Here is a 72089-nt window from a genome sequence, read left to right as displayed (position 1 = left end):
CAGGCAGCATCTGTGCTAAGCACTGAGTGGGACAACATTTTATATCAAGTAAGATGACACATTTTGCTCTTTTTTGTTTGCAAATTTTGACCAGATTTCTTGTCTCCACCCAGGCTGAATATTTTTCTCGGACTTGGGATCAGCTTTGATCTAGCTGTCACTGAGGCAGAAGCTAATGAGTGTCTCCCAAGATAAAAGAAATAAGGTGAGTAAAGGTGAGGATTCTTATCAAGTCCACCATGTCTTTGTGTCAGTGAAAAAACTTCAGCTGTAATAATTTGCCTTTCTTCTCTGAAGAAGCTGCTTGTAAAAGCACAGCCAATAACAGAGACCACAGAAAGGTTTTGTAATCTGCATTCTCATGAATACACATGGAAACAATTGCTAACTTTTTCTTTCTTTAGATCTGTCAGGGTTTTGTTGCACATCAGACAGTGGGCACTGTCAAAATAAAAAAAAAGTACAATGTAGAAGTGATATTCTTGTACGAAACCATCACGGTAAGAATAGAAAGCTCAGTTGGCTTTCACTAGTGATCAGCAATCTTGGCCAAAAACAACTTCTTTTCCAATAATTCTTAATTAAATTATTCAAATAAGTATTTCCAACAGCCCAGTTCTGCCATGGCAAAGAGCAGGCTCCATTTTAAAAGTCAGTTTTTTACATGGAAGATACTGCTGGAGCAGCTGGACAAGCTACATCTCCCACAAATATAAATTCTTAAAATGCCTTTGTTCATAAATATTTTTTCAAAGTATTTTCCAGTAGTAATATGAAAAATTAAAATGCGGACTTAGGTGTAATTCAGTGAAAAATTTAAAAACGAAGTCTGTTGCAAATGTTGGACACTGAAGGCATACAGAAAATATTAATTTTCCCCAAGTTTGCTGGCTATACCTTCCCAAGCTTAGTTTAGAATGGATCTGGATATTTGTGGTGCCTAGCTGGTATCTCCTTATTCCAGTATGCTTTTAATGAATGCTGAAGCCTTTCTCTTGTCTTGATCAAGAAAATATTGAAAACTTGTATTTCCAAATACTGTTCTAAGTGCCATGACAAGATTTTACCAAATCTAAGAAGGAAACAGGGCAAAATTACTTCACAATGGCCACTGTAACCAATTTTCCTATTAATTCAGTTTGGTAAGTCAAAAACAGAACACAATTTTTTTCTGTGTTGTCAGGTATCAACTGAGAATACCAAAGCAAACAAATGTTTGGGGGCACTGTAGAGAGAGTTCTCTGACAAATTTTCATCACACAGGCTGAATTGAGATAAATTAAGCTGTTACCATGACAAAACCCAGGAGGTTTGAAAAGTCTGTGGGAGACAACTAGAAATACAGAAGATGTATGAACAAATAAGTATTTTAAATACTGGCATAACACACTGGAGACTGACTATATGACCAGGAATTTAATCATATAGGCATTTCTTCCTTGGGTCCTTCCAGTAATACAGTAGCAGTATTTCTCTGTCTAATCATAACTCACATAAAAATCAATTTGACAAATCCAAAGTGCTTTTCTTTCTTCATGTTCATAAAGAGTAATTTATAATATTTACCACTAACTGGTAGTTTATAAGCACAGAAACTGTGAAAGATATTCAAATACATGTGGAGTGTAGTATAAAAGCTCCTACCAGTTGTCAGTACTTGTCTTCTTTCTCCCTTTTACTTTCTTAATGTATCTAAAATATTTACTAAGGCTGTTTACACAGTTTGATCTTCTAGTATGTAAATATGAATCAACACCTCACTTCATATCTTAAATTTGTAAACTACATTTAAAAATGGCACAACACCTTGTGTAAACTAGTCAACAAGCCACTACATGTGATTTTGAGAGTCATTTCAGGGTAACATAGAGCTTCAATGATAAATTGACACATCATACACAAGACTCAGAAAAGCAAATCCTGGCTTTGGATTCCATATGTTTCAGTGAACAGGACAGTGCTTTGTCTGCTTCGTGGTCAACACAAAGTATACAATTCATTAGTGTGTAGTACTGGCATGAAAAAGCATGCAAATTGGATAACTAATTTTCAAGTGAGAAACATCTTGAAGTTGTGAATTGCTTTGAATGCAAATCATAAAATCAAGGAATCATGGAATAAATTAGTCTGGAAAATACCTTTTAGATCACTAAGACCAACTGTTAACCACTGTCAAGCCCACTACTAAACCATGTCCCTGAGTACCACATCTACATGTATTTTAATTACGTCCAGGAAGGGAGACTCTGCCATTTCCCTGGACAGCCTGTTTCAATGTGTGATAACCATTTTGGAGAAGAAATATTTCCTAACATTCAATCTATTTTCCTAACACTCGATTCAATTTCATAGCATCAAAGGAAGCATGACCAGCAGCAGTTCAAGGAAGGTGATTCTGCCTCTCTATTCTGCTCTCATGAGACTCCACCTTGAGTACTGGATTCAGTTATGAGGTCCCCAACATGGGAAGGACACTTACATGTTTGAGCAAATCCAAAGAAGGGCCACCAAGTTGATGAGAGGTATGGAGCATCTCTCCTATGAGGAAAGGCTGAGAGAATTGGAATTGTTCAGCCTGGAAAACAGAAGGCTTCAGGGTGACTTAATTGTGGCCTTCATTGAGGTGCCCAAAACCGAATGGAGGATTGGAGGTGTTGCCTCAGCAGTGCTGAGTACAGGGGGAAGGTCACTGCCCTGCTCCTGCTGGCCACACCAGTGCTGATCCAGGCCAGGATGCCATCGGCCTTCTTGGCCACCTGGGCACACACTGGATCACCTTCAGCTGCTGTCAACCAGCACCCCCAGGGCCTTTTCCACCAGGCAGGTTTTCAGCCACTCTACCCCCAGCCTGTGGCACTGCCGGGGTTGTTGTGACCCCAGGGCAGGACCTGACACTTGGCCTTGTTGAACCTCTTACACCTGGCCTTGTCCCATTGATCCAGCCTGCCCAGACTCCCCTGCAGAGCCTTCCTGCCCTGCAGCAGGTTGACACTCCTAGTGTTGTCTGAACACTTGTTGAGGATGCATTTGATCCAAGTTATCAATAAAGGTATTAAACAGATCTGGACCCAAAACTGAGCCCTGAGGAATCCCACTTGTGACTCAGCTGGATGTAACTCCATTCAGCACCACCCTCTGGGCTCGGCAATCCAGCCAGTATTTTTACCCAGCAAATAGTGCACCTGTCCAAGCCATGAGCTCGAGCATTCTCCGGAGAGAATGATTCTCCAGGAGAATGCAGTGGGAAAACACACCAAAGGCTTCACTGAACCCCAGGCAGACAACTTCCACTGTCTTTTCCTTGTCTACTAATTGGGTCAACTTGTCATAAAAAGAGATAAAGTTGCTTAAACAGGACCTGCCCTTCACCAGCCTGTGCTGGCTGGGCCTGATCACCTGGTGGTCCTGCACATACTATGTGAGGTCCCTTAGGATGATCTTCTCCATGATATTCCTCAGCCCCTAGGTCAGGCTGACAGGCCTGTAGTTCCCTGGATCAGCTCTCCAACCCCACTAGTAGATGGACATAACATTTACTAACTTTCAGTTGCCTGGGGCCTCCCTGCTCAGCCAGGACTGCTGATAAATGAAGGGAAGTGTCAAGTGAACATTTCTGCCAGTTCTCTCAGTACCTTTGGGTGGATCCAATGTCATCAAACTACAGTATGCAGCAAAACAACAAAAAGCATTAGGTTTTTGCATTGAGGAGAAAGGAAAGTATAGGAGTTCATGAATGTTGCCAAGGCACTGGGAAATGGTGGGAGACATCAGGGCACTATGAAGACCTCCCATGAATGTGCACCAGGATAAGGCCTGGTGAGGGGAATCAACATTGAACAGCCCCAGGATGTTCATGGGCATGGGGATGGGACGTCAGCTTGGATCAGCTGGGCTATGGCCAGGACTGGGCAGGGCTGCCTTGCAGCAGAACCATCACCACAGGTGTAGGTTGGACCTGGTCATAGCTTCCCCAAATTAGAGTCAGGAGCTCCTCTTTGGGACACAGACAGGGCCTCCTGGGTGAGGGGGACCTTTCGGGAATGAGGAACCAGGGCTTGCCCTATGTCTGTGTAACTGGGAAAAGAGAATTTTCCTCAGAACAAGAGAGAAGTGTATATGGATACCTGTTAGCCCCTTCTGGGAGCTGCTACAGCAGGTTGCAGTAGTGGGTTGAAATCTGGTAATTAGCATTCGGGTTCCATGTCTCTCATCTGGGAAAGGGCTGACCGCTCAGCTGTGTGTTTGGGGGCTGTCAAATCCCACCTCCAGCTGCACAGCAGGCACAATTATCTTGTCCAGTGCCTAGATGTACATAAAGCTCAGGGACTCAAAAACAGCTTGTGTACAACTGAGCCTGCTGCTCTTCACTTTGGACTTCATTGCGCACACCGTCACACATCCCAGGTGGGTCCATTGATCTCCTGTTCACTTGGCTTGCCCCCGAAGCTTGTGATGTTACAAACCATTTCACAATTTCACGTGAAAATTCAACATCCAACAGCAAAGTGCTTTCAAATATTATTTTAAGGAGGTTTGTTTTTTTTTGTTTGTTTTATTAAGGATTCACAGAAAAATCTGTTAATGAACTTTTTTTTTTTTTTTTTTTAACAGGAAAATGCAGTTTCTGCAAATAATTTTTCCAAGAAAACTGTTTTTCCTGTTAGGAAGTAAAGATATGGTCAGATAACCAGAATGAGAAAAGTTTGCATCTTTTGAAATTAATGGAATTATTTTAGTCTGCATTATGGATGCAGAATAAAATGGATTTTTATTAGTCTGCATTAACATCAGTCTGGGCTTTGCTGCACCAGGACCTCACAGGGGTTATAACTCAAGCGCATCCCTTCCTTACTCTCTTAAACAGAAATAGTTCTGTGAATGGATTACATTTCCCATGACATATCACCACTTTTTCATGTTTGAAATTGCAACACATGATGAAAATCATATGATTATATCTTGAAAATAGATAATTTGCTACAAAACAGCTATAAAGAGGCATATGTCATCAGAATGATATTATAGGGCCTTGGACCTATAATTGGACATCTATTAATCTCAGCCCAAGCTGCTTTAATTTTCAAGTATCCAAGTATTTTACTATAATTGCAAACATCATGATTTAACACTTTTCCCAGATTTTCTGGTTTATGATAATGTAAAAAAATTAAAAAAAAAATCCCAACAAACTTCTGCAAAAAAGTGCCAAACTTGCTATCCCAATCAGAAAAAAACCTGTGTGAAAGGATTAGCAATTTTCACAAGAGAGATATTTCAATAATTAAACACTCTTCTCAGAGACAAAAAACTAGTTATAACACTACCCATAAAACTTAACCTGTCAGAATTTTTCAGGTTTTTTTGTAGTAACTATTTTGCTCAAGGGACCTGGGGACTACCATACTAAATGTGGAGCAGCTACAGATTAGAAGGAAGTAGATACTTTTCATTTTTACAGATAGAATTACTAAATTGGAAAACATTACGATTTTTATATTGTCTGTGTATATGTATATATGTGTGTGTATATAGATATATATAGATATCTCTTCATATGTACACAAATGTTTATGTAGCCAAATATTGTCCCAGGAAATTATACCAGAAGCAAGTCAATTGTGAGGTGAAATTCAGGATGAAATAGTGTTTCTCTTTTGGAATTCAGCAGCTCATTTGTGACTGTGTTAGACAATTTGCAAAAATCATAGAAGACATCAAGTCTGATTACATGTCCTAAACTGCACTAATACGGAATATTTCTATGTGTTGTTTCAGGAAATGCAAGCTGATTTCATAGCAGTGGCAAAAGATACATTTCTTAATATCTGGAAAGTACTTGGCAGTGTGATAAGATCTGTGTTTTCAAGGACAGATCTTAAACTACACTTTCAAAAGGCAGAGACATAAATCAATGGCAAGATGTTCTTGTAAACTGGATACAACAGATTTTCTGTCCCTTCCTTCTCTTCTAATTTTATATGCTTTTCAAGTACCAAATGGAAATGTTGATTTGAGTAAAGTTTTCTAAAGCATAACTTTCAAGGCAATAGAAAGAATAATAGCACACCTGGCTGACTTTCTATTAACATATTGATGAAACTATAAACCATCAGAAACGTTTCTTCAACAAACTTTTATTTAATGCAAATATAGTTGTATTCCTATCAAAATATTCTTTCATAATCCAAATTCATTACTAATGAGCTAATAAGGAAACACTACACGTTTTCTATTTGTCATTGTTGTTTTACTAATATAGAAAAAGTTTATGTCATTCCAGGGAGTTCTGATCTTTATTTGTGAACACCAGACCTTCTGCCTGTATATGTGGGCATGTTGTTCATGAAATTGTCTGCAGGTTTGAAATGTTCTCACTGAAGAAGGCAAAGGAAAGTTCTTTTAGAGAACACACTTGAACAGAGTCAAAACTCTTTTTTTGAAATTATCCTCCCCTCCTTCTGCTCTTCCCTAATCTTGTCTCCATGGTATCATCCAGCATATGGGAAATTTTATGCAGAGTATGAGTGTAGTAAATTCTCCTATAGTATCACATTTTCATATAACTTCAGGAAAATCATCAGATTAAAAACCCCCATATTTTGTTTCTGAGCATCACCATGTTAGGGTGCTGTTTCTGGTATCACATGAGAAATTCAACTCAGCAGATAACACTCTATTAAAATAATAGAGTAAAATATCCACCATTTCGCCATAGCCATAGTTTTTGAAACTGATTTACAGTCTTGCAATTGCAAATTGTCATCTAGCCCTGGGTCTGGGTGTAAATGCAGAAGATAGAGATGGATATTTAAGTATGATCTACCTTCTGTGTTCCTCTACAGAATTTTACAGATCCAAACTTAACAGGTTTTTACATCCTCGAGAACTTTTTATGCCATTTATCCCATCTGGATATGTAACTGACTGATTACACTTAAAAGGTAAATATTGAGTATTTGCAATACCATGTTGCACTGACATAGTGATAGAATAATTCTCTGGTGAATCAGTGAATCCATTACTCTACATAAATTGTCTCCAGAATGACTTGGTCTTATATTACTGCAGATGTAAAATAGAATTCTAAATAAGGTCATCAAAGCTAGTGAGTTTCTAATCTATATACAAATCTCTTTGACTTTGATTTCACAAGTCTGTATCTTCCAATTTCTAATAACCAAAATATTATTATGTGTTCAAAACCTCTATTTTGTGAGTTGGTTTATTGGAGTTCAAGGGGTTTTTTGGGTATTTGGGTTTTTGCTTTGTTTTGCTGGGATTTTTTAAATAAAAAGATTCCTGGTATAGTTAAAATTTCTAAATGACACATGTAACTTTTACCTGAGAAAACATTTAGATATCAAAGACCTTGCAACTTATTTTAGCAAACAGGTCCACCAATCCAACAGTAATAGAATCAAACAAAATGTCTGACCACATGTAAATATCTCTTTATTGGAATAATTTTCAGCCGTGCCATTTTATTTGTGCATATAGATGAAGAATTAAACAATTTCAAATTTTGGTTTATAGTGATTGTAGGAGTATTACATATTTTACTATTGCAGCTTGCAGACTTTTATTATATCCACTGTGAGATATGAGCACTGCTTCTGTAATTTCAGAAAAAAATACTATAAAATAGTCATCAGCTATTAGTACTTTCTGCTTCTATCTTTAATAATTTTTGTTACATGATACAGTCGTTTCACTCCAGGTCAGTTGGCTCAGTATCAAATCTTGGAGCAAGCGCAAAAGTCAGAAAGCATTACATGAGCTTTTCTCAGGAATATGTGAAGAGATTCAGATCAGGGATGTCCTGTCTTATGTCCAGTGAAAATAGTGAAGAGGTACCAACTACTGTCTCACTGTAATTCCATTTGGATCTCTGCAGTTTTACACTAGAGTGAGTGTTAAAGTGAAGACAGAATTATCTAATGTGGGAAATAAATATGACCTGAGATTCATGGAGGCCAGGTCCTCATTTCTGACAGTGGTTGATACCAGGTGCATCACAGGAAGCTGTAAAAATCCTGTGGCAGTAAGGTAGATGATAATATGGATACCTGGGTTATCATGGATGCACACAACTGATTTGAAAAGACTTTCTGTGTCCATTGGTCTTTGTTTGCAGAGAAGTAATAGCTGCTCATACTGCAGATTGGTTTAATGGAAATGGCAATTAATTAGTATATATTATGTATGCTTATTTATTTTTTAAGCTTTATAAATTCCATAATATTAAATTTTAATTTATTACACTCTAATTATTATTGTGTGTATCCCATTAATCATCAGGAATGTGCAGACTGCAATACAAAGCACAATATGAGACACATTGCTCCATATTGCTAAAGATAGAGCTTCCTGAGAGTGCAGTAGAGGAACTAAAAAGTTCAGACAGGGATCTGGCTTTGCATAAAGAAATGCAAATCAGGTTTTTGCAGCTATAATCAGAGTTACTTTGTTTTATTCTAAGAGAGTGCATTAACTCTGTGTTCATTTAAAATACAAAAAATGTAGTCCGTGAGATCATTCCATACAAGTCATGACTGTAGGTAGCATTTCAGACTGATGAAGGTTTTTTTTGTTAATGACATTTTAATTCTTTAGAAAAGGCACTGAAAGCATCAAAGCAGTAAAACAAAACCAAGAACTGAAAATTTCTCTGGGGATTTGATCAGAAATGTTTTTCTTTCTCAAAGGCAAATACCAGGTTCATTTTTAAGCAAAGATAATAGCTGCACTATCTGTAAAAATATTTTATACATACAAATGAATACTTGCAACATCTTTGTGAAATGAGAAAATATTGCAGTCTTTACGGACTGGTAAGCTCACTAAAATATGAAATGGTAATGATTTGCACAGAATTATAGAGGTAAATCAGTCTGAGAGAATGTTGAAGCATCTGACTTTAATTCTCATGCTTCAATGAAATGCACTGCCTTTTCCTTCTCACTGTTTCATTTCTCAAATGGCAAGTACAGGAGTGTATATATTTGCAGTATGGAGCAGATAACAATGCAATAGGAACTGGAAAATTCCATGAATATCAGCCTGTTCATATCTGAATTGCATTCCCTGAATGTTAAGGCATTACTGCTCTTTCCAGCTCCTTGCTGATTCTTGTACACAAATGGAGCTCTGAAATGCTCACCAGTTTCCTCCATTACTCCAGCATGTGCCACCTTTCAATTTTCTCTACTATTTTATCCTAAATTTTGTTCATTATTTTCATCTCATAGTAAAACTGCACATCATGTTCAGAGACCATCTCAGTCATTAATGAAAAGATAACAGATTACCAGTTTCTTGTCATTTCTACAACCTTACCTATCCATTGTGCTCATTCCCACCACACTTGGCTTCTATTTTAGTCATTCATTATGAGAAAACTGTAGCACTTCATTATCAGAGAGGAATGATGCCACAAAATCAAAGAGATGGGAAAAATACTTGTCTTGAAAACAATGTCTGATAAGGCACAAGTTTCACTGATATAAACATAAAATCCCACAACCTCATTTTCTCTGATTCATAATTTCTGCATAAACACTTTACAGCATTATAAATGACATAAAACTGTGGGTGACTTCGCGTTAATATGTATTGAGAATGTGAGGCTATGAAGAAATGTGTTGTGAGCCTAGATCTATTTCTGTAAAACAAACTGTTCAAACAAAAAACAGCAGACATGTTAGCAACGAGAGGAAGCCTGTATGTTGCTAGCAGTGAGAGCTTCAAAGCATTAAAAAGAAATAATCACCGCTTTGTACTCACTTTTTTCTTTCAGTGCCTGCATGACAAACACCCACGTTTATAAGGAGCTTCTCTATCTGTGGTAAAGACAGAGATGGGTGATTTTTAAATCCTTTTCAAAATCATGTGTTGATCTTTTCCTCTAAATTCTAAAACTGTATCAGACAAAAAAATGAATTTAAACAGGTCTATAATGTATTCAAGCATCCGTGGAGCTATTCAATTAAAAAGGAGTGAAACAAACACTAACAATATTGAGACATTCCATATCAGAAGCAAGTGACACCTTCTCTCATTTTGATCACTGTAAATAAGATTTTGGAATCAGTGAATTTTTTATAGATGTAAAAACTACAAAGACTAAAAGCAAGAAGAAGCCCAGTTGAAGAGTTCTATTCCTGCTTTCTGCAGCAGCATAGCCTCTCTTCATTCTGCCGCAATACATATTAAATGACTTAGGCCTTTTTCACTCAAACTTAAAAAGTGCACATTGAACATTTAGTTGAGCAGCCTTACCTGAGGCACTAGAAACCTGGAGGCCTAGATTCAGAATATAAGAGCATTTCTTAACTATAGAAGACCTATGTGTAAACTCAGTAAATGACAATACATTATCTGCATGATCTATATGTCCAAACTATTCTGCTAAGGCATATGCATGGAAAGAGTGTCTTTAAAATGTCTTATTTTTTTAATTACTTAGCCACCTGGATTCTCCCGTACTAACTCGCGACATTGCTCTGTGCTAGAAAAGAGTTAGGACTGCTCAGCCATGGGGTCATTCAGCATCACTGACCCATGAATGTCTTGCAACAGGAAGAAATTATCATCAGCAGATATCCATCAGAACACTGCTTAGGCACTGAATGAAAATGGTCCATGCTAATGTTTTATAAATGCACTGTGGTTTCAGACAGTTTTTGGTCAATTTGTTGGCAGCCACACTGTACTATTGTTGCTATATGCCTTTTCAATACTTTTGAATGTTTTCTTTTCCTTAGAAACACATTTTCATCCTGATGAGACCAAATTCACAGAAAAAATAAAAAGTCAAAAATCACGGTCAAGGTTTAGATTAAAACATGTCCCTTTATGGAAATCTCTGGATTATTGCTTCCAGAGGGACTGTGAGAAAAGAATGACATCCCAAAAATATTACAGAATAAGAAAAATGCTAGGCTTTGACCCTTAGCAGCTGCTCATTTTCTTCCCTTGTTGTATATTGACAAAGGAGATACTCAAATCTCTTAACTTTGGTGACTGGTGACCTTATACATGGGACATCCACACAGAGATAGAAGAGCTTGCTCCAAGACCACAAAAGTCCCGTCAGCTTTTCATGGTGTGGTTGGTGAGTGGTTAAGCTACATAAGCATAGATGTCCAGCGACATTGCAGATGCCCCAGGGTATTGTGCAGCCCCAAGATGGGTGTGCTGGCCGGCAGTGACTGAATATGAGCCAGCAGTAGCCATCTGTCTGTGTAACCATCTGAGTTTATATCAGCACTGGTGTGGCCAGCAGGAGCAGGGCAGTGACCGTCCCCCTGTACTCAGCACTGCTGAGGCCACAGCTCCAATCCTGTGCTCAGCTCTGGGCCCCTCACTGCAGCAAAGACATTGAGGGGCTGGAGCGTGTCCAGGGAAGGGCAACAGAGCTGGGGAAGGGTCTGGAGCACAAGTGCTGTGAGGAGCAGCTGAGGGAGCTGGGGGTGTTCAGCCTGGAGAAAAGGAGGCTCAGAGGGGAACTCATCACTCTCTGCAGCTGCATCAAAGGAGGGTGCAGCCTGTGGGGATCGGCCTCTTCTCCCAGGTAACAAATGACCAAGCAAGAGATAATGGCCTCAAGTTACACATGGGCAGGTTTAGTTTGCATGTTAGGAAATGTTTCTTCATGGAAAGAATTGTCAAGCCTTGGAACAGGCTGTCCAGGAGGGTGGTTGTGTCACCATCCCTGGAGGTATTTAAAAGTATATGGTTTAGTGTTGACTTGGCCGTGCTGGGTTAGTGGTTGGACTTCATGGTCTTAGAGCTAAATAATTCTTTGACTATATGATGTTTAACAGGTTCCTTTTGTGAAGAACTGACTTGAAATCCCATGCTTTAATCTGAAAAAGGGACATTTCCTATTTCTAATTTTATGGCATTTATTATTGGCATACACAAATTGCCAATCTGTTTATACCTTCTTTTTGCTGGCTGCATTTGTCTAAAATCCATATATTTACATATATATATATATAGTCTGATCCTGCACTATTTTGAATGAACTCCGTCCTTTTGAAGTATTTAGAAACATACAGCTTTCCATAAAAGGCAAATATTCTGCAATAACACTAAGGAGATCTGTCATCTGCCTCAGAGAGCTTGCGAACTCATTTCACAAATGTTGGTTCTAAAGGAAATCACTGTTAGTAGCATAAATTGAATACAGATCTATAGAAATAAATGCAGTGGATATTTGAGCAGCATCTAGAGGACAACATCCCACTGAAAAAGAGAAGAACATGAAGAAAGACTCTGTTTTACACCTGCCTACCCGCTATCTAAGGATCTACAAGCCAGTGGATAAAGATCTGGTTCAGAGTCTGTTGGTTAACTGTAGAACAAGTGGTGTAAGAAGGATGGGATAGATTCATTAAAATAAAAGATCTTCTTCCCCCTGGAAAGACAAACCACATTGTGAAGTGCTGAGAATGAACAGAACTGAAGACCCTTCAATGCATTTAAATATTTAATGACACATTTTATCTGCAACACAAAAATATTGGGTTGGACTCTACTTGCTTTTGATAAATTAGCAGTTTACTTGCTCTTGCTTGATGATGGTAGAGTTTTGTCAATTAGTATCAACTACAAGGCTGATGGAAGACATCAAACTATTCTTTTTGTAGAAAATTAGGAACTCTACAGAACATGTGTATGCCTTCATTTGAGACCTGTTTTCAACTTCATTTTTTTGTAGGGTGATATATTTTTTTCCTGCAGATGATAATAACAGAAACCTGTGTTAAAAATTTGTATTCCAGTTGTTTAACTTTTCCTTTTGCATTTTCTGAATATCTATTTCCCTTCTTCTGCATAGGAGATGTGAATTTGGATTATCAGCTATTTTCTGAATATTGCAAATTTTAATTTGAATTTCATTATGAAAGCAGTTGAGTTCAGTGCCACAGAGGGCAATGAAACGAATCCAATGCACCACATTTCTGAAATTTTACTTTTACCTCAGGGTTTTTAGACTCTCTTACTACACGGTTCTTAGATCATCTTCTAGCTGCCTAAAAACTCTTCTAAAATATTAAGGATATGAAAATAAAATTACCTATTCAAAATGTATGCAAGGGGGTTTAGTCACTAATATGGAATATGTTAGTTTGTGTACTCAGCCATTGTTCTAAAAAGATATAAAGAACTGTTTGAAAGAAAGGCAACCATGCCTTCTGTTGAGAAGCCTCTGATTGATGTACTAGTAGTAATAATTATTTGAATGATTTAGTGTTTTCCATCATCCATATCACATTAAGTAACTGCTATGAAATCTCTTCTGAGGCAAATAAACATTTCAGTAAATGTTGTCACAAGATTAAACAAATTAACCATACATGTTAAATTCCTTTAAAAATTGCAGGGTTTGTATCTACCCTTTGTCTTCCTTTGAACACTGCCCTGGGTTTGTGTTTCTTCACTTGCTAGCATGGGAAGGTTCACTGACTAATGGCATCAGTCATAATGTACAAGGACAAGGATACACATAAAGAAAAGTGAGTAGTTGTTAAGAAACATTTAATATAATGAGTGCAAAAAAGCCATATGGATTTCACAATTATCAGCATCACAGCCAACAATTATCTGCAAATTATAGCAATAATTTAAGTTTACGTTACTTTGCATTGTTTATTCACTTTTAGTGAATACAACTGGCAGCAAAGTAGATGATAAACCTGGTTTATTCATGTTACAGCTGTATGTAGAAGTTCAAATGAGAATCAGGAGACCTCAGAGAAGAAGAAAAGTACTGGATACTGTTGCCTGTTCCATAGAAAATGTCTCAATCTTAGTCTGTAAGAGGGTTCATGAGTCAATGCGACATACATGAGAAAGGATAAAGGAGAGTACACAGGCAGATGTGGCTCTTTTGATTCTTGCCTTAGAAATCTCACTACTCACATTCTTAAGATTTAGTATTGTTTCCTAGAATCCTTACCTTAAGAATCCTTTTTTTTTTTTTTTTATTGCTTTCTAGACTCCCAGTAAAGTAGCACAAATCCTTTGCTCACTTTATAAGGTTTCAAATCACTGAAAGTGATACAAATTTGATGGTTTGGTTTCTAACCATACATACATACAAAGATATGGTAAACTCTTTATTTTCCAGATACTGAGCAAGGCTGAGACTGGAAGCATATTTACAGGGTGCAACTACTGTTTCTTTCCCTGAATACCTCTGTGTCTAATGCTTAGAAACTTGTTGCTCACATGCTAGCCTTCTTGCTGTATTCATTAATATCTGCTGGTAAAATGTGTTTAATGAAGTTGACTTAAAACATACTAAATGACGCTTTTAAAATCCCTTCATTGGGCTTTATTTCTGAGCTTATCTATGAGATTAGAAAGTCCACACTGAAAATTAAACACGAACATTTAAGAGAAAATCATCTTCTAATTTTAAGATGATCTTAGTAACATACTCTGTTCAAATACTGCTGAGGGAGAAAAAACTGAATAACTAATTATATAAAAATAGCTAATTATGTTTGTTTTCTTTGAGTACATTCACCAGAGCTGAAGAAATTATCTCAGCTTTAGGTCTGACACTGGAGAGAAAAAATACATAAAAATCTGTCCAGAATGACTTTGTCAAGTATGCAACAAGGGCAGATGGGCAGCTGAATTTCTGCAACTTTCTTTTCAGCAAGAGAAGTCTGTATTTCAAGTGTCACACATACTGAGGTTGCAAGGACTGTGCCTTGCAAAATTAGAAGTGAAAACTGCTCTGATGGTCAGTTTCCCAAACAAGTTCTGCTTTGGTCCACCAGCTTTCACTGAAGTAAGGACTACTGACAGACATGGTTTCCAGACTCTATACTACCAAGAGCCTTGCTGACCTTTTAGAATCATACCATGAGGTATTGTGGGCCTCTCAAGCCAGTCTCATAATACCAACAGAGAAGGGGAATCACCATGACAACACGGGCAGCAATAAGGTACAGATTTCTAGACTTGTGACTTGAACATTCTGTGAATCCCAAGGGACATTTGAGTTGGAGTTCAGGACTCATAGCATTTTATTTGCTTGAAGCAACTTTGTTTTCTTCTAGGGAACAACAACATGATATTATAAGAGGCTATTTTCACATTATGTCTTCATTGCATTGGCCTTCACCAAGACCAACCCTCAGGAATCTCTTACCAGGAGAGAGGTAAAGAACATTGGAAGGAAGACTTTTGCTTGGCCATAGCGCATTGGGTCAGAGACTTAACATCAGCCAGTCCATGGGCCCTGACAAGATACATCCATGAGTGCTGAGAGAGCTGATAGATACCAAAAATAGGGCACCCACAATCATCTTTGAAAGGCTGTGGTGATCAGGGGAGATACCTGAGGACTGGAAGAAAGCAAATATCATCCCAGCCTTCCAAAAGAGCAATAATATCCTCATAAGTAAATTCAGGAGGTGTGAACTGGATAGGCAGATGGTGAGGTGGATTGAGAACTGACTGAACAGCAGATCCCAGAGGCTCATAATCAGTGACACAGGGTCTAATTGGAAGCCTGTCATCAGTAGTGTCCCCCAAAGTTCATTACTTGGGTCAGTATCATTTAACTGACATTATTTTGCATCAGTCAGTGGCTTTCATTAGGGCAACCTCTAGTTCAATATAAAACAGGCAAAGCATTTGTCTGAACCACAGACAGAAACACAGATAGAATAAATGAAGATGGCATAAGTCTGTGTGACATATGGTCCTTTATATCACTCACAGTCTGCTGAGAAGATTTACATCTCACTGAACTTCACTCTTTTATGCTTATTGCTGAGATACACTCAAAACTCACTTCATATTAATTAGAAAAAAAAACCCACAAAACAACCACCTTGTAAGATATAAAACCATTTGATCCTATATCTATGTCTGAAACAGGTCAAATGCATGACCCCTAAAACCACCCATTTCTCTATAGTGGCTAAACAGGAAGCTGACTTCAGAAGGTGAGAAATTTGCATCATATGTAGCAAAAAGAGATTAGCTGATTCTTCCCTCTAACAACAGTTTGGCCCGTTTTGTTCTGGTTAACCAATACTTCTAACAAATGCATAATGCAATAAATTTAAGTTCAGTAGCACAACCCACCGAAATGAGCATTTGTTCTATGCTAGGTCATAAAAGATGAGGTCCACGGAAATGTTTTGTAAAAGAAAACCATCTTCAGAATTTATAATTTGATTGTCACTGGCCTGTGAAGAAGACCTACAGTTCTGTGTAGGCATTTAGTGCAAGTACAATAGTAAAACACTGGTCGGCAGTAAAGAAAAAAATCTTCAGATGTCATACAAGAACTGCAAAATAACAACTTGGTACCACTGAAATACAAGACATCAAATTGGCAGACCATACAGGATAATTAAAACTGAGTGATGAGGCATTTTTTATGTGATTAGGAGTCCTGATTTAATGGGATTTAAGAGATAATTGAGTCAAGTCAAATATGAGTTGTTTTGGTACCTTATGCATCACAGGGCAGTAAATCATCACACATGAGGGGTACCTTAACAATGAACTCCACGGGATTTGTGTTAGAATTCAGCTTTGGGGAAGGACTTTGTTTCAATGTGAACTCAAAACTCTTTTGCACTCTTTTTGTCCTTGGATGACACACTGGGGCAAGGCAACCTTCTATTTAGCATAGACCAGTCTAATCCACTGAGCCTTGCACTGCACCTGTTCTAGAGTTACTTCAACAACTCCAGGTGATGGATTGCAATATAACTAATATTTTTCATCTTTTTAGTTTTTATTGCACCCCTTCTAACTTGCACCAGTTAAGTATCTTTTCTCAACACCTTGTGTCATGAGGGTGTCATATTAAGTGTCAAATAAGACTATGATGCAGCTCATTCTATGCATTGACATTTCTCAGAGAGGTGTGGCTTGAAGAATCAGAACAGATAGCACCACAAGTGAACACCACAGATGTTAAATCCCAAATGAATTTAGGGCTCTGAGTCTCCTTTAGACATTAGCCTCCTCCTATACTTTAGATGCTTCATATTACTTGGTTAGCAATCTCATGAACTCAAATAATAATAAAAAGAATTATAGATAGGCACCAATCCACTAGATTCCATTAAAAAATAATTAAGATTCCTGCAACTGCTCTCATGTCATATCCTATTGTGGAGATCTATCTGAATCATTAATACTTGCTTATATACTTGGCTAAGCTGAGACTCTAACATGATTTGGAGAAGGAACTAAGATATAATTAAGATAGCAGTATTGTCATATTGTCATTGATTTATATTTATGGATTTCTGAGAATTGGAGGATTTTAAAATAAAATCTTTATAATGAAGTATTGGAAAAACTCTTTAGCAAAGTCTTTCCAGGGTTTGATGCAAAATATAGGAATATTTCAATAAAAAAATAATTAATAGGAAAAATTTTGTCTTTATGTGAATCCATACAGAATTCAACAGCTAATGGATATTTTGTAGGAGAAAACAGGGAAAAAAGTGATATGCTTTCCTTCGATGGTGAAAATTCTTAGATCAGGTGCAAAACATCCCAGCTGTGCTTTTCAAAATAAATGGCTCTGTCCTGAGGTCTGCATGGAGCCCATGTGCCACAGGCTCAACCCTGCCTCCTGCCTAATCTGACTGCTCCAAGGACATGACTGTTGGCTCATACCCCATGTTTTCATACTGCTCTGTAATGGCCTGGATTTTGTGATTTCAAAGTGTCACACCAGAAGATCTGAGATCAGCCTCTAAATGACTCTCCATTTCCTTCCCATAAGGAAGACAAGATATGCATACATATATCACATGTATTTATATATTTTAATATCTACAGATATCTCTATTTTAACCTGTAAATATACATAAAGATCTTCAATGTAAGGAGGACAATAAGGAAAAGGCCCAAGGTATTTCCCCCATAAGACAACACAAAACAAAAGAACCAGCTAATTGTTCACAAATCAGAAAATTTAATTTCCAGGTCAGCTGTAGACAGATAAGGCAGGTGATGGAGAACTTCCCTTGTCTACAACTGCAAGAAGCCTCCAGCTGAGCTGCTTGCAGGAAAATGGCACAGTACAGATGGGGCTGTGTGTGCTTCTTCATTCTTTTATGGGTGGCATTGATGAAGGTTGATGCAGTATCTCAGGTGCACAGAACGGTCTCACAGTGCTCCCAGGTCTCATGGAATGGAAATGCTAATTTATTTTAAAATACCATTGATTCAGCCCCTAATACTCACATTTTAGCACACACAAGAATGCATGTAATTAGTCTGGCAAGCATCCAGGGAGGCTGTCCAGGATGGCCTGCAATGACAAGCAGCACCAGTTTTCCAATCTATCCCCCCACTTGTAGGGTTTAGGAGGATATCAGTTGTGGGTGAGTGTCAGGAATGTAACAGGAGCCAACCATCCTGCCTCTGTGAGTCATCAGGATGTACCCACCATCTCTGATCCTGCTTGTCCTGAAGAACATAAGCAGGCATGTGGCAGGCTCTTGATGGCCTGCTCCAGTCGGTGTTAGCCATTTGTATAGTTCTCACCCTCTTGCTATTTACTACACCTGTGTTTATATTCCCTATCAACTGATACTGGTAGAAATATTTTTATTGCAATTTTCCACATCACTAGAAGATTCCTGGACATATGTTTTCTAATATATTGCAGGCACTTTTATATGGGCTACTTAAAAAAAAAAAAAAATAGAAAGCAAAATGTCCAAAAAAAAAAGCCAGATGCAACTTTTATTCAGAAGTTTTCTTCTCAACAGTCTTCAAAGTTTCTAGTGTTGTCCTTTAGTATTTTAATGATAATGAATGTTCATAAAATATTTCACTTTCCTGCCATAGAATTAGAAATTAATTTCTAATTAGAAATTAGAACTAGATTACCATTGAGTTTCTTCTGTGCAGTCATTTAATCTATGAATTCTAATCTGATCCAATCTTTATATTCTATTTATTTTACAAGATAAGGACAAGATGGTGTACTGTCAGCACAATGGGCCAGGACCAGGCAATAAATTACATACATTCCATGCATTTACAGAAGGCTGTTCATTGTTTTTATTAAGAAACCCATTGCTTTGTTATACCCTACTTTGCTACAAGTGGACTTGATTGGTCCTTTACTTAAAACACCATCACCATTGGTTAATTAAGAAACCACCCTTTGGTAAACAAATCTCCATAACACATTCCACATGTTCACAATACCAGGTGTAACAAGTTAACATCTCATTCTTTTCTCTGATCTTCTCGCAGTCTTTCCCATAAAAATGCCTGAGAAAGTTGCCTGTTTCTCTATGTGGCCAGAGAGCTGCTGCTACAGTGTGCTTTTTCAATTTCTTATTCTTTGTTACTCCCTTTACATAATGTCTTTTCAATCAAAAGGAGCTCTTCTACCAAACCGGAAAAAGGTGTGATAGAAAGAGATTTGCCACTGACAGGACAGAGAGAAAGAACTCTGCCAAGTAATGGACAAAGTATTCCTTTTACATAAGTTTTTAAATGCTGTTCTGGGTATTGTCATGCAGCATTTATGCTTCAGAGTGGCAGCTGCATCTCTCCTGAGAGTAGTGACACGGTGAGAATTAGTGAGAAGTTTAGTTCCACATATCCTCTTTATGAGAAAATCAGGTTGTTTAATACAAAACTGAGCTGTGCAAAAATAAGGCAGACATTTTTACAGAGTTCATAGGAAGTTAATAGGAAGACACATTTTCTGCACAATTACATCAGACAGCATTTTTCATACAATGTTAAACACTGAAATGTACAAAAATCCAGACAAGACTTCTTTTCAGTTTTACATTTTTACCAAGAACAGAAGAAAAAATACTGCATGACAGGAAGAAAAAAATCCTATTAAAATACATTATTATTAGATCATTAAGATAATCTACAAAGTTGTTTCAGAACCATTACAACAATCATGCAAATCTGTCATTACATATAAGAATGTTAGCATTCAGAGATGGAAGAAATCATGAGGAATCCCTGGAAGCCTTTTTGTTGGTTTGATTATTACCTTCTGCAGAAGCCCTAGCACGACATCCAGTGCCAAATCCTGTGGTTCACACAAAGCAAAATAATATTATTTTAACAAGCACTATTAATGATTCCACAATAAAGTGCCTGTCACAGGAATTTTCCACAATAAGGATTCCGTTGACCTAAACTGATGTATTTCAAATGCACCACCCCATCCTGCTACAACAGCATGTACATTAACCAGATAACATCTCTCTCTGAAATAAAGACTTGAAGGAATTTTAAAAAGTCATATAATAGATCAACTCGTATTTTTGTACGGAACAAACCTATTCAGCTGACAACACCAGCAGGTATAAATCTTCAGGCAATGAACTACATTACTCCCTGGAGACCTCGTTCTCTCTTACTTTCTGTTTGCAAATGACCTGTCACCCAAACTGCTGATTCTCTGCATTTGTAAGCATTATAGTATCATTTTGCTGTTTCCGTATCATAACTTCTTTACAGCAGGATCTCAGCATATTTTGTAGTTGTTAAGTAATTTAGCTTTGCAAAAACTATTTACTGCAAAATGGAGAAGTCTTAAGAGTCTTCATTTTTTAAAGGTGAAACCTGAGGTGCAAACAGGCTAACCGTAGCCTTTTCATGGAAAAGCTGAACATCTGCACCTTTGAAAACAAGAACAATCTAAGTTCAGCAAATTCTATGGTCAGGGCAATGATGAAGGAATTAAGAAGAGAGGCAGCCATCATTAGAAGATTTGGAGAATGTTGGGTGGGTGTTTTTTGGAGCATTCAATTCCCATGTTACTCTAGAACAATACTGCTTTAACAGTGATTAGTTATGCAGTATGTAACAAAAGATGTTCTGAGTGAAATATGTGAGTAAGACTGCTCTGATATGGACTTAGACTTGTTAAGAAAGAAAGTAAATACTACTCAGGTTATAATTTACATTTATGCTACTATGCTACTTATATCACCAAGATGCTCATTACCAGAGTAACTAGGTGCATGCCTATTCTTTTCCTGTTTGAGTTCAGCCCTGACAAGTGGGTGAAGTTTTGTGTACCATGGGTAGCATGTCTTTAGCATTCTAAAGAGAGAAATTCAGACTGGTTGAGTGATTTCTAGAAGGCTACATTTTTCTTATGGATGTCTTCCCAAACAGAAGTACATATTGTCCCATTAAAAACTTTTTCAAGTGAAATTTTTCTAGTGACTTCTATAGCAAAGTAGGATTTCACCCAAAGTGGTTTTGATGATGTTTTACTGAGAATGATAACCAACAAAGCAGCAGTGTGGATACACACCACGAGAGCAGAATGCAACTTCAGGACATACAGTAGGTCATGGAAAGAGTTATCCTTGCTTTTAAGAAAAGAAGCAAAACAATTTTATTGGTAGGAGAACAAATGGAGGTGAAGGGCATAACAAAAAGCTGGAAAAAAATAGTATTTCAAGCAGAGAAGACCTAACACATAAATTCTCATGTTAGAATGGGGAATAGTACATCAAGGACTGCAATTAAAAAAGAAAAAAAAAAGGATGATAAAACAATCTGCTCCCTTTTTTTTTTTGAAGTGCATAGTTGTGTTTTATCCAGAATAATTATGTTAATAATATCATGCTTATGTGTTAGTCCTGTAATGAACTGTGGGTTTTTGTGGAAATGGAGCTACTGTAATGATTGCATCTATTATTATCTGGAAATGAAGAATGAGATTCATTTCATTTAGCTTTATAAGAGTTGGGCATCAAGTCTAAGTTCATTATCTGGATTCCCTTTGGAGTCAGTTGTCAGAGAAGCATTTTCCAATGTAAAGTGTCTAATGCAGTCAAGACTAATAGCCCTAAGACTTGCCTGTCCATTGGCATTGATTACAGCAAAAAACAGATTATCTTACCAGATACAGAACATTGACATGACTGAAGTTAGGTGATACTAATTTTACTTTAATAATATTTTCTCACATTAAATCTTCTTGAGATTAACTCTTTGAAGTCTCTAACCACTATTACGTTTACTTATAAATGCTCACTTCAATGATTTTCAAGGTCTCAACTAAGCATTTACCCAGAAGAAAATTTGAGCAGAGAGTTACCATTTCCTTGCTTCCTTCAAGAATGATAATTTTAAATAGTTCATTTTGTTCAAGTAATAATTAGCAAAGCATTTTAACTACCTAAGATTGCCAGAGTAAACCTTTAATTAAACTGGATAAAGAGATTTTGTCAGACAAGTGGAGTTTTCCTAGAGGAGAGTAATGGGTACTGCCGGCATCTAGAACAAATGTTGCATTCCTGACTGATGTACCACATGGCAAAACTTTTATGAAAAAACTGAATGTCATCTGCATAGCATTTACAGAAAATAGAAATTTAATGAAAAAGCTTTCCTTTTCAACAATACAAGCTAGGTCTTGTCAGCTCTGGTGGTCCTTAAATCTATGCCAGTCCCAGAATGCAAGATCACATGGATTGATTGTTCCATTACAAGATTTTCCTTTAGCTGTGTAATACTGGCTGCTGCAGCATTCAGAGTGTGAACAGAAAAGTCTGTAGAAACAGAGATGATAAATTGTACTAAATACACCACAACTTTGCTGCAGTTGAGGTTTCCTTTGGCCAAGATGCTGAAGAGTAAACATCATGCACTAAATCTATTTGCAAAGCTTTGGAAATAAAAAATAAATGCTAAAAGTATCCAGCTGCTGGGCTTCCTACATCCATTGGTGAAAGATTCATAATTTTGTTATAATTTGTATTTCCCCCCTAATCCACTCTGGTTATGTTACCTTTTGTCAAGAAAATTATATATATGCCCATGTACTTCATCACTTCTGGCTTTTTTACCTCCACCATCACACTGGGAGAAGCAGTTTGGGTATTTATATCTTTTGTTGTTATGAAGAACTGAAATGGTCCCAACTTTCAGAAATTTCACATAAATGCTGTTAGAGCCTGAAAAGTAGGAGACAGATTCTTAGCTTCATCTCTGGCCAGCCCTCTCCCCTTTTTTGCCCGGTTTCTTTTTATGGTGAAGGAAAAATGCAAGTAAAAGTACACCGCCTTTAAGAAACAAGGTTTCAATTTATCATCTTCTTAGGAGGTGAGGAGCAGGACCTCTCTGTAATGTTTCTCTGATTCTTTGAAACATGGATGTGAAGCTAGCATCACTTACTTTTTTGGGTCCAAGTAAGGTGCAAGGGCCAGCTGTGAGAGCTAGGTTTAACATTTTGCCTTCACTGCTGTTAGACATGTCACTGTCCAAGAGACCCCCTACTCCAACAGAGGAGTCAGTAGCCAACACAGTACTGTAAGAAAGAGATGAGAACTTTAAATAAAGGACTTTTGGTTGTTGTTGTTGTGACCTGTTCCTAAGGAATGTGTGGAATGTGTGCCAGTGAGAATGTTTTGGCTGTTTGAACAGCAACAAACACAAAGAAAAGACTGCCTGCCTAGGCCAACACTTGCTCTGAGAAAGAAGTACAATAAAAATAATTGACAAATTTTTTTGGATAATATAATCCAACAATGGTGGGAAAAAAAATCCTCATTTTTTCTCCCCCCAGATTCACTTTTTCCCCAGAAAACCAGAATAGCTGACCATTTACCAATGTGTGCCGGAAGGGTTGCTTGACCCTTTGTCGCCTGTGCCCAGAAAACATTTTGGCAAGTTCTTGTGCCATTCTACAGCTCTGTTGGCCCTGCTCTTTCAGAGCACCCTGAGTGCTTTGACACACAGATGATGTGTGCAGCAAAAAGACATGGCTTACTGCCTTTTACTGCTTCTTTTTCCTCCTTTTAAGGCAAATTGTTATCATGGCAGCAGCCACTTCTCCTCAGCTCAGCATCCAAGAAACCATCACCCTGAGCAGGAATAAAGTACAGAAGCAATGACAAGATTATGTTTGTGGTAAGCTCTGCTGGGTGGATCTGGTCTGCATGATGATTTCTTTTTACCCAGTTGCTTAGGTTGGTCTCTGTGCTAAGAGATGAGCTCTGGTGCTTTTCTTGACTGGTCTCAGCATGTTCAGCTTTGCAATAAACTCCCTCATTCTTTCTCAATTTTCCTCATTTCTGAAATTGTGCGTTTGCAAATTTGCTTGTTCTGCTGCTTTGCAGATTTGTAAACCTTTTTCCAAATTTAACTCACAGTTTTTAGCAGATGCTCATGTACCTTCCCACTACTTCAGGTCACCTCCAAGTACGTGATCCCCTGAATCACAAAAAATGAAATTTTATGTTTCTTCAAGGAAAAAAAAATAGGTTTTCTTCAAACTGCTCCTCCAGTTTGTAGAATTTATTAATCTGGATTTTTATTTTAAAGTAAGAGAATGAAATATAAAGTCAATATAAAATCTGTAGCCCAGGGCATTTCTGTACTAATTTGATGTACAAAAATAAAGGGGAAAAGAAGGAACAATGCAGACCCCAAAAGCAACTTGGTGGTTGACTTGAACTTTTATATTCTGTGTAATCTACTCTTCAAAAGATGGTACAGGGTGAAGGACAAACTGTGAGAGCTTTAGATGCTCTGATTCTTTGGCATGGTGTTCCAGGGTACGGAGTTGGGGTCAAACCACCAGATGTAAGGGTGTAAAAAGTAGGAGGAGTCACTTCTTTCCAAAGGTCTCTAAGCAAGGACTTGCTTCTTTTAAGCAACAGAAATAAAGAATAACTTTATTGTGCTGGGTCTTATCTTTCTGCTCTTCATCAAGGAGCCACAGAAGCAGAGCCAGACCCCAAACAGACGCGATATTTAAAATAGATAAAAAAGCCAATCTTACGAACACGTACATGTTGCTGCTGATGATGTTTCATGGCGGTTATGAAAATGTGAAAAACACTGAGTCTCTTAAGATTAGACTACGTTTGGGAATACTGTTTTATAAGCTGCGGAACACAAAGCCCATTTAATTTTATGGTTAGGTTGAAAAATTTGTAATCTTTGTTTTACTTGTTCTATACTTACTAATGAAATCTATCCAGCAAATAAGTCTGAGTGACTTGATTGCTTAATATTTTGCTATATTTGGATAACATTGTAATATTTCTAGCCTACCAATATTTTCCACAATATTTTGCTGATTTTGTTACTTCCTTAATAGAAAATCAATGCAGTAAGTTCTCAAGAGTTATGATTATTTTCTTCCTTAGGGAAGCATAGAAAGAATAAAATTACTGTTTGAGACAAGACTGAAGCTAGCAAAATTTTTTTGGTTAATTTTTTTAATAGCAAAGAAAGAAAGAAGTTTGATCTAGAGGCCAGAATAATTTTCATATATGTGGTACAGTATCTATTTAGTACCATAATAGTGGTAGATGATGTTAGATAATAAAAATTCCCATGCATTTTTAAATAGCCAAAAGGAAAAAAAAACAGAAAACCATTTAAATACAGTCTGTTTCTCTAAAATACTGAAGATTTTTAGAAAACTTTGAGGTTTCTTAATTAATTTAAATATGAGTGCTCAAAAAATGAAAGATATAATTAGATAAAAGTCATTTGAGGTATTATTAATCTCTTTTGTTTAGGCAAGAGTTTGAAATAGTGTTATTAAACCAAAATTATCATAATTTTTGTACAGTTTTGGGCTCTCAGTCCCGAAGCTTCAGTTTGAGACAATGAGGTGCACGTAAGTTTTCTTAAAATGCCATTTGACTAGGATTTTTTGTGATGCTTTTCAGGGATTATTATCTTTAGGGAAAATCTGTATTTGATTTCCAGGAGAGTTATAATTCTTTTTAAACATAGCTCTGAAAAATATTAAAATATCTTCTTGTTTTTGCAATGAAAAATTATTTCAAGAAAATTAAGTGGAAGAAATTGTTTGAATATTTAAACAAATGCATGGGATCCATAGTGTAAGTGTTCATAAGCATGCAATGATTAAATCTATACATGGGTGAAGTTATTGAGGAAATGTGAAGTTTTTGTCATAAAAATGTAAATGCAAAGACACATTTCTGATCATAAAGAGATATCAGTTTTTTAGTGGTAAATGTTAAGAGATGACATAGGGTAATTGTCTATTTCTTTTCCAATAAAGATGACCAGATGAATTTTGGACTTTAATAAAAGATAAATTAGTACAAGAAAAAATTATATTATTTTAAGAATTTATACCTTTACAATTTGACAATTTCAATGTTTGAGAATTTCAGAAGAGAAACCGATATGATCAAAATGTGTCTATATAGATTTGACATCACATGCAATCTTAAAAGTTATCCACAGTCATAAATGTTCCCTTCATCTTTTTTGACCAAAACTTTCTAATTCATATTTTCCTCTTGGAGATAGGACTGAAATTCTCTGTCACTCAATAACCACATGATCATTAATAAAGTTAACTGCATCTGAAATAAACAGAATAATGCATTTATGTGTATTTCTGTTTATTTACATGTCCATATATTTTTCAGTGTGCACTACTTGAATGAACTCTCATTCTTCAACCCTTTTCTTCTCAAATGGGAGTGACTATACTCTACTGCCTCTAACTTTTAGCAACTTTCAAATTTAGCACTTCTGCTATAGTTAAATTATTTTCATATCACATGTTTTTAATTCCAAATTCATTTTAACACATTTCTGGAAACAAATATGCAACACATTCTTCAGCTTGAACACTTTTATTTTGACAGATTCAATGTCAGTGAGCTGTTTTAAAGATGCTTACTATTGTTAATGCTGCAGGGAACAAAATCTCAAAAACAAAAAAAAAAAGTAAAGCACATCTTTATGTGACTAAAAAGTAATTTTTTGTTTTTGTTCAAACATATTATTTATAACTGTGCTCAGGGGTTTTTTAAAGATTCTATGCTGGTTACTCAAGGACAAGTTATACATCTTAAAATTGGCAGATAAATAGGTATGCCCCTGAGTATTCCTTCTAAAATTAATTAGAAAATTAGAATGCAATTTAAGCTGAGAAAAACATCATAAATTAGATATTAAATAACTTCTTAGACACATTTGCATTTCTTCTTAAGTAACAGTGCTTTTGAGAGATGTAATTCTTTAATTCATCATTACAAAGCACTTAATGGTGTTTCTTGGCCACCCTTAAATTTCTTGTATCTTTTGCCTACTGAATTCAATTAAGCTGCTACTCAATACCAAGAAAAATAACAGAACATGGGATTTAATATTTACATGCTGCAAATCAAGATAAATAATTCATCATATGTATTTTATACATGATGACGTTTTGCTCTATCTGTGTATATCCAAAGCAATTCAAATAGGGCAGAGGTTATTAAGTTTCACAAGTGTATCTGATTTAAATTGAAGGACCATGGCTCACTGAATATCTTATTTTATATGATACCATAATCCAATGAGTGACCTCCAGCACCGCTGATTTTTATAGACCTCGGACATGTTCAGCATTTCCTGGGTTTCCCAACTCTTTGCAAGATGGAGCCAGGAGTAAAAGCTCATAAAAGAGAAGTAAGCAATTATTATCTGTTCACAGACCCAGTTTCTGAAAACAATTCAAGGAGGTGACCATGCCTCTAGGGTGCTGAAAATCCCTTTGCATACCATGACAGCAAAGAATTTGATTACAAATCCAATAGCAGACCAACACATGACCCAACTCCATCCTACAGCAAGCTGAAGATACACTTGATAACATTTTCTTCAGCTTTTGCCAAAATGACAGGAAATTTAGTAAAGCATTTAACTCCTCAAATTAAGACAATCAAAGGCTGAAATTGCAAGGAAGCTCCTACAGGCAGTGATTTCAGTGGAGCAGTGTCAAAAGCTACAATTTTTAATACAGAAAACTTGGCAGTATCTATGCTGATCAAGACACAGGGTAAAGGACCAGATTGCTTTCATCCATATCCTATCACTGCTTGGCTTGGTTTTTGATGTTGATACCTTCTGTAAAAACACATTTCATTTATACTGAGATATTAATAATTTTGCCTTTCCTTAACAAGCCATGTAATTAACCTATTAGTCCTGTAAAATGACCAATAAAGCAAGCACAGGAGGAAATGTGCTTGTTTCTAAAATTAGTTGGTATATGTTATGTTATATTACATTTCTAAAAATGCAGAATTCTTCTTCTGCAAAATTGGCAGTTGTCATTAATTTACAGTTAGTTGGTTGGTTACACTTACAGTGAAGCCTGAAATAATGATTGCTTTCATAAACTCTAAACTCATATGCTTACACATGTTTTAGTAGCATTTAACACTGCTAAATGTTGGCACTATGCTTCAAAAAATACAAAAGTAAGCTTCAGCTCTTACTGTCTTTTAATGTTTAGGGATTAGCAAATTTACTCATCAAAATGAAGGGGTTTTTTAGAAAATAAGGATAAATTGCCAAAATATAGCAAGCCTAGGATACATTATGAGAGGTAGGTTTGTTTATACAATGTCTGAGGCATTGACATATGATTTTAATGCATGGAGTAAGAAGTTAGCTTTAGAAATCTTCTCACTAGTTTCCCACATTCATGATGAAAATTCATCTCTCTAGTAATGTCCAAAAAGATAAGTGATATCATTATACTAAATGTCACATTCATTACATGCAGGAAGGAGGGTACTGAAAAAGGTCAATTCGTCTGCAGGGTTCCACTTTTACTGTATATACCCAATTGTCATAATGTACAATGACTGCATTTTTTACAAATTGTCAAACAACTTTTGCTCCCATCACACACTAAACATGAACTATGTTCAGGATAGGCTGCACACAAAACACTGTTTTCACTGTTAAGATGTGATTAAGAAGGTACAAAACCTCTCAGCCTTATCAAAACAGTCAAACTTGTGTGCATATTGCTTTTCCAATACTTGTACAATAATGACTGCATGCAATCATATGAAAGAGTGGGGTGTACCTTTTTAGTTGTATTAGCACCAATTATATTTACCAAAATATTTTCTCCTGAGTTAAATTTCTGTTAGCCCAGCAATAGAATAATTGTTTCTGAAGTTCTTTCACTCTGAAAAAATTACTTTCAGAATTCAGTCAACTAAGTGAGTTTCTTTCATGAAGATTGTTTAAAATATGCTACTAACTAGTTGATACTTATGGTACATGCATATTCAGCAGTGCTATACAATTCTATTTTGGCTCACTGATTGGATGACTAGAATTTTTATAAATAAAGGATGGGGAAATCAGAGAGTTCTGAAGATAGCACATAGAATGGCATTTGTGAAATCACAAATATAGACATCAGCAGTACAGATATTTTCATGTTAGCTAGTTGTCAAGACTTTTTCACAGTGAGTGGAGTAAAATTGGCACTTTGAAAGCATGAGTCATCTCATCCTAAAATAGATGATTAAAATAGGTCAGATGAATCACTATGTATTGCTCTCTATTGACCTTGAAGAGAGCATTGGGTTACTAGCTAGTGTGTACACATACAAACTGCAGAACACATGAAGCTGGGTGAGAGGGAAACAACCCAGAACATCTCTGGAAACAATATTTTCACTACCAGATTTACGAGCAGGTATGAGAATAGTAGACTAATATTTCCTAAGGGGAAAAAAAAAGAAAATATTGTTTTCATCTTTATGGCAAATAAGCTAAAAGAGAGTATATGTGATTTAAAAGGATACACTATATCTCTGTGCAAAGCATTTGGATATAAAAGTATTTTCCTGGCTCTAGAAGGTACATAAATTCTTTGAAATATTATCATAGTGTTTCAGTACATCATAACCATACATATTGAAATCAAATGTCTTTTGAGCCTTAACACCAAGATATAGTACAGTAAATGGTTCATTTGAGAAAACACAACTACAAGATTTGAAATACACTTAAATTAATTTTGAAAATTCTGAAATTCTGATTAGGTGATAAAGAGCTTTGCAGTAATCTGCAAATTCTTCCAATGGAATTAAAATGTAAGCATGCAATGCGGTACATGTAGTGAGGTTTTGACTGAGGGATGTCATAACTGACCCTTAAATTGTAACTACAAAATTCTTACATAGAATGCCTTAGCCTCTTCAAGCATCTCCTTCCATTAATTTACTGTTGTGCAGACTCCCACAAGGGCACTTTCTTGAAATCAAAATCCAAAAATCATTCATCCTGACATATCTGCACGGCTTTATCCCCAGACTATCAGAATAGAAACAGAAAGAGTAAAGGCAGCATTATATGTCTGTGCTGTGCCTTTTTTCATCTTCTCTCTGTATGACCTTCAGGTAGACTTGAAGCCTGCATTCAATATAGATTGAGCTTTTTCTTACTTTACTTCACCTTCAATTTACTTGTCATGATGTACTACATTGTTAACAGTATTTGCTGCTTTGCTACAAATGAAGACCAAACTATTTCAAATCTGCCTGACTATAATAGATCTCCTCCACTCAAATTTAAACAAAACTGTGCTAAATCTGATTTTCCTAAGACAAACAATCTGCTGTCAATTGTGTAAGTCAAAAGGTGTTAAATCTGCTCATTACCTTTGAAATATGCTCCTAAAGAGTCTAAAAGAGATTGAGGCAAGCAGTGTTATTAATTTTTCAGTGGCTCTTTATTTCCAGTAATTGTATAAATATGGCAAATTCTGCAAGTTTTCTGAGCTTGTGTATACATTAAAAAGATAAGTAGTGTAACTTTGTAACTACTCAGGAAAAACACATCAGAAAAATTGAATTTCTAGGTGTTCTGGTTTTGTCTGTGTTAAAGTAAATTTTCTTTCTAGTACCTGGTACGGGTCTGTGGATGTGGGATTTAGTACTAGAATAATGTTGACAACACCCTTATGCTTTAATTGTTGCTTAGTAGCGCTTAGTCTAAGTGAGGACTTTTCAGTTTCCCATGCTCTGCCAGTGAGGAGAGCACAAGAAGCTGGGAGGGAGCACGGCCAGGCCGGCTGACCCGAGCTGGCCAGAGGGATATTCCGTAGCACAGAGCTCAGGGCATGAACTGGGGGGAGTTGGTCGGGAGGCACCGATCGCTGCTGGGGGACGGGCTGGGCATCAGTCAGTGGGTGGTGAGCAGCTGCACTGTGCATCTCTTGTCTCCCTTGAGTTTTATTCCTCCCTCTGTATTTTTGTTGTCTCTCTTTTCATCATCATCATCATAACCATATCATCATTATTATTGCATTTTATTTCATTTGCTAAACGGTTCTTATTTCAATCCATTAGATTCACCTTTTATTTTTTTTCCCAGATTCTTCTCGCCATCCTACTATGAAGAGGGGAGTGAGCAAGGAGCTACATGGTACTTAGCATCCAGCTAGGTTTAAGCCATGACACTAGGTTAAAAAAAAGTGTTTACAAATTGGAATAAAATTTTCCAAATACGTGTGAAGTTGAGAGAAAGTGAAAATATTTAATCTCCATATTTTCAACTATTTTCTGGCTGAAAATGAAAAAAAAAAAAGAATATGTAATCAGAAATGGTATTTCAGTTCTTAGAATGTCTGAAATCAGTTTTTTATAAAGAAGTTAAAATTTAAAAACTATTTAAAAACCCTCTTCTTACAGAAATTATTATCCTTGGTCCATGCTAGTTAGTTGTTTTGGTAATACGGGCTTAAAAAACCCAAGCATAAGAGATAGATATAGGAATCCAGACACATATTTCATCATAAGAACTTGAGTAAAAAAGCTTTACTACATGTCCAGCATATCATCTTTCCCATGGATAACTTAAGTGCAGTTTGAATATTATTGTTGGATGCTGAAAGTTTCTAGAGCATAGTGTATCAAATACTAATTGCTTATGTTAAGCCATGTTGTCTGCTGATAGTTTTGGAATCAATGGTTTGAAAGAAAATAAATGTGTCAAAACAAGGGAGTAATCTGTAAAAAGGAAAAATTAAGAATTTTAATGTAATGTGTTTTTGACAACCAAACTGAAAAAAATAATGTCTTCCTAGGGTCTGGATATCTTTATCATAGAAGTTCAAAGTCCACTAAAATCAAAGGCAGTTTTTCCACAACCTCACCAAGTTTTTCATTGAAATGTTGGTGCGCCATTCTATGGCATTTCAATAACACCAGGGATTTGAGCAATCTAGAAATGAAATGAAAGAAAGAATGAAAATAATGATTTATATAAGGAAACAGGCAAGATATCTTTGACAGAAAAAATCCTGAAATACCCTCAAAGATTTATATGTCAGTGGGAAAATGGGCAATTTGAAATTAAAGAGACAAATATAATCTTTTTCTCAAAAAACTACAAGAAGTACATGAGATACATAATCCTGCACACTATACCTGTCAATTAAAAATAGCAACATCATATACTATTGCAGAAGTATTTCATAGCAAAAGAAATTCAAACCTGAATAGTTTCATGCATTCTTCTTAACTAATTGCTATGTGAACAATAGCAATTAATTTCTTTTTCTTTTTATTTTTTTTGTTTTGTTTATTTTTTTTTTATTTTTTTATTTTTTTGTTTTGTAACAAAGGAGCTAGTGTTTTGAAAGGAAAGCAAAAAATTAGAACCAGCTCTGGAGGGTTCACATAATAATATTTACAAAACAGCTGCACTTTAGTATCCACCTGGACCAAGCAGCAGTCACTATAATTTAGGTTAAATGTCAATGAAAATTACAAGGTGGTATAAGCTTCATCACAGTTTCTCTGTTTAATATTTTAAACAGCAGCTCATTTGAACCTAAATAACAGTTTATCTATGCATGTTTCATTATATAAGGAATGTAAAACACAGACCTAAAAGCCTTAGTTTTGACCTTGTGCAAAATCGTTTCAGAGCTCTGTGGAAATGCTGGCATTGCGATGTGGACACCAAAAATGAGGTCAGTAAGGAGTCTCTAAACCCCCACAGGTTATATTGTCAGAGAAGAAAAAACTAAAAGAAAGCAAAGAAACACTAAAGAGAAGAAATAATTGCATACAGTTAGCACTTTCCAAAGCTTTCCTTTCCTAGAACTAACTTTGCATGATTTGACTCATCGTCACACATCTGCCGTTGAAGGAAATAATACCCACAGAACTACAGGAGGCATTTAGTGATTCAAAGGTAATAGTAATATCCATGTAAAATTTCCTGGTTTTAAAGCCATGCAATAGTGTTTTTCTGTGCAGGTGTTTTTTAGCTCCTTCCACCAAAGCAATCAAGTCTGACATCAAAGCAATTTTTTTCAGAAATACAGAGTATTAGCCAGAGGAGCAAGTAGATTCTGCCACAGCACTGTTCTGTCTGGATGAGTAGATGTTTTTCTCTATAACAACAAAGTCTATTCCAGAAAAATATATTCTCATGATGGAAATAAATTCTCCCTCTCTGCCCTCTTTTCACCTGCTCTCTCACTAAATCTCTCCTTCTCTCTGTAGCTCACCAGCTCCCTAATTTACCTCTCATTGTGCCATAGCTGATTGAGAAAAACACTTAAACTGATGCATTTCAACCGCAGTCCTGCTTCTACACCCGTCAGCAAGCTCAGTAAATCAGTCAGCCTGCCCTCGTCTTCTGGAACCACCTTAGTTCAGCTCCATACAAAATAGTTATCCCTCAGCTCCCACCACTTTCTCCTGCAATCTCTTCAGAGAACCTAAAGAATACTTTTTATGTAATAAATCCAGAGAATAAACAAACAAATCACTTCATGGCATCAAATAGGTAGTTTTTATCCTTTCTACCTAGGTAAGCAATTCATACCTCAGAAGATTTTCCCCCTCTATTTCTAGGATCTATTTCTACCTTTGGATCCACAAGGCTTGACAAGGACAGCAGACAGAGCTTTCCCAGCTGGAGTACAAAGTGATTTTATAGGCAATCGTAGTGAATTTTTACTCTTTGGAACACATAAATTTAAGATCTCTACTATCATCTGTTCTAAGATAGTAATATCCTGGTTTTGGATATTACTGTCAGGTATACACACTGGAGGGAGGGAATAATGAAGTTATCATTGTGCATTTCATGCTGTCTTAATATAAAAAACTTTGAAATTATTTGGCCTGAACAATTCCTGTTACTATGACTGTTTTAATCCCAACTCAATGAAAAATATTACTAAAAGAATTTCACTTTGCAGTTGTTTAATCATCCAAAACACAGCTTTTCCAAGGATCTTGATGCACTGTTGTGTAAATATACAGGAATATTGATCCTGCTCCAGGCAGGGAAACGCACAGTGGGAAAGGAAGGCTTAGAACCAGGTGTTGTGGATTCCCCTCACATCCTGTCTTCTCCCTCTCTATACAAATGCATTCATCTGTGAGAGAGGCAGCAAGCCTTTCCCAAAAAGGGATACATCAATTTTTTTTTTTAAATATGCCTGGCTGGCAAGTAGAGTGTGTAAATAAGGTTGTATGCAGCTTTAAATACAGCAAAAGATAGGAAGAAGCTGAGGTTAAGATCATTTTAGAGATTATAATAGCATGATAATCTTGATATTTATGGTACTACAAGGAAGTACTTTGGCTGGCTGGTGTGTAGTTCCACTGTGTAGCTTGTGTGACCAGACAAATTCTGGATCTTCAGAGCAATGGTCATTTACTTGGTTTATATAGCCCAAGATCTTACCATGGAGGCTTCCTCCCACTCACAATCAATGAAGCTCCTTTGCTGTTTTCCGTGCATTTCACATGTGAAGAAGGAAAATAAATAAAAAGATAAGAGGAATCATCAAGAGTAACTGTTTTGGAAACAGAGATAAATACAGCCTCTTAGAAGTGATGCAGGAGCAGGTGTCGATTGTTGCACATGCATTCAGCATCAAAAGTGGCTGCTGAAGACTTTATATAAAAGATTATTTTTAGGCCTGAGAACATTGGTTTCCATAAGCTGGTTCAAGACTGGTCTCTTGTTTGTTTCTTATAGAAGTTTCAACTCCTTTATTATATACAGAAAATTTAAAAAAATAATGCAATGTGTAAATGTTTACAAAATCTGGTCCTAAAAATATCTTTCCAGATCCTTTTTTATAAATACTCTACTGAAGAAGCAGATATACAATTTTATAAATAATAGAAATATTAGGTTTCAAACTTATACAATGTGATGTGTACATAGGTCTCGTAGAAATTGCAGAAAATTTTGTCATTAACTCCAGTTTCCAAACAACTGCATGCTGAAAATATCAAATATATGCCCTTAATAGAGCAGAGGAGAGTGAAGGAACACAAAAAAACCCTGAAATATATATTTTTAAAAATCAGTTGGCAAAGACGAGAGGACAAAATACCTGTCAAAACACATTGAAGAAGGAAAGGAGAATCCATTCACAACTTTATATCAAGGCACAGTTTTTTTTAGATCATGAATTCTAAATTCATAGAATTTCTTTGATTCTAATTCATCTTTTGACATGTGCTGATCTGGCAGTTATTTGATTTCAAAGACTGATAATGCTTTCTCTTCCTAGGAAAAGAATATTTTTTTCCTTATACCAGGAAAGCATATTCCTAACAAATTTTTTCCATGTTGACACCATTTTAAGTGGTTGCACCACAGGTGTCCTATATGATCCATCACTTACTCAGACCTTGCAAGAGTAATAATTTATTTTATACTCATCCAGAGACTTTTAATTATTTTGACTGTATAACATCATGTGTTTAAGACGTATAAAATGTAAATGTTGCAAAAAATGTCTGAAAGAAGAGATACCTTCAATGTCTGTATCCAAACTGTGTTATGCTAAGAAGGATTGCACATATTTTTAGGAATCAATTTTTTGCTAAAGCTGAGATTTTTATCATCTCTACTTTTTAAATACAAAATATTGCACTGATTTTTTTTTTCTTTTTTAATTTAATGAATTTAATTTGAAGGTCTAAGTGAAATTTAGGAGTTATAGATATTCTATTATTCCCTTTTAAAAAATGAAAAATTGCCACTGAAAAATGGCAAAGGTAATAATAAAAGAACGTTTGCACAGTGTGGTGTCAGATGTTAGCTTGTCCTGAATCAAACCATACCACATGAACCACCCCACTGGTTTTCTGTCATTATTTTGTACTGAAGTCACCTGTGATCCAAGAATCATTTCTAAAGAAGGGATGAGATTTCCTCTCCTATTTTTACATACCCACAAGTCAGATGTTGGAGTGAGTCACTCCAAGATGAATAAAGAAAATGGGGGAAAAGGTAAAATATATGCATATGCTAAGGAGAGGTTCATCTGACCTATTTTAGACCTCTAGATATTTCTCCTTTCAGGCTACTTGCTGGAAAGTGAGTAAGCAAACAGGAGAGGTGCAAAGAGTCTAGGAATTTAGGCACTTCAGCTAGGAATATAAAAATGTGACAGGGCTGCTGGTGGGACTCTGAGCCCCAAAGCTGGGGAAGTTTCAAATAATTCCAAATTTTGGGGAAGTCTCAAATAAGTGAAAAAGTAGGAAAAGTATATCTCTCAAATGAGTGGACGCCCCTGAAGACACGGGAAGGTCTGAGCTGAGCTGGTTGGTAAGCAGAGGTACCATGAGCTGTAGCACCTCTCTGTTCCCAACCTTATCCAAGGGCCTCTGGGGCAGAAATCCTCCTCACTCTGCGCTCCTTGCTGGTTTAAAACAGCAAATGTAGTCCATGACCAGTGTGAAAACAACTATGATAAATAACCCTAATTTTCATCTTCCTAGAGTTATTTTGGAATGTTTATACTTTTGGTTATAACTGAGGACTACATTAATACCATTATTGTTCCATAGATGTAGATATATACTGCATTGGATATCTCCCTCAGATGTAAGAAACTGGGAAGAGTGTTGAGGGTAAGACCCCATCACCAGAGTAAGATCTCATGTTATTTGCATGAGAGAAGGACATTTTAGGCTTAAATTTTTAAACATAACTATAAAATAAAAGCTGTGAACTCAGCATCTTTCATACTCTCTAAGTTTAAAATGACTTGACTTTCCAAAAATGGTATAAAGACACTTGCACAATTCAGAACAGTTCTAAGGGTGTGATCAGTTTGATGCGCTTCCTACAGCCTTGACCTTTGAAGTGGCTGGTTGCATACTTTGTAACATTTGTTAGTGTTGCACACTTTATGACATTGCAATTATATTTGCTAGGTCTTCATTAAACTTTTTTGTGAAAAAAAAAAAAACCACGGAAAGCAAAACTTCTAGTTTTTGATTTTTCAGAATCCTCCATCCAGAAAAGTAGACCATTATCAACTCTACTTTTTTCATTTTTAGAGAAAATTTTCTAAGCAAAAGAAAATATTTTGATTACCTTTTGTAAATTCTGTAAATTGCATACTTTGAAAATGCAATTCCACTATTTACTTTTTAGCACTACCTCATGGATGGCATGGAAACAGGAAAAGAACAGCATGTCAAGTTGCCTGTATCCAACACAGCTCTGAAACTCAAGCCAGCTATCATCTTCTTTCAGATGTAGAAACCTTCTTTTTAGTAGTAACTATTGAAATACCAGCTCTAACTGTTCTGTTACTCTTCTCAATAAGGTAAAATATCCACTCCATTCTCAAATTTACTTGCAAAAATAAATCATCTATTCTGGGAAAGCCTATCCATATAATTATGCATTTCTACACTGTCACAATATTGTGTATTGACCATGACTGTTCATTTAGCATATTTTTCATTCTCTGAATTGCTTTTTTGGCCATCTTACAGCTCTGTGAGAGTTTTTCTGAGTTGACACAGCACTCAAACTGGTAAATCTCAGTAATATTCTTCTGAGTAAATATGTCCATCAGATTAGACCCGGTCATTAACAGTCAGCAACTTTGGCAGCCTGCAAGCGAGTTTCATAGCAGTAATCACTGTTTCTAATTTGTGTTTGGTACAGTTTCCAGACTGTAAATTAACTTGTCAGGTTCAAATGCATCCCTAGTCTTTGTGACCCTTTCTGATACACTTTGAGAAATTGTTTCCATGTCTACTATCTCTTCTGACAGCGAGTTGAAGCGAGTCCCTCTTTCCAAGCACAATATGTCCCATTTTTTTTCACGCATTTCTTGCAACAGTTAATTTTCTGCTGCAGATTTCATTGAGCATGAAAATAGCTTTGAAAGTGCTTTCTGTGATCCTATTTTTGGTAAACTACTTTGATAAGCCCAAGATCAAATTTTCAGCAATGGTGGTCTTCTGCCAGTTTCTGTGACTTCAAGCTCACCTGCATACAAATGAAATGCAGCCATCCTTCTTTCACCCTCATTATTATTTTTTTTATCTTCTTCCCTCCACCCCAGTGTAGGTACAGAAGATATATGTTTCTATTAATACTTAAAAAAAAAAAAAAGCACTCTTGATTTTTGAGTGCCAGACTTATGCCAACTTAAGACCCCAAAATTTATGCTGCATTTTAAAATTTTGGCCCAAATATAACAGGAATAAAAAGCTAAAAGCATCAGAATAACCAATCCATATTGTAAGCATTGCCAGAGTTACTTCTTGCTCTGCAGCATCACAAGTGGACTGCAAAAAGAAAGTCAGAGGCTCAGTCACATCACACAGAGCTCTTTGCCAGCATCACAGAAGCAAAGATGGATTGAGGTAAAGAAATAGAGAAGGTTCAGCTCAGCTTTTTCACAGTATAGAAGAGTGTTTTACCATGTGGTGCTTGGTGTGATGCAGGATGCAGTCAGACAAGACAGATTTAACTGGTCTAATAGCTTGCTGCTTCTGAAAGGCCGCTGCTTTGAGCCAGCTCTGGTGCTCATGCTGTCCCTCAGTGTGCAAACTCCATCCCCTAACCCAGCAGAAAAAGGAAACAAGACAGGCATTTCCTTTGTATTGGTAAGTTGTATTTTCTTACAGAAAAAAATATGATCAAGACTACTCAGGTATGCCAAGGGAGAGAGTACATAGATCAGGGATGGATGGAGGAGGTGGGGGAAGAAGTCTTTCCCTTTTATCTGAGAGCTGCTATGTCAGTTCACCAGTTTCACTTGTGTGCCCTTTCGAAGGATGCTGACATACCACATATGTACTATCTGTGCTGAGAGCATTTATAAAGCACCCAGGAACTCGGGATGGAATACAATGATGGCATAAATTAGATGAGACAGATTAATTATCTTAATCCCTAATTTATTTTTTTTTTTAAATCATGGGGAGTCCAAAAGTTGGAAAGAGTAATGTTATTTATTTATTATAAGTTTCATCTCAGCATCAATGGTATTTTTTACCATTGATGGCCAGTTAAGTTTGCCTCCTTGGCAAGTTAAGTTTCCTGCTTTTTATGCTAAAGATAGAGGCTCAGGACTACCAAGAACAGAACAATGTTCCTTATTCTGTACCATGCTACTCCCTACCCTGAATAGTACCCAGTGGCACAGCTGCCTCTGGAGTACGTGGGGCTTATCCCCAGCACTGCAGAGACAACGTGGTGACCAGCACTATCCCAGGAAAAGCAAACACTTATGGGCTCCCAGGAGTCACACAGGAGAGCTGTGAACAGTCCAAGTGCACCATATTTGAAACAGTGGTCACTCAGCCTGATGAAATGTGTATTCTGATTCATCTCATCCAAAAGCAAACAACTAAATTAGGTCACATGAACGGCCCTTAAAGTGCCTGTTTCTCTCCAGTACCAGATGGGAGCAAAGGTTGCCGAGTTCAGATGCATCCTAAACATCTAATCTGTAGAAATCCAGAATCAGCTAAAATGAATCCCACCTTGGGCAATAGTTTGGTGAAAGAATAACAGTAAAAATTGAGCATAAATAAGTTTAGGTGGTTTCCTATGAAATGGTCACATTGTTGTTTAAAGGAGAATATAACTTCCCATTTCTATACACAAAGAAGTTTTTCTAACAAATCGATGTCAAAAAGAGCAAGCATTGTCCTACAACTTCTTCAGGCAGCCCAGTGGCAAAGTCCAGAAACAGGCCTGTAAACTAGTAAAGAAATGGGAGTTCTGCTTAATAAACCAGAAGGGAAAACAAACCCTCTAGGAAAAAACATATGTTTCATGTAATTTTTGGGGGTTTTCTGAGTGCTTTACAACTTCCAGAGACATTAACATTATATTAATTTTCCCACATGAAACTCTGCCTTCTACACTCAGGTTCATTAAAACCAATGAATTTTGTCAAGACAGTGGGGCCCCTACTGTATTGTACAAATGCATGTTAGTTATTGTATGTAAGAAGTAATTCAGAAAAGAAAAATAAAATTAAGAAAAAAATTCTGTGATTATACGAGTTAAAGAAAAACTTATCAAGCTTCAAAATTACTTCCTCCCCCCCCACCCTGTATTTTGATGGTTAGGACATTTCAGAGAATAAATAAAAACTGTTATGAAGAGACACCTATCTAAATATCTGGTCCATAAATACATGGCTTCAGTACAATTTCTTGAATTATTTTCACATTGAATTCAGGTACTGCCATGACAATTTCTCCTGCACTGCTCATATCTTTCTAATTCAAGATAATACAATACTGGGTGAGAAGGAATTGGGACATCCTGTTCTCTTTAGAATCAGAGGAGGCAATGAGACATGGGGAGTTTCTTACCTCCATGCAAATTAGATGCCACAGAGAGAAGTAGGTAACCCAGACAGACTTCCTGTACAGAGCAGGTCCTTACCTTTCCCTTCAGAAATTCAAACTAAACTAATTTTGAGAACCATCACTGTCTCTGCCACCCATGCCTGGAAGATTTCTTTGATCACGAAGAAAAGGTAGCAGAGAGAGACTTGCAATTCTGAAAATAAACCACCTTATTTCAGTTTCAAAATAATTTGACAAGTGCTACCCATACTTGGCCTTTATGGTACACCCCACAATAGGAGATCTGCTTTGTAGCTCAGCAGCACTGAAATATTCAGCCAATTCAGTACTGAAAGGGCAGTTTTTGGAAATTTCTCATTTGCCATCTCATTGAAGGTCATGACTTTCCTACTTTTAATAAAAACTATTGGCAGACATATATAAGAAAACTACCACACTAATTCAAATTTGAGTTGTACTTGGAGGATTATTTCTTATAACTTTTCACTTATGAGTTTTCTCAGGAAGAAAGCAATGCAAGACCAATGGCATTGAACCCACACTGGGTTAGACAGTTAAAAACAAAACAAACCCAAAAATGTGGTGGTTTTCTTTTAACATGAAATTATTAATGAAACTTGTAAAACAAGACTATTAAAATTTTATTCTGACCCTTGACAAAATGCTGATGATAGCATGAACCACAAGCAGGCTGGCACATGGTGAAAATCCTGGGCGTCTCTGTACCGAAGTGGCCATTTCACATCCCTTCTTCTCACTGACATACACTTACAAGCTCAAGTAACACAAAAGGTAAAACTAAGGCTTGGTTGAGGAGTTCTTTAAGATGATCTTGTCTGGTTGCCAATGAAGGCACATAAAAAGTGTCTCTACTCATATCCATGCAAAAAGTTTTGCACTAAACGGAGAATAGGCCAATATCACTTTAAACGAATAGAACACCATGACCGATCCTAAAATTTTTTTCTAGGAACCGTAATTGCGGCTTTTCCATCCATTACTGATAGCAGTTTTGGCAGCCTGAAAGCAATAAAACAATGTTAAAAAATACTCATAAAAATAACACTATCTCAGAAAATGGTAAATTTTATCTGCCTTTACAGAAAAAAATACTTAAGTATTGTACGTGGCAAAAGTTAGCGATATTAAGAACTGGTGGCAAAGTAAACAGCTCTTGTTTAAAATTGTAAATTGAGGTATGACCATTTTGAAAAGGCAAATTAATATATTGTTTGAATACAACAAAACAGTGAGGAATGGAGACATGAATAAACAACAGGAGACCAAAAGCCAATTCAAGGGCAGAGAAAGAAGAACACAAACAATGATCTGCATTTCTGCTGTGTCTCTGAGCAACAGCACTCAGAAAAAGCAGGTCAGCTCACCAGGTGGTAGACTGTGCAACTGTTTGATGCTGAACCCTCCTGAGGATGCTCTTTCTGTGTAACACTCATGTCCAAGAAACAGTAATGTGTTAAAGCCAGTAAGCATCACAAAAATTTATTTTCTTTAATGGGAAGAAAAAATGAGCCAATCTTTCTGGTACATTTTCTCAAAAAATTGACTCCTGCTACATTACAAAACACCAAAAACTGACCCATCTCTGAACACATATTCCTGTGAACGTCACTGCTTTTTCACTGGAAATGTGAAAAACTTCCTTCAACGCTTCACCTTCACCTCAAACCTTTTCAAACAGCATATACAAAACCAGTATCTGAGCCTCTGAAGGTTTTGCAAAGGTTTTTTCTCCATGACTTTGGTGCCCTATCTTCTAAGGTTTCCACTTCTACGTTAAGACCTCTATAATTCACACTCTTCTTATCTCAGTTCCATACTCTGGATATTCTTTTGAGAGTGCTTAATATTATTACACAATTCTTTGAGGTATTTATCCCCCAAAACTGACCATGTACTCTTCCACACTATATTCTAGGTAAGTTGTATCATTTCTACACTAGAATAACAGACTTTTTTACCATTTTCCTACTCAAATCAATTTACTCATAAAAAGTTGATCCTATGGAGGAAAAACAACCAAACAAACAAACCACAAACCAAGAAAAACAACACAAACCCCAGCTGGTCAGAGATAGGTTTTTATTTTCTTTAGAGAATGAAAACCAAATTATGGAACCATAATGGTATATTTCTAGCCTTATTTGTTATCAGTGTTAATCTATCTTTCTGTGCTTTGCCTAAGTCAACAAAATTGGTTTGAACATAGGACGAGAACTTGAAAAATTTAATCCACATATTTATCTAGATATTATAGGTATAATGCTTAGATACACTTTTTTAAAAACACCACTTGCTTTATTTCAGGGTAGTAAGTGTATCTACTCAAAATCCCTGACTCCAACTATTGTGTAAATGCACAGAGGTGGCCTGCCTTTTGCATCTCTGTTTAAATAATCCCAGATGACCTCCAGTTTTACTGCAAATTAAATATTTATACTTGCAGGCATTTACACATTCACACAAAATAAGAAACAGAGAACTGGAGTAAAATTTCTGTGACAGCCTTATAGAAGGCAATCTTATCATGCTGTGCTCTGCTATGCTATGCTGTAAAATAATAAATGTAAAAACCATAATATAATATGAACAATTTCCAAAACTTGCATTATTGAACACCAGAGCATTTTCCCCTCATTTCCTTTCCAGTTTAAATTTATTCATGGACAGTTTGTTCCCACTTGTTCCTGAGCCAATACTATTCTTTAACCTAAACACTTCCTTCCTGTCTCCGGCTTTACCATCCTGATGTATTTAAAGACAGCAATCTTATCCCTGCTCTGCTTTTGTTCTGCTAAAATTCTAAGCTCTTTCAGCATCCTTTCATGAAATAGACTCTTCCTTCCCCTGAGAATCATAACAGCCTGTTTCTTGCACTTTTTAAAATTCATTTCTCCTGACTATGAATGAGGAATTGAACAATATTCCAGATCAGGTCTCATCCAAGCCTGCCACATTCACATTAATATTCTCTCTTCCTCCACTGGAAATGTCTCCCCTGACATACCCCAGTCTTTTACTAGCTTTTTTCACCATCACTTCACAATGGCAGCACACAAATGATCCCGTGATTGATGAATGCACTCAGATGCACTTCCTTCCCATGGCATCCCATTGATAAACACTAAGATTATTACAAGGGATTTGTTTTACTTCGTTTATTAGCCTTTAATAATTAAAGTCCTTTGTACTTCACAATTTTATATGCTATTCTATTTACGTTACATCAATCCTAATGCCAAGTACCTCTGAGTAACATCCTTTTAGTACTCCACATTAACAGTACCTGCCATTTTCAAATGTTCAACACATCTCATTAGAATATTTCTACGTTTTGAGCGAAGTTTATTAATCACAACAACAAAGGATGTGCATCTTGAAAATGACTCTTTAGTACTTTAACTCTTAACACTTAAGCTGAAGACTTTTGGGTTCAACATTACTCATTTCTTTTTCTCTTGTTAGCTGTACTCACTTTAAGCCTTTTATATTTATCTCATTTTTTCCTAGCCAATCTCCATATGGAATAATTGTGACCTTTTTAAAAAGTGAATTATGTAATGATACAGATCGATTAGATCTTTTAAGATCTTTCTATTACAAAACCCAATTAGTTTTTAAAGAGAGATATCATTTTATCCAGCCTAATCTCCTTTTTTTCTGAAACCTGTTTTTTATTATCCTATTTCATGTTTTTCACTTTTTTTTTCCTTCAAATCTTCTAGTTGTCCAAATCAGTCCACTACCTATTCCACAATCCTAACATGTATTCATTTACCATACAATATTTTTCTCCTCCACCCTTCAACTCCCCCTCTCCCTCTTTCTGATTCTACCAATGTCTCAAATCCTTACCACTAGATTTGTGACTTAGAGTTTCTTATTTAAAAATTATCTGTCCCCAAGACAATTTTATCTTGAATTCAGCTGAATATTATTCCATTTCTACTGTCTTATTTCCCACAGCATGCAGGCAGCATCACCACTGCAAAAAAAAATTTTGACCAGCCATTCACTTTATATTGAGATTTATTAGATTTGCTCTGTCCCTTTCCTTATCACACATCAAAGCCCTGTTCTACCTTCATTCTCCTCCCTTTTACTTGTTGGTTTTTTTTTGTTTGTTTGTTTTTTGTTTTTTTGGTTTTTTGTTTTTTAATTCTGTAGAACATTATGACAGTTCTTAGCATGTATATTTGGTTATTCAAAAATATGAGGAATTTCTGCAACAGAAAAGATTTGTAGCCAAATGAAATTTATCTTTCTACATGAATTTTCCAGTCCTTGCTGCTGACTCTGAGTGCAAGGGATAAACTGAGCACTCAGATGTATTGTCCATAATCTAAATTCATGCTCTGTGTAAGATGTGAAGACTGCTAGTATCACATGCATCTGTACTTGCTAAAAACTGTAACACAGAGGATTTTTCAAGGTGATTTTCTCATAAGAGTTTTTCAGACCAAGCTGTTCCCCACTCCCTACCTAAAGGAGCAGTGGAATGAGCTCAACAATGCAGTCAACAGGACTTCCAATCCACAGTGCGCTGTACTGCTAAAAAACGCTTGTTGGTTTCCATCCTGTAACAGTGTGCAGATAGTTTGTTTCAATTAACTCTGTGTTGCTGAGCTTAAGAAACATACAAATACTTCTTAACTCTTTCCTTTCCTTCACGGAAGGTGGGGTGTGAGGGGATGGAGCCCGGTGGAGGAGCCAAAACTGCCTAGATATAATTTTTTCATTTCAGGTACAACTCCATCCAACCATCCCCAGTGTGACAGATGTCTGATGCTAGGCTTGCTTCTGGATTTTTTGTGGAAGGTGTGAGCAGATACCGAACACCCCTAAGCTCCACAAATTAATAGAAAGTTCTTTTGTGCTGTTCCAATGGAGAGCACTGTTCAAATACTACATTCCTCTGAGACGAGCTGTATTTACAGAAGTCTGTGGAGTTGCTGACAGTGCCACTGTTTAAAAATTTACACCATGCTCCACTCATACCTCAGCAAACCCGCATTTTAGAAACTAATGAAAAAAATAATAAAGACTCCAGTTTTCCTATGTTAGCCTTGAGGGCCACATGTGTTAATAGCTGCTACACCCTTTTATTTTTTTTTTTTCTTCTGCGAGAAGCTGAATTATTTGGACATGCTGTAAAGCTATCTGGCACTTTGTGACCTAATAGAAAAGCAAACATTAAGAATTTACTATTATACAACAGTAACCTGGAGAGATAAATACTCTGCTGAGAGGGAAATGTAAGCTGCAGAAAATTAATAATAGCAATTGCTGTATGAAAGAAGAGTGACCTACTCACAGCTAAAATTTCTTTCTCTCTTGTCTAGCATTTCACAGTCTCCCTTATCTCCTTCCAGCGTGGAGTTACATATTTCTGCTTTCCCAGCTTGTATGCACAAGCCTTTAACCCTTTAAATGTGGCATACTCAAACAGACCAGAAAAGGGTGTTTTGGAAAAGATGACATCTTCTCTCAAATCAATAGATTGAATGATGCATTCCTTTTTTGTCCTATTCTGTTACTCTCTTGATTTTAAAATTTATGTATATTATAAGTATATCTGTAGGGAGGATGATAAAACAACTAAGGGATATAATTATGTGTGTAGGAAGAAATATGGCATAGACATGTGGAATGCCACAAAAGATAGAAAAGTGAAGAATGAGAAAATACTTCATTGCATTTAGAGCCTTTGGTGTACAAACAATTTGGTTTGGGTTGTCACACTTTTGTGTCTGGCCTACATAGGCCAGATAAAGGTATAAACTATTTCTTTATGGTTATGAATACCTTCATAATTTTTTTGATTGTTTTTCTTTTTTCATCAGAAATATTTAACTCTCTATCAGCATTCACAGATAGATTTTTAGAAAATCACAGACATCATGTGCTGAATGCGCATCAGGATAAACAAAAGCAAGATATTTTCAAAAAGATTGCTGTGCCTGATACCATTATCACTTAAAAAGAAAATAAAAATCAGGGGAAAAAATGCAGAGTGTCAACCCACTTTTCTTCCTTTGTTTCTGCTGCTGATTGTTTCCTTTCAGTATCTTGCCACTTCATCCTGGATCACGTGCATTACTGTTCTCATCCAAATGCTGTGCAAAGCCAGAGGCAATACAAGGGAAATGGCAGAGGTCCATCTTTTAATTTTTTGCTTTTGCCTTCATGGAACAGCATCATCATGATACAGCCTGCAGTAAGGAGATGAGCAGCGCACTTAGAACCCTCTTGGGTCAGTGTCCCACTGGCTGGGGACTGGCATCTCAGGAGTCAGTCCCAGGAAATGGTTTCCCACCACTGAAAACAATGATGTCTTGAATGAAGTGTGATCTGATCAGCTTGGGATAATGCAGTCACGAACACAAAAGAAAGATGGAAATGCAAGAAAATGTTTTTTATTGCAGCTACCATAGCTCTGATGGTAAAGTTATCTTGCAAGTGAGCACATTATTTAGACATTCCCTAGGATCAGTAATCTTGAGCAGAAGTTTGCCTGCAGCTTCAGTGATCCTCCTGTGATCCTGATGATAAGCTACAGATTAGTGAGAACTGAGCTTTTGCTCTTCCTGGGTGACAGGTTCATTTGATATTATCTTGTGAAACCTACTTACATTTTGTATTTCTTATTCCCCTTTCTATCAAAATTATTAAAATTCTTTAGTTCATCACTGTAGCATTGTGAGACTAAGACTGAAGATCTGAGGTATTTGAATAAGATATCCACATAAGAAAGATCCTAAGATATGACACTAGAAAAATATATCCAGCCATTAAAATGCAAAAAGTGAGAAGTTTCTGTTTCAGTAGAAGTGCACATGAAAATGGGAGATGTGTCCACATTCAGAAAAAACATCAAACCATAGCCTGAGGTTATGGCAGTCTATCCTCAGCCACACTTTCTAGAAGAAGTGGGAAAAGGTTATGTATATGTGGATACTTCATTAAAGACATACTCATGAAAAAAATTTAGAAGACCTTTTGTTGTCTTTTAAAACTTGGACAGAAGGTGAAATCTCACCTTTACAGACAATAATCAAAGCTTTTCATTATTTAAAAAAAAAAAAGCAGGAACTAAACCTTCGGAGGTAAAACTGTGAGGTTAATAGGCGTTATCTCCATGAAAGCACGTGCTTCTGCAGTTCTGTACGTTCAGGGTCAAATCTGATGTTTGAAAGATATACAAAGGAGATAAATAAAGTCATCTATTTCAAGTCTAAGTAAGAAGAATTTAATTTCTAAGTCTGAAGAATGCTTTGGAGGATCAGGTGAAAGGTTGAAGTTATCTTCTGATTTGCCACACTAATATGAATAAGACAGAGAGTTAAAAATTATCATAATGTCCAGCTGCACTTTCTCTCTAGTGTTAATAGGGCCACTGATCCTTAGAATAATTGAACTGGACTTCAGAGAAATCAGAAATATTGCCATTTGGGTCAGTAGCAGTACTCTTACCTTTTATTCTGAATGTCACAATGTTTATAAATCAGCATCTGTGAGGTCTTGCCTCATGTGGAAATGTGAGGTAATGCAGTTATTTGAAAATGGATAAAAAACTGTGGGAAATCAGCTTCTTTATGTGAGATAGTCATAGCTTTATGCTAGCAAGCAGAGATTTCTGGCATTACAAAAAGATTATTTATTTCATCTGACATGCCCTAGTGAGGATTCAGTAATATGCAGGGTTGACACACACCCCAGATATTTGGGAAAGCATGGTGGAAGGCAAGATCCATGAGAGATCAGAGTACATATTTGCTCAATGAATGGCAGGTGTGATCCCAATAAAACTGCATTTACAAAGGCACCCCTTAGAAAGAAAATTTGCTTCAGACACATGTTTTTAGTTCTTTGTGGAAAGCAGGCAGGACATGAGAATAGCTGTGAATGGATCTTCCCTGTGTGATTTTGTTTTGAATTAACACTGCTTTTCTCTCTGTATTCAGCCAGCCACAGCAGGTGGGGAATTTGGTTCCTTTTATTTAGCTCAGGACTGAAAAACTAGAATTAATTTTTTTTGGGAAATTTTGCTGCAGAGAAGACTTCATTGGTTAAAGATAAAACATCAAGAGAGAGGGCAGAATGCCATTGTGTAAGATCTATAAATACACATTGGGTTTATATATATATCACAAATGCAATTAGACTAGGAAGTGCTGTGCTACTGTTATCTTCATGGAACAAATGTTACTAAAAATTTCTCTGATGTATCCCCTATCAGATGCCACAGCACCTATTTTTCCAAAGCACAAAACTGGCTTTAAAAGCTGTTTCAATAACTTTAATTTTCTGGTGAACGTCCTTAGCTATAACTACAGCTTGCAGTGGCTTCTATCAAAAATGAAATTAATCCATCCAGGGAGGATGGATGGGTTTTTCTTGATGTGAAAAGGTGTGAAAAACAGTTTTGAGAAAATTAGTTTAACAAAATCTTCATTTGGTTTGACAGGCTCCCAATACTATTTGTTTTCCAATGATCTTCAGAGGTCTTCTGTGCCTGTACAGGTCCTGTTTCTGTTTCATTCTGTGAGGAAGCAGTTACCAATAACCTGCTTTTGAAACACAGCCATCACATCACATCATGTGATGTGTTATACACCAGCTTCTGACCTACTCTTAGCTTGATCTCTTAGGATCCACCCCAACCACCTCTGTGATGAGCTGCCTTATCACAATGGCAATAGTCTGAAAACTAATATGACTCACTGTACTAAATAATCCCTGAGAACGCATCAGACATAATATACCAAGGCATTTTAGGTGCATTAAGAACACACTGAGCCCTTAGTGAAACAAATTAAATCGACTGAATTGGATTACTATGAATGGGAGATAAAATCTTAACTTGCTAAACCTAAAATGGGTGATCCAGCGTCAAACAATTAGAGCAATTGATGGCAATATTATGTAAATAGGGTATCAAAGATAGACTGCTGGAACAGTCCATGCAGCTTAGCATTCTAGTACAGCATGGAGTGGCTTTGTTTTATTCCAATCCAAGGAATCAAAAAGGCACGGAAAAATAAATCAAAATAAAATATTCAGCAAAATAGGCTGCTAAAGAGAAGAGAAGAGTGCTATGAGAACAACAAAAATAAAAAAGTTTCTCTTGCAAATCAGCACTTCTGGTTTTGATACACTTAATTTTCCCAAGGATTTAACCTGTACCAAACAGAATATATTTGTGCACTCTAATAACATGTAATATTTTATGTAGATAATACTTCTTTTTGTTTTTTCTCATAAATTCCATCTTTGAGGAATGTTACAGACTTCAGTGGATATTTTTGATTATTTCCTTATTTGCTGCATATTCCCTGAAAAAGCATGTCTTTCTTGATCTGGGTGGGAAACAGTTGTAATGTCCATAAACTGGGATTTTCAAGGACTCTTAAACTGTTCCTAATCCTTATTCCTTTAAACTGAGTGGTAAAATTTTCTCTACTGTTAGCAAAAACATAATTAAGACAATATTGTGTGGAAGTTTTCTCTTATATATTTTTTTCTTTTGATTTACCTATTTCTCATTTGTCTCAGATTCTACCATTTTTGGCTTAGAAATAGTTTGAATAATAATAATAACAAAGGCATCTGATTATAGACAAGTAAAATAACACTTTCATTTCATGAAAATACAGTAAAATAAATCTTCCACATAATGGGGTGTTTCTCTTATTTAAGGTTGTTTTCTATGTAGTCAAATATGGATTTGTGTGACATGTCATAAAGAAAATATTTTTTTACTAATGCATGGCACTCTGTTGCTATATGAATTCCATCTGTAGAACAAGTAAAACTAAAATCCTTGCCTGTAGTGGCTGTTCTAGTCACTTGACTGACAGATTGAAACTTCACTTTCAGAGGGACAGTGTCAGTTACTTACAGGCATTTTTTTCTGTTTCTGCTTGAAAAATAATTTATACAAATTTCAGAGTTATCCAAAGGTCCCTCTCTGGGGACAGGGCTTGCAGTAGGATTGGTCCAATTGGTTCAGATCAGTAAATGAACAAAACTCTGCTGCAGTGAACATTTGTGCAGCTTAAGGAGAGCCTGAAAGCACCAGCCCAAAGTGACCAATAGGGCCAAAATGAAGGGTTTAGACTACCCTGGTAAAAGAATTGCAAGATCTATTAGTATTTTAGACACTCAAGGCAAATATATCCTCCAAATTCTTCTATCATGTTTGCTATCTTGAAATTATTGTTATTTATAAAAGATCTTGGGTTTATCCTTTTGCTGTAGTGGGATATTTCTGAAATCTCTTTTATTACTTCTTGCAGAGGAAAAAGAAAATTATTTCTTCCCACTTCTGCACCAGAACATATTCCTTTATTTTTCAACTGTCCTTTCATCAGCTGTTTCCTGATACTTGATTCCATATTAAAAGAGAGTTGAATTCGATCTCTTCTGCTGGTGACATTCTGCTCTATGCTTTGTTTATTTAGCCTAGAGCACCACAATCAGTACTTTCACCTATGTGATGTACGCAGCAGACAACCACTTCTGTGATGAACCGAGTAAACAACAAGTTCCTGGGAAGACAACTGCAGGATTTTTCTGGACTGTTTTGATCACTTTGCAGCTGCTTCATTTCTTTGAGCTAAAGTTTTCCATTACAGGATTTATTTGACAAATAAGAAATAAATTTAGTAACATGATATTATAAGATAATAGTTTTTCTGGGGCCTGTGAAGAAGCATATACCTTTCAGTGACCTTTTTATCATAAAACATTTTCTGTTGGTGCAGTGAGATTTCAATGGGCTGGGCTTGACATACCCTTAAGGTTTGAACACTGCAATTTCTGCATGTGACAGCATATGAAATTTAACCTGGGCATACTTTAGAGTTGAGCAGAGGGAAAGTTAATGCAGTTCAACAAAGGCAAATTCAGGGTTCTGCACCTGGAGAAGAATAACCCCATGAACCAGCACAGGCTGGGGCTGACCTGCTGGAGAGCAGCTCTGCAGAGAAGGACCTGGGAGTCCTGGTGGACAATGAGCTGTCCATGAGCCAGCAGCGTCCCCGTGGCCAAGAAGGTCAGTGGGATCCTGGGGTGCATCAGGAAGAGCAGTGCCAGCAGGTCAGGGGAGGTGATCCTGGCCCTCTGCTCATCCATGGTGAGGCACACCTGGAGTGCTGTGTCCAGGGCTGGGCTCCTCAGGACAAGAGAGACAGAGTTCCTGGAGCACGTCTAGCAGAGAGCAACAAAGATGATGAAGGGACTGGAGCATCTCAGTTATGAGGACAGGCTGAGGGAGCTGGGCCTGCTCAGCCTCAAGAAGAGATGAAAGGGACCTCATCAATGTATACAAGTATCCAAAGGGTGGGTGCAGCGAGGATGGACCAGGCTCTCCTCAGTAGTACCAAGCAGTTGGGACAAGAGGGAATGGGTAGAAACTGACGCACAGAAATTCCATCTGAACACAAGGAAGAACTTTTTTACTCTGTGGGTGACTAAGCACTGGAACAGATTGCCAAGAGAGGTTGTGGAGTCTCCCTCACTGGAGATAATCAATAGTCATCTGGACACAATCCTGTGCCTCGTGCTCTATGATGGCCCTGCTTGAGCAGGGAGGTTGGAGCAAACAACCCACTGTGGTCCCATCCAGCCTGACCCATTCTGTGGTTCTGTGAGCTCACTTGTCCAACACCTGTATTGATCAGGAGAACCAACAGGTCCTGAACTGTAACTACCAACGTCTCTCCCAGCATTATTTTTTTCAAGCTGGAGACAAAATTAAATGAAAAGGTTGAAGATAAACTAGCAAGGAAAGCAAACTAAATGGAATGCATAGTGTTATAAGAACATATGCAGGCACATTTCAAGTCTTCTATTATTAAAAATATTATTATATGTAGAAACAGACACCCCTTATAATACACAGTTCACAGGACAGAACAGATGTATTTTCTGGCCCCTGCACCTGGAAAAGGAAATTCATATTCAACATCATTAGCACTTTTCTGCAGGCTTTTCACATCATTTGTGCCAGAAAAAAACCTCAAAACCCCCAAACAAACAAACAAACAAACACAAACCAACCAACCAAACACCCCAAAACCAACAGCACAAAACCACCTCCACCACCAAAAAAAAACTGGGATAAAATAATATCCTGGGTTGTTGTTTTTTTTTTTTTATTGTAAACTTCACTAGCCTCACTCAGAAGAGTTAAATGTAAAGCATGGTAGAAAATATTTTCAAAGACTAGGATTTTTTCTCTTGCAGTGAGTATTTAGAAGAAGTGAGAGAGACCTAACAGCGACAAAATTTGCCATCAATGGAGAATTTTTCTTGCAGACATCTCTGATCCTTATTTCTGACTGACTGACTGCTCTGCACTCCCAAAAATCATTTTCTGTGACCGCCACTCAAAAGCTAGAGAATTAATTTCAAATGTTAGGATTAAATATATCTCTCACAATGCATCAAACTACATTTTCTTTCCTTCTTGGAGTGATTTTTAATATTGTGCCTGCAATTTAGCAAATATAGACTGGGTATGCCTCTATACACATTTAAGTACTATTCCCTTCATCAGAAAGCTGTAAAGTGTTCCATCTAAAAGCTTCTATCAGAATGAAAAACATTAATTTATTCACCTTCAAAAATTCTATCTTTTTTCATTACTAATAATGCATTATTACAGGTGGTGGTCACCTTGGATGGAGATATTTTGCAGCCTTCTTTTGTAACAGTTTTGTAATGGTTTCATCGACCAGAGAGACTGCTTCTTGATTCTGAGATGCTTTCCTTAATATGCTAGCAACAGCAATCTATCCCTCTAGAGGTTATGGGAAACTTTTGACATCAATTTGCTCTATTCCTGTTTCTGCAAACTGTGAAAATCCTGTGTCTGAATAAAATGCTAAAGTAGTGTTTGTGATGCTGCATCCACATACTCTGCCATCATTTTATAAATGTGACAGCTAAATTATTCAATTTATTGTAAACATATGGTTCTAAATTTTCACAAAGCAGTTTTCATTCTCAAGAAAATGGGCAGACCTACTCACTGGTATCTGACAAACAACAGAGGAAGAAATTCAAGCAGCTATGGAATAGTGTGTAAAAGTAATATGTCTTGCTCCTAATCTGCCTCTTCATTAAGATATTGCTATTTTCAATAATTTACTTAGTAGTACTACAAGCATTCTTTTGTAATTTGCCTTCTTTCAAGAGATAGAATATCTGCACACATTGATTTTCTAGAGTTTTCCAGTTCCACAGCAGACCCACATTTCTGATCTCAGCAGACAGAATATCTACACAGCAGATGTTTCAGCATTTTTGACATTTCAAGAAAAAATATTTTGATTCTGTAACACACACCACCTCTTTCCAAACCTGTATTAGGCAAAATCAATCCCTTCTTTGAGAGGAAAGCCTCAGAGCTCTTGTGGTGGGTTGACCTTTGCTGGTTGCCAGGGGCCCACCAAACCAATCCCTTGTTCCCCCTCCTCAACAGAACAAGGGGAGAAAATTAGGGCTGGGATAACAACACAGACATCATCCACTAATTATCATGAAAGGCAAAGCAGACTCAGCTTGGAAAAGATTAAATTAATCTACTGCCAATTACAAACAGAAAATGATACTCAGGAAAAAAAGAACAAACAAAAAAAACCCCAACCCTCAACCAACCAACGAAAAAAACAACCAACCAACCAACCGAAAAAAAAACCTCAGCCCAAAACTAAACAAACTAAACTAACACAAAAAAACCCTACAACCCAAAGCCCAGAAAAAACCCTTCTACTTCCCCTTCTTCCCAGGTTCAACTTCACTCATTATTTCTGACACTTCCAGCTCTTCCCCACCATTGCTGCTTCCTTCAGGCATCTCCACCTGTTCTGGTGTTTTCTGGGGAACGGATTCTCTCTCATTCAATTTTTATTAATATATGCAATTTTGGAATTTGCTTCCAGAAAAGCATTCGATTCCAAACACCAAAAAAAAAAAAAAAAAAAAGGACTTTTGTGTTTTTAAGTGCTTGTGCTTTAAATTGAATAGAATAGGGGATGTAACTATAACTATATATACAATATATAGTTATATAACTGTTTTTAAGTGCTTGTGCTTTAAATTCAATAGAATAGAATAGGGGATGTAACTATAACTATATATACAATATATAGTTATATAATGCATATTTTATTATATACAATATATGTCTTCTTCATTCACCTCTTTACGCTTACTTTTGTTGCAGACCTGACACAAATCTTTTTCATTTGTTTTTCTCACAGTTCCTTCTTCATTAATCTTCTCAATAACAGCTTTGATCTTTCAACCCAATGTGTGTTCATATGTTTTTTTAACTAAGGTATTTTCAGAATTTGTATTACAAACAACTCCTTTCTTCCTGGTTTTTTTTTTCACCATGTAAGTATTTCAAAGGTACCACCCAATTTAGCTTTACAGAATACCTGTGAGTTTAGATTGTAGAATCAACTTCATTTCATAATTGAAGACCAAAACTGCCCAAAGCCTATGCTAAATCTATTTTCATCTATTGTGAATGCTTTGAGTTTGAAAGTAGATATCAGGGATCCTCTTTTTCAGCTACTTGACCAATTCACTTAGTTTAATAGAAAAACAAGTGAACTGTACCCTTGGAATTCAGAGCAATGTCTGTAAGCAACCTCAGAAGAGATCACACAAAGCAAAGCCTTTCCCTTCCCTTCCATGTGCTTAGTGCCTCAAGCATCCAGACATTTCTCTGCAGACTGTGGCTCAGTATATTTCAGTCAACATCTTCTTCTCCAGACTCTGAGCTCTGCAAGCCCATCTTTGAATCTGTGTTATCTCCAGAATGACACTATTTCCTTCTATATATTCCTCTGCTGTTTCCTTGCAACACTTTGTCTTCAGATCTCTGTTTTCCTCCTCATCAGTCTTGTCCTATGGTATTAGGCTGTTCAGTACAGCTAAGCCCTGATGCATTTATACAGGTTTTACGAAAAAGTTTGGACAGGAATGATTATGAGTTTGGGAGTCAAGAGGTTACAAGGCAAACTGAAATATGCAATTACAACATATTTGAGGACATGCTAGGCAAAATGTACTTCCTGCAGTACTTTCAAGTCAAAAAGCTTTTCACCACATGCTCCCATGTCATGCTCACTTCACAGCATCAGAGCTGGAATTCTTCCTTTATTTTGCTTACTTCCAACTCAGGTACAGATGGAGTTCCTGCTTTAATTCTACTTGGATGACTTTTCTGTGACATTAATACCTCTGCTATTCATTATCCTTTCCAAGTTTCATTTACTGCCCCTATTCAGAAAGGGAATATTGCCATTTCAATGTAAGTTTCCTCTTCTCTGTGATAATCAATACACAACTTTAAAATCTTGTAATGTCCCATATATCATGAAAAGAATGTGAAAATGTTGTACATCAGCTAATTTAAATCTAAAATCTCCAATACATCCCATGTTTCTTATCAAAACCAATTTCAGATGTAAAAATAAAACTTTATCCAGACAAGCCACGGAAAACTTCATCCTCTCTGATCTCTTCCCCTCACTCTTCAGACACATATTTTTGGACATGATTAATGGAACCTCTATTCAGTCCTGAAGATAAAACATCTTTATCAAAGAACTGAGAGAGATGGTGTGTTTTGTCTTACATTTCACCACTGTGAATGCTATATGAAACCTGGTCATATTCTCTTTCAAGCTTTACTCTCCTTGGCTCCAAGGAGAAACTTCTGCAGAAATTCCTTCAGGTATTCAACTCATACTGGAAGGAAAAAAATATTACTCATTGTAAACTAGTTTTAGGGAACCCTTGCAATATTTAAAGAAACCTATATTCCCATCTATCTCAGAAGGAACTTTTGAAAGAACTTTTGCTTTTTTAGTCTTAAATCTTTCTTATGCTGGTAATCCACCCAGAGTAATCCTCAACCAAAAAAAGGCTCCATCTAATATAATAGATTTCAAGTTTAAGCAAAACTGCAGCAGCTCTTAAAAATAGTAGTTCTGATTTTTTTAAAACATAATAAAAAAATACTGCTTCTTTTCTCCCACTTGTTTTTATTTAAAGAAATTCTCCAGTGGTGTTACCTGACATTTAAGGAAGATACAAATCTATATGGCCTAAAGCTACTGTCATGGTGTAGAAAATTCCAGCCCAAGTGATTAAAGTTTCAACACAAATGACAGAAGTTAATGGGAAGTGTCTGGTAACGTAGCTAAATATATGTCTAATTACAGACAGTGATGAAGACTTTTCTTGTAATATGCCTACTTTTTCACTAAAAGAGTAGACTTTTTTTGCTTCATTCCTTTTCAGCTATTGCTGTGTCTTATCACATCTACTTTTTTGTAAGCTTTTTTTTTCCCTTCAGTTTCCTTTCCCCAGTCTTTGATGACCTTATAGCACGACCTTAGTTCCTGTATGGTGAATTTCTGATTGATAGTGATGTGGTCATGAAATGAAACTGAGATGATTGATTACTCTTAAGAAACGTTGATCCTTGACTTTCACATTATATCCTTAATGTTTTCCTGAATATATGAAATAATTTTAGTTTATAACTTAGCTATTTAAAGTGTTATAAGTATAAAATGTTTCATCCCATTGCTGTTCATTTGGAAAATTTCTGAATCACATCCTTTATGGTGACTGATAACCTCCCTTGGCTGAGTATTAATCCCAAGGAAGGAAGCAGCCAGATCATTCTACTGGCAGTCAGTGTGTCCCTTGAATACCTACTGAGCTCTGAGTTAACTAGCACAATAATCACTACTTCGTATGACTTGGACTTAGGATTTTGATATTTCTTTTATTCTTTGGTGATATACATATTTAATGATTACTCCTTCATTCATGTTTTCAGTCAAATATCCAAACAACATCATACTAATGACAAAAAAAGTTCTTCACAAAGTACTTGCTTAGATGAGGTTTTCTGCAAGCTGTATTGAGGTCAGAAAATATTGAAGACATTTAATAATATAGAAAAGCTGTTGACAAATATGGCAGAAAAATTCTCATGGATTTTTCAACCAGATAATTTCCTCTCATTTCAATAGCAACAAACTTACAGTGTCAATCTCATGGAGAACTGAAGGCAGTTGTGTTTTCACAACTATTGCATAGCTTTATAGGTCTCTGGACATTAATTCCTACTTGCTGAAATGCAATTCAAATGTAATGAATAATTTTTAACCTTCTTTGCTAGGAGATTTTCTCTTTCCACATTTCATTATCAAACTGTACTCTTCATCCCTTTTTGAATCTTCAGAGTTTTGAAAGCTGCATTCACAGACAATACACATTCGACTTTCTCATTGCTTTTCATCTTTCCCGTAAGTTCATACTGAACAGGACTTGTTATAGTACAGAGGATTATGTTTGCTATATCCAAACATTTTGGCCAGCTATGTTATCTAACCTCTCTTTCTGTCTAGTTCTTTTTTTGTCTGGCTGAGCTGAATTCTATTATACTCAGTGTGCACTGTCAAAGAAAAAGTACTCTATGACCCATATCACACACTTGACTCTAAAAGTTAAATATTTCTCCTCCTCTCAGATATATTTTCCCCATTTTCAGTCAAAATCCCTCTTACCAAATATTTCATAAGTCAACAGTGTGTGCTAGCAAATAGGCTTTTGTTGCAAGGGGTCATGTAATTTTCATTCTCTGAATTTTTGTCTTTCAGAGAAACTGGTATTCTGCAACTGGCCTCAGGAATGCATATTTGAGTGGTCAGCTTTTGAAGCCACTTAAGGTAGTTCACATGATAAAATTCTATACAGAATATGAGCATGCAGATGGATTAAAAATTTTTTACTTGTAAAAAAATATGTTGAGATGCTTATGAATTTTCACATCAAGAATCAGATTTATTAGAGTAATTTAGCAACACTGGAAAATGTTACACTTATTTTCTATAAACAAAATGAGGAAAAATGATGAAGAAACAGCTTGCAGAGAAATTTGCTGTAGTGCCAGAAAATGGAATAACATCTCCTACCACAGAAAATTTTTGTTTGTCTTCTAACAGGGCATGTAAAAATTTAACATATGTTTAAAACTTAACTCTATATGCATTATTATACCTAGAATAAGTAAAGCCCCTAAGCTCATGGAAGGCGAAATGTGTCCTGACAGTATTATGCTTGAGAAGAAATTCAAGCTTCCTTCACATATGATGGGTTGATCATGTCACTATTTCAGTCCAAATGAAATTAATTGATTTGCCAACTCAAATTGCAATTTTTCAGAGTGCTAGGAAATTTTGCCTCCATTCTCCCTATATAATTTTTGTTCTTACTGCGTGCAAATTTAAGAATACCTGTATTAAGTGAAAGGCAATGACATCACAGTTCCAGAGAAGAGTTCAATTCCTCTGAGGTGGATTCTGCAATCAAGCTCAGGAGCTACCACACAGTACAGCCCAGACACAGTCATGTAAAAATATCCAAAACTGGAATGATTAGAAGAAAATCCCTTTATGTTCTGACAACCCAAAAAAACCTCTGACCAAATATTTTTCCAATCAGACTCTACTCTGGATACATAGCAGCTACAGCCACTATTTCTCTAAATAATATTCAAGTGACATATTCCAGAATAAAATTTGTATTTGCTTTGTGTTTCTGTAGTTCTCATACAGGCAGCCTGTGAAATTACATATTTCAGATATTTCTCTTTCAAGATCAGTCTGATGTGAATTGGACTGCTGTTTAATTACACCTCTAAATTTCATAAGTGAACACTGGAATAAAATATTGGGATGATGACCCCAGATCACCACAGCAGTGACTGCAAGTACTATATTTATGGCAAAGTATTGGTTTATTTGTCTCTGTGTTGAATTTGGATCTTCTTTTTCAATTATGTAGTGACTAAGTTGGGGTTTTTTTCCTCTTTCCCCCACAACAATTTTTTAAAGACATAGAACATACTCTACGAAGACATACTTTTAAAGACAACACCATGCTGGTTGAAAAAGGGCAAAAAATGAATAGAAAATATTCTTTTCTTCCAACTTATTACTGGTCCAGGCAACAATCCAGGCTACTTATGCAGTTCTATAGAGATCCTTCTGTGCTATGCATTATACAAAAACAAACAAAAAGGTAGTTCCCCTGAGACTGCTTTATTGTACTTCTAAGATGAAAATGCTACACATGAATGATAAATAAACCTGAAGATTCATTCAAAACTCACTATAATCACTTATCTTTGGCCACAAGATTTCCATTTTTCATTTTTAAGAGTTTTAACATTGTCAGTAAACAGAGTCACATTGTTTCCAAGAACAAACTTGCAGGTGGAAAATTTAACTGACCAATATTTGTAATGGTCCACCAAGTAGCCTCACTAGCCATGATTTTTAAAAAGTTGAAAACTATAAATTGCTTTCTCCAGAGTTCAGAAGTACTGCAGAAGGTTTTCATTAGCATCATTAATAGAAGTCATCAAATAGCATGTCCAGTGATGACTACAGGCTAGAAGAACTCTTTGAGACCAGCCTTGCAGAGACGGACTTGAGGGTGCCAGTGCCTGACAGCCTAGACATGAGCTGTCAGTGTGCTCTTACATCCCAAAGAGCCAAACGTGTCCTGGGCTGCACCCAGCGGTGGGCAGCAGGGCCAGGGAGGGGATTCTGCCCCTCTGCTCTGCTCAGACCCCACCTGCAGGGCTGCTTCAGCTCTGGGGTCCCAGCACAGGGGGGACAGGGACCTGCTGGAGTCTCCTATGAGACTTCTCCTATGAAGACAGGTTGAGACAGCTGGGATTGTTCAGCACAAAGGGAAGAACACTCCAGCAACACCTGATTGTGACTTTCCAGCACCTGAAGGGGGCTAATAAAATAGAAGGAGAATGACTTTACATGGGCAGATAGTGACAGGACAATGGGTAAGGGTTATAAACAAAGAGAGACTTAGATGTTAGGAATAATTTACTCAGAGAGTAGTGAGATACTGGATCAGGTTGCCCAGAGAAGTTTTGGAGGCCTCATCCCTGGCAGGACTCAAGTCCAGGCTGGCTGAGTCTTCGAGCAACCTGGTCTAATGGAAGGTGTCCCTGTCCATAGCAGGGGGCTTGGGACACATTATTTTAGGTCTCTTCCACCCCAAACCATTTCATGATTGTGTGATCTTTTCTGAGGAACCCTGTGCAGTCAGCAATGCTCAGTTCTTCAGCCTTGCCAGGGCAAGAATAGGATTCATACTGGACAGACTCCAGCCTTGATCTTTCTTGCATTTAATTCCCTTAAAATGAGGTCCCTGCTCTGCTAGGGTTAGGATAGTGTAAGGTTCTAGAAACAATGGTGATTTAAATGTTAAATGTAGCAATAGATTTTGAGACTTATTTCTTTTCAAGTTAGGTAAATACAGTGTTTGTACATAACATATATTAAATAAACTAAGAAATACTTTATGCAACTTACAATCATTAAATCACACTCCTATGGCTGTATAAAATGAAATGTATGCATTTATATGTCTCAGTCTTCAATCATCTTGAATTTAAAGTCATAAAAGCACACTTTATATACAATAAAAGTCTGCTTTATTACATCAGAAAGTCTAGTAAGATTCTGACTTTCTTCTCGCTGTTTCCTTTTTGTATATTGTTGCAGTCTGCACAGTCTATATAAAAATATTTACACTTTTCTTTATGAGTCAGTGCATAAATTAAATTATATTTGGTCTAATAAATATTTTGCCATCAAAATAGCATTACAATTTATTATGAATATTATTTTTATTAAGGCAAATGGCACCCTGGCCTGGATCAGCCCTGGTGTGGCAGCAGGAGCAGGGCAGTGACCGTCCCCCTGTACTCAGCACTGCTGAGGCCACAGCTCCAATCCTGTGCTCAGCTCTGGGCCCCTCACTGCAGGAAAGACATTGAGGGGCTGGAGCGTGTCCAGGGAAGGGCAACGGAGCTGGGGAAGGGTCTGGAGCACAAGTGCTGTGAGGAGCAGCTGAGGGAGCTGGGGGTGTTCAGCCATGAAAGGAGACAAAAGGAGGATCTTATGCTTTCTGCAAGCACCTGAAAGGACGTCATAGGCATGTGGGTGTCAGTCTTTTGTCACAGGTAGCAATTAATAGGATCAGAGGAAATGGCCTCAAGTTGCACCTTGGGATGTTTAAATTAGGTAAGAGGAAAAATTTTTTCACACAAAAGGTTGTCAAGCTTTGGAACAAACTGTACAGGGCAGTGGTGGATTTACCAGTTCTGGAAGTGTTCAAAAAACATGTGGCTATGACACTTGAAGACGTGGTTTAGTGGTGAACATGGTGGTACTGTTCAGTTGATGGTTGAACTTCATGATCTTAAAAGACTTTTCCTGCCTAAATGATTCTACAGTTCTACAGTTCTATTTCTAATGTACTGTAATGCTGATTACTGTTTGTACAGTCCCTGTAAAAAATCTGTACTCTTTATTATGTGGAGAGTAACATTGCAACAAGATTTAAATATGCAACAGTCAGATTTGTAAACTGTTTTGTACTTCCTGAAGGGTAACCACAGCAGAGAAGTAAAAATAGTAAAACGAACACATGCAAAAAGAAGCAAGTCAACTCAAAATACAGAGAGAAACGAGGAAACCAAGGATTAAGCATATCACCAACATTCTCAAGTAATGAGAGATGCATTTCATTGATAATACTAATAAAATTTATTCTTAAACTTTACAGTAGGGTCTAAGCACCTACAGAACCGGACATAACACAAATGGCAGCAAAAGACAGATGTTACAATCTCTTTCACCCAAGAGACACAACATTAAATAAAAAAAAAAATTGTACAGTGGTAGACTGTATCAATAAAAGTATTTGCAGAGGCTTAGGAAATACTAATGCCATTGTATAATGTCCTCGTGAGATTTCATCTGGAAACTCTATAAAGTTCTAGCTATACTCACACAAAAAGAAGAGGAGTTAAAATTGCAAAAGCAGGAGAGAAAATTTCCTAGCATGAACAGGGAAATGAGAAAGGTTTTCTTCACAGACAGCACACAAAGACCATGACTTGCTCATTTTACCAAAATGAAGGCTGTGATGTGGAAAGGAATTACAAGTGACTTTTTTACAGAACGAAGGAATGAAGGAAGGTGTAGGAAGATGAAGTAGGATGGTGTCAGATGGAAAGAGAACCAGTGTGGAGGTAGAAGAATCACATAAACTGCAAGAGAGACTAACACAAAAAATATGCAAACTAGACAGAAATAAATTCAGGTTGAAAGTTATGATTCTGTTATGAGAGTAGTGAGATTCTGGACCAAGGTTTTGGTTTACATGGTGGAATGAGAGAAACCCATATCTAAATTTTATATGGCCCTGATCAGATCAGCTCACTGGTAGCAGGGAGCTTGAGTTTAAAGGCCAGGGCTTTCTTGCAGCTGCCACACTTCATATTAGTTCAAGGAGTTCATTGAGTTTCATAGCAATGAATCTTGGTAAAATGAAAGATTAGACACATAGAAAAATTTACGCTTAATCTCCAGCACTGCATTATAAATCTTCCAGAAATTACTGTAGTTTGTTGGAGTTTCTGTTCAGCTCTTAGTCTCTACTGTCAAACTCTAGTGATGCTCAAGTCAGCTAACATGGTAGATTGAGTTCAAGAAAATCATAGTACTTATGTGCCTTTTTGTGGGTCTATTTTTTTCCACTAATGGTTTTCCCAAGGTATACTGCAGGGTGTGTTTGCTCTTAATCCCTGAAATTTGACAGGGTATAGATTTTTATAGATATGATCACCATGGAATCCTAACACTTTCTATACTGGGACACTTCAGCAGTTGACTTGATCAGAAACACTCTTTTAATGGATTTCTAGAAGAGTGTCAATATTTTTATGCTGATTTTACTGTGTAAATTGGATTTTTAAAAAAACCAACTCAGCTAGAAAAATACAATATTATCATAATTCAAGTGACACATCTTCTACACTTTCTCTGATCCTGGAATTGAAAGAATTGATCCAGACAAGACACTCAACTGTATATTACAGAACATCTGCTAAATTTTTAAGTACAAGCTCAGAAGAAAATACAATCAGCAGCTTCCACTTGCTTTTTTATTCTTACTATTACCAAGTGAAAGTAATCTAAGGTCAAAAATTATTCCCAATAAAATGCAAAAGCTGTGGAAGATAAATCTAAACTGAAGACAATAATCATATTAACCATCTAAATATGTTAGTTGTGCTCCTTAATCATGAAGAAAAAGTCATCTGCTAGATTCTGTTCTGTTAATAGCTGTGGGATGACTCAGAATAAACCGGGAAAAAAATAAAGCAGAGTGTAGTAGGTCTGGGAGCTGCGTGTGTTGATATGTTCATTGGGAGAGACTTGCAGTGCACAATACAAATATAGAGGGTGCACCCACTTCCTGAGTGCTGCAACCTCCCACGGCACTGCAGACACCCAGGAACACAGGAGGAATATGGCTGGGTGTAAGCCCAGGGACCAGACCCACCCGCACATGCTCTGCCTCCTGTGCTAAGGGGAGAATGGTTTCTCTTTTGAAAGTACCTATTTTCCCCCCTTGGAGATGCTGATGAAGTCAAGGTTTGTGGACAGTGAGGAATAAGCAGAAATAAATTGAAATGTACACCACGACACTTCAAAAGGCCATTCCAAACTATTCAAATTTATAGGTTTTCCTAAATGGGACCATTTTTTCTTTACAAGACATAGACCAAGTGTAAATTTCCTGGAGAATTCTGAGGAACCTCCATAAGTTTAGGTCAGGGGGAAAAAAAGAAATCAGAATAAAATCCTGCCAATCTCTTAGTTAATTTAACACGTTTCCCTAGGAAAAGGATCTCTGCTACAAACAGAAATATTCATGCAAGTCTTTGTTGCAGAAAATGTCTAGCCTAATTCAGCAGATGTTTCATTTTGAAAGGTCAGCTACAGGAGTGCTAGGAAAACCTCTATTTCACACAACATGATGCTTCTACGAAATTGTAAGATATATTCTTAAATCTCTTTCTTCCAGCCTTGCTCCAAGAGTGTAGTAACTTATTGCATAAGTAGCCTATGTCTGCACGTCATTTGCTGGTTTTTGTGAAGACAAGACATAATTATTTTATTGAAAGAAGTAATACAGAAACTACTGCATGGTTTGCATGTTGCAATGAATGGCCTAATCTGCTGGCTGAAATGAAAAAAAAAAACCCTATTTTCTGTATTACCCATGCACCTAACTTCCCTCTTTCCCTCCCAAAGTAAACAGCAACCTTAGATTACAGATGTTTAGGAGTTCTGCATGTTATATAAAGGCATAACTGATATACTGGGAAGATGATGCATATAGAAGTCCTATAAGCTAAAAAAGAAAGGAAAAGGAAATTTCAGAACTGAAGAAGTCTTTAATTGCTGTAAGAACAGGAGAATCTGTTCAAAAATTCTACTTCAGCATTTCACTGATACACAGAGTAAATGCGTTTTGGGTAAAGGAAGCAGTACAATTGAATATTTACAGACGGGGTTTTACAGAATTTTCAGAGATGCAAATCTTATTTCAGTCTTGTAATTCATCATAAAATAAATCTCAAGTCTGTGACAGAGCATCAGTGAGAGATGAAAAGGGGAGAAAAAAAATTAAGACTGACTTCTTGAGCACCCCCACCCCCCCAAGTCCTCTCCCTTGTGGGGTGGGGTGAGAGGTAGAAAAGACCTTGATTCTGTGCAAACCCTCCTCAGCAGTGACTAAAACATCCCTGTGCTATCAACACTGTTTCCAAATAATTTTATTCAATGGTATTTTCTATACCCAAATCCACTTTTTCTGGGTTTCTTGAGAGTATCTTCTATGTATTAGGCTATTGGAGAAAAGAAAAATTACTTTCTTGTCTGTCTAATGCAGATATAACTCACAAATATATCTATTTTATTATGGAACACTCAAATTGAGTTAAACCTGATTATTTTTATTTTTAAGTTTTAAACAAGTAATTTATAGATTTCCATATTCTTCACTGGACACTCTGAAAATGTCAGCTCCTTGTAATCTCTTGCTGCAGACCTACTTTTTTAAACTGGGGAGTTCATTCTGTTGTTCCTCATGCTGAATGCTTGAAATGTCCAGAAAAATTTAAATGGAAACAGCTTTCAGTGCAGAAGGTAATTCTAGCAAGGTTAATCCTTTGTTAAAACATTTTCACTGGGATTTTTTTTGAAGTGTGGGTGTTATTAATGAAAGGAAGAAAATGTGACAAAACAAGAGCATGAATTAAACCTTTGAAATTAATTAAATCATTATTCCTTCCTTATTGTTCCATTTATTTAATCTGTCTGCAGATTAATGCAGTGGTTAGATTCAAATACAAGCCCAGTTTTCCTGCTGTTTCAGGCAAATAATCAGAATTTTTAAGAGCCCCTTACTGTCCTGATAAGTCAGAACCCACAGATTTGTGCAAAGAGAGAAGGTTACATCAGAATTTAAGGACCTGCCTCTGAAAACTGCTGTGAAAAACTTTTAGTATTTCCTTTTCCAGTACAGGGTTCTTGTACACGTCTGTGGATATTTTTGTAGCAGTGTGATTATTCCTGGCAAGGACACCTCAAAACACTTCTCCAAAACTTCCTTGGTCCTATGACAGTGGCTGACCTAGTGACAATTTCTGACAATGGCTTAAGCACAAAACTATCACTGTCAGGTAAGAATCACTTGAAAAGTCGTTGTTTGATGGCCATTTTTTTTCCAGCTATAATAAATAACTTGTTGTTGGTAGTGTTATTGTTGTTATATTCTGTTTAGAAAACCTCAGCAACTAACTCAATAAAATGGCTACTGAAATTCAACAGCAAAGTGAGAGGAAATGCAAGAAGGAAAAAATATCTTTATTGATGGATGCTGAGGACTCAGTGTCAACCATCTTAACTAAGAAAAAACTATGAGAACTTCTGTACATAGTTCCCTGAAAATGTCAAGAAAACACTCAATCTGGAATTCAGGTAGTCACTGGACACCGAGGGTCATTTCAGAACAAATTGAGAACAACATACAAGAAATCACTTCATCACTTCTTGAACTCTCAATTTCAATTGGAAAATTTCATAAAGGTCTGGACAAGCCATTGCAAAAAAGTATCCTAGGAGATGAAGACAATCATAGAATATTTTGCATATTACAGGAAATTACTTAGATTTCAGCATGGAAATAAGATGATTTCACAGCAAATACCTATTGACATAAAAAAGGAAGGAAGATATGTATCATAGAAAGATAACTGTAGAACACACTAGGAAATAATCAGTAAGTGTAGATCAAACAGGAAATAAAATAAAATGAAATAAAATAAAATAAAATAAAATAAAATAAAATAAAATAAAATAAAAATAAAACTGTGAAATTCATGAATGCAGGATGCCATGAAAGGTTAAAATACAAGGAGGGCTCCAGATAGGTCAGACATACTTATGAGGTGTGTTAGTTCTGCAGTTTAGCCATTTATATTTTTGCTAACTGGCCCAAACTAGCTTTTGATTACTATGACTCCATCTTCCAGATTATTATTATTTGAACTGTCATATTAGGATATAACTCAAATGGATTCCTGTCTTTGACCTACAAAATAATCAATTATTTACACAATGGTGCACTGCCATCAGGATACATCAGTGTTTCCCACATTGAAGTATCCAGCATGTATTAGGCATTCTTTTATGTTATGAAAAGTACAGAAACAAATCCCATCAGTTTGCAGAAAAGAGTCCTGCCAACTGCCCACAATGGGCAGGAAGGGAGAGCACTTTCTAATCTTCAACACGATCTTCTTTAGGCACCTAAAGTACTCTGGCCTATCTACTGAAAAGAAATTGCTTGGTGAGTTCATTAGTGCTTCTGAAGTTTCAGGTCCTTTCCTCTGCCTTCAAATCTCTCTGTGATTTAGCAACATGACTTCTGCAGATTAGCAAGTGCCCATTAAATGGAGGTTGGGATAATCACAAATGCCACAGCAGCAATATATTTTCTGTGTTACTATAAGCAGCAGGACTTGAAAACACACAAAATCCACGTGCTTGCAGAGGATCTTGTGTAGGAATCTCTCTTTGACAGGTTTTCAAAATACTGCACAGAGTGAGAAGCTGCCTGCTTGTCACAAGCCACACTTTGCTAATGCCACGTGTAAAGGGTTCGAGCAACAGCAGGGTCTGTTTGAAGCAGGTTCTGCTTGGAGCTGCATCCTCCCCGGAGCCCCAGAGCTCCACAGCCTTGCAGTACACACACAGCTACTCCAAAAGCTCTGGCAACACCAAACATTCATTTAATGGGATGAATGCAGCTCATCACAGAGGTGCAGCAAGATCAGGGATAGCTCCGGGTGAGGCGAGCCAGGGGCCACAGTCCTACACCTGAAGGGTGCAGTGCCACTGACACAGAGGAGGGCAGGGCAGGGGGTGACAGCACAGCGTACTCTCAACAGCCCAGTGGTCATCAGGCAACAGCAAGGCAGCAAGTCAGCAGCAAGGTCAAGCCAGGAAATCCATGCCATTTGCTAGGAATGAAAGCAGAGGCAGACACCCCTAGAACAGGCTCAGACAGGGACTCGGTGGTCCTGGGCTAGGCTTAAATGGAGCCCTCACTCAGAGGTGTGGAGAGGTCCTATGTGAGCTTTGTTTAGGCCATCAAGGACTATCCATGCCCTCAGGACCCCTACATCTGTATGGAAGGTAAACTATTGCACCTAACAATCACGTGCAAAAATACTTGTCATTTGAGCTGAGATGCACATCTCAGAAATGGAAAATGGAACGTACTGGGCTGTAAAATCATAGCATAGTGCCCTTCGCAAGCTTAGCTCACTGTAAAAGAGTTATTTTCACATTTCCAGTGAAACTCTGACATAGCTAAATTGATTTACAAAAGCATTTAAAATAGAAATGTGTGGGGTTTAAAAAAACCTGCTGATTTTATAGTAATCTTGCAAAACGGAGGTTGTGTGCACCCTTATTACGACAATAAGCAATTCATCAAAACAATCGTGCTGCTATAACGTGAGCTGTTGGTACTGCTGTGCAGAAAACATAGAGCAGAACCAGGTGCCTGAGCCTTAAGGAAAACCAGCAATAATGCCTCCATCCTGTTCTGCATCTGCAGAGTACATTACCTCATTAACTACTGCTAGCTGCAGTGGCAGCACAGGTGAGACAGTGATGCCGTCTCTGACTATAATTCTCACCCATCCAGTCTGTACTGGGAATTTACATCAGCATCCACCCTCTTTCCTTCTTGTCTCACTGGTTGTCTGCTTTCAGTACTCAGTTATCTCGTTTTTCTACAGTAGGGCTCAATAAACTCATTTCCCAAAGACAAGACTAAGGAGTCCTGGCATTTCAACAGCATGTGAAGACATCATCACAGCGTGATGTTTTCAAACACTGTTGTTGAGGGTGAACACATGATCCAGCTTCAAACAAAGACTGACACTTGTCACAGAATCTGCCTGGGTTACTTATAGATAATCATGTCTTGCTCTTGTTGCTTTGCTTGTGAATCAGTATATATGTAAAACCAACATGTATGGAAACCTTCCTATTCCCCACCAGTCACTGAAAAGGTTTCTCTTCATTTTTTAAAATTATTTGGGACCATTTTGCATCAGTCAATTTTAGCATCCCAGAATAATCAAAACCTCTTTAAAAGACAATAAACTTGTTTGGAAATTTATCAGTTTACTAATGGAATTTGCTGATAATGATTGCCTGTTCAAAGCTTTTATTACTTTCCAGTCCATTTTCTAATAAAATTTACATCTGCAATATATCAATAAGCACATGATCAAGTTTGTTTATAAAAAGAGCATGTACTAGATGGAAAAAAATCAATACACTAACTTTGTATCCTAACAGCTAATTTATAGTAGCATTTGACATTAACTTCAAATAATTGCTTCATCATTTTTGGGCAGTGTTTATGAGAGGGAAAAAAAACTTCTCCAGTGTTCAGGCAACAGGAACTATACAGCAAAGCTTCTGTAACTGATATGACTTGATGAAAAATATAAGTCTAATAACCTCTACTGTAGTGGGTGTGTGCAGCCAGGTTTTGGTAGTAGTGGGGCTACAGAGGGGGCTGCTGAATCTTCCCCCATGTTTGACAGACCTAATCCATCTGAAGCTGGATACACCACTGGTTAAACCTGATCCCATCAGTGACAGTAGTAGTGCCTGGGATAACATAGTTAAGAAGGGGGAAAAAATATTGTGCAGAAATAGTTGTGTCCAGAGAAGTGAGGAGTGAGAATCTGCGAGAAGAACAACCAACAGCAAAGAAGGAGGGGCAGGACGTGCTCCAGGCTCTCAGTGCAGCCCATGGTAAGGCAGCTGTGCCCCTGCAGCCCATGGAGATCCATGGAGATATCCACATCCCACACCAGAGCAGAGGGATGCCCAAAGAAGGCTGTGACCCTGTAGGAAGCCCAAGCTGGAGCAGGCTCCTGGCCAGAGCTGTGGCTTCTTGGAGAGAGGAGCCCCTGCTGGAACAGGTTTGTGACTCTGAGGTCATGGAAATGAATTCTCAGGCCTAAAGACAAAGTAATATGCAGGAAATAATTAACTTTTTAAAAAGTACCATTCAGCAATCATTTTCCAGTATTACTCTAGAAACCAGCTTATCTTTTTCTCTCATGATAATGGTAAATATTCATTACTTAGATTCATACGCCTCACTTTCTTAGAGGTTTTCCAAATTATAGTAGCTCTGTGCAGTACAGTCTTCAGACCCAACAGCAAAAAATATGTGTTAATGACTAAAAGAACCCCTAATCTACATTTCTGAAATTTTAGTAACCCCACAAAGAATCATGGTTGCTGACTAAAATGCCTTGACTTTGAAATGATCTACATGAGTCAATTACTCTATTTTAGGCTAGAAGAAAAATCCAGCAGCATGGGAAAAAAAAAAAAAAAAAAAAAAAGAGAAATGAGAGCACAGCTAGAAGAAAAATCCAGCAGCATGGGGAAAAAAAAAAAAAAAGAGCAATGAGAGCACATGCCAGATTATATGATGCTTTTGTTTCAGTCAGAGACCCAAATATCAGTGTACTTCTCCTTCAATTTCAATTTTGTTGTGTTATCAAGCATAACACCATTTCACAAGAACAATTCCATCAACATGAAATCTACCATATGTGGCAAGCCTACATTTATAAATAATTATACCATATCCATATTTACCTGGGGATATCTAGGTATAAATCAAAATTCTGAGTGTTTAATTTTCCATCTGTATGTCCTCAACAAGTTTTATAGATAAAAAATACCTTTATAGTTGAAGAAAGTCAAATTATGCCTGAATGTTTTGCAGTACATGAAGAAAAGGAAGACAGTAATTTTTGCAGATATATCTCTTTCTTTAAAAGTCTGCTCACTTCTAGAGGCTCTTCCCCACAGTCAAAGAATCTACATGCTGAAGTTCTGAAAAACTGGTGACATAGCAGAAAATATTCAGTAGAGAATTTAATTTCATACTCATTAACTTTCTAAAAACAATGCTTTTGAGCAGAAAGCTGGTATTCCTTTTCTACAAATCCAAGTTATGATCCTGAACTGACACAAGAGCCCAATTCCCAAGACAGAAGTTAGAGATGAGAGACAGTGTTGTGCATCCTGAAAAGAGGCTTTAAATGATACACAATAAATAGAAATGGAGTATTTTTTCAAAGCCTAGCTCTACATTTGTGCTCAAAAAGCATGAACCATGAGCCACATGATGAATGTCTGCAAGTGTTCACTGAGACTCAGAGTAAAGGTCAAAGTATATAATATCAGTCAGTCAATCAGCCCAGCATCTGTCTGCATTGATTTTCACACTGTTTTTGAATGCACAGGTGTGGTATTTAAACCATTTGCTGCTGCAAGCATTAAGAAGCATCACAGTGGTCCTTCCCCATAATTCAGCCTCCCATGTCATCTTACTATCTCATGCTTGCAACATGGTAAATCATTCTGCATTGTATTAACTTTGAATAATTCCTCAGCAGTAGTAGGACTATTTCAATGTTAACTTATATATGTAAATAATTTTACAGGATCAAGACTACACTGTGTAAATATTTGGGTCACGAACTATGTCTGAGGTATGTTTGAATTGTATGGTTGAACATTATCTATTTTTGAGCATAATACACAGTCAAACTTTTGAAGTTCAAATATAATAATCTCTTAAACTCCTATTAACAATAATTGATAGGGGTTTTTTAGATGTGCTTACACATTGGGATTCATCTTGTGTTGAGGAGAAAACTCTAAAGCAACTGCAGTAAGCCTTGACCACTTGGAAATGATTTGATCATGTCTTAACCTCTCTCAGCTATCACTGTTTTTATTATTACCTGATATCCTTCTCAGCCAGCTCCTACTTCTCTGGGGTTTTTTGGGTTTTTGGGCTGGGTTTTTTTCCTATTAAGAACTTTTTTGGTGGGCCATCTGAAGCAGTACACTATTTCTTCATTTGCATATTACCTGAAGGAATCTCGGAACACTCCAGCACTAATAACAAGAGCAACTTCCAATATCTTGGAATATATACTAGATTTCTACAAGGTTTCTTTCTTCTTCTGCCTGAGAAAACTGGCCTAAGCTCTTGAAAAGCATTTTTACTAAAAAGTTCACCAATTCAGTGTAA

The 72089-nt window shown here is 36.8% G+C and overlaps 1 long non-coding RNA gene across 1 annotated transcript; it reads left to right on the top strand.

Moving 5' to 3' along the window:
* Positions 1 to 29437: 29437 nt before the first annotated feature.
* Positions 29438 to 51034, top strand: LOC121364127. The gene is made up of 4 exons (XR_005956817.1): positions 29438 to 29497; positions 31180 to 31230; positions 32737 to 32782; positions 50909 to 51034. It is a non-coding gene; the product is annotated as an uncharacterized LOC121364127 (long non-coding RNA).
* Positions 51035 to 72089: the final 21055 nt, after the last annotated feature.

This window comes from Pyrgilauda ruficollis, unplaced genomic scaffold (assembly GCF_017590135.1).
Source record: "Pyrgilauda ruficollis isolate IOZ18807 unplaced genomic scaffold, ASM1759013v1 scaffold8, whole genome shotgun sequence".
Lineage (NCBI taxonomy): Eukaryota > Metazoa > Chordata > Aves > Passeriformes > Passeridae > Pyrgilauda > Pyrgilauda ruficollis.
This window is presented reverse-complemented; position numbering and strand designations above follow the sequence as displayed.